Source organism: Panthera pardus, unplaced genomic scaffold (assembly GCF_024362965.1).
Source record: "Panthera pardus isolate Hobbes unplaced genomic scaffold, ASM2436296v1 HiC_scaffold_26, whole genome shotgun sequence".
NCBI classification, from domain to species: Eukaryota; Metazoa; Chordata; class Mammalia; order Carnivora; family Felidae; genus Panthera; species Panthera pardus.
In genome coordinates this window covers 24,815,200-24,887,021 of record NW_026526832.1, presented here as the reverse complement: position 1 = coordinate 24,887,021, position 71,822 = coordinate 24,815,200, and the positions used below count along the sequence as shown (strand labels likewise).

General features: G+C 44.2%; 1 protein-coding gene and 1 long non-coding RNA gene across 2 annotated transcripts; one reads left to right on the top strand and one right to left on the bottom strand.

Moving 5' to 3' along the window:
• Positions 1 to 22,909: 22,909 nt before the first annotated feature.
• APOB (apolipoprotein B) lies at positions 22,910 to 62,145 on the bottom strand. The gene is made up of 29 exons (XM_053891121.1): positions 61,956 to 62,145; positions 61,645 to 61,683; positions 60,354 to 60,469; positions 59,006 to 59,151; positions 56,828 to 56,981; positions 55,835 to 55,990; positions 54,195 to 54,319; positions 53,460 to 53,545; positions 52,070 to 52,289; positions 51,047 to 51,274; positions 50,714 to 50,831; positions 50,460 to 50,606; positions 49,560 to 49,771; positions 49,055 to 49,292; positions 48,304 to 48,480; positions 46,732 to 46,923; positions 45,642 to 45,809; positions 44,744 to 44,955; positions 41,526 to 41,708; positions 40,581 to 40,702; positions 38,704 to 38,914; positions 37,975 to 38,150; positions 37,685 to 37,872; positions 37,058 to 37,203; positions 34,713 to 35,086; positions 27,006 to 34,202; positions 26,275 to 26,389; positions 25,990 to 26,173; positions 22,910 to 24,838 (listed from the first exon to the last, which is right to left on the bottom strand). The coding sequence occupies exons 1-29, from the start codon at positions 62,017 to 62,019 to the stop codon at positions 23,210 to 23,212; spliced, it is 13,323 nt and encodes a 4,440-aa protein (XP_053747096.1). The 5' UTR covers positions 62,020 to 62,145; the 3' UTR covers positions 22,910 to 23,209.
• LOC109267929 (uncharacterized) lies at positions 56,927 to 60,205 on the top strand. The gene is made up of 2 exons (XR_002080355.1): positions 56,927 to 57,040; positions 60,015 to 60,205. It is a non-coding gene; the product is annotated as an uncharacterized LOC109267929 (long non-coding RNA).
• Positions 62,146 to 71,822: the final 9,677 nt, after the last annotated feature.

Genomic DNA, 71,822 nt, shown 5'->3' with positions numbered 1-71,822 from the left:
TGTGTAGACTTACCAGAACCTTGAAGCCTGCTGGCAATAGCACCTGCCTGCCTGTGACCAGGCTACTTCTCTTGTAGATGAGGTTATGTCTATCAAGCGGAGCACTGGTGTGTGCTAAGAGCTGTAGGCCAGGCTGAAAAAACACTTGCTCTTGGCCCTCCTTCTCAAAGGGTCAGAGCAGTCATCTGACCATTGTCACTGAGCCCCTCTCTGCCTCCACAGATCAAGTTGCACTACCCTGGATTTCAAAGAAGGCAACATGGAGCAGGAAAGAGAATTCCAGAAGCAAAGGCTGGCAGTAAGCCTGGAAAGGGTATCTCTGGTAGCTACAGGTAGGCACCAAGAAGGATGAACCGGGGTATGTATGGGGGTGGTGCATCTGTTCGTGTGTGTATGTGTGTGTGTATGTGTGCATTCCTGCAGAAGTGTATGTGTGCATTCCTGCAGATGTGTGTGTGTGTGTGTGCATTCCTGCAGATGTGTGTATCTGTGTGTGTACATGTGCATGTGCCTGGTGTCTGTACATAGACACCTGGCAGAGGCCTGCTGTTAAAAGATAAACTGAGGCATATTAAACATTTTGAGGGTTTATGTGAGCAAAATCAATTCAAATTGGGCAGTGCCAAACCAGAAGTGCTTGTGAACATGCCGCTGACAGAACTAGTCCCGAGACTTTTATAGAGAAGACCTGGAAGCAAAGTAAGGAAATTATTTGATTGGCTATAGCTGAAGTAGTTGCCTTGTTTGGGAAAGTCTCATTGCTTGTGATTGGTTGTCCTTAGGTTTTGATATCTTAAGCTTGAGGCATTCGCAGGCTGGTTGTGGTTTGCATATGTCAGCTGCTAAAGCATCATCACAACCACCTCCATGTGATGACTTCTGTGTTTAATTAATTTAACATAGGCATTTCTGAGTTTCCATGTCCCCTGTGCACAATGCATTGGGCCAGGTGTCAGTGTAAGAAATGTGCCCACCTGCCTGTGCATGTACATAGGTTACTATCACCAAGGGGTGACACCCAGCCTGATGTGGGCACTGGCCAATCAGAAGGGACACTGTCAGTAACACAGCATGACTAGAGTTCAGGCGAGGCCCATGGATCCCTTTAGAAGGGGCTGCAAGGACTGGGACAGAGCGGGGAACAAATGGGGAGCTTGGGCCAGTGGCCATGTACCAACTGGTTCAGGTGTATTTCAATATTTTAATAACCAGTATAGTTTTCTTTGTGCTAATGGGAAGAACACCAGTTCTGCTGACACCAAAAATAAAGTTGGGTGAGTAATTAAGGAAATATGTTCTGGACATTAAAGGGAATGACAGAATCAGATTTCCATGTTAGACACTGTTGGCTCTAGACAAGTTACTTAATGCCCCTGGAAAACTGGGACGACCATACATACCTACCTTTACGTAAGGTTGGTGTAAAGACAAAACGAGATAACGTCAACACAGTGTGCCTGGCACATAGAAGTTGTTAATACCACTGGTGTCATCATTGTTATTATGAAAATGACATCGTATATGTCACCAGATATGGTTTGGGAGACCATGTAGACCTGGATTTTAAGCGCACTTTGCTGTTTATAGCTTGTGAAAGTGAAGCTATTCAGTCTTTCTGAATCTCAGTTTCCCCACCTATAGTCCACATAGAAACCACAATATGTTACTATGGGTTTGTTCTAACACTATTAACACCATTTTGCACAAAGTAAGTAATTAGAGATGAATTCCTGACGATGATGATGATGATGGTGGTTGTGGTAACAGGAGGGACCCCTCTGTAGTCGTCAGAACCCAAAGGCCTTTAGAAATCATCTGGTTCAACCATTTCATTGTACAGATGGGAGTGTTGTGGTCTGCAGAAGTGGTACGTGTGACTGGCCTCAGGCCACCCTGGGGGTAGCAGCCTGAGGAACCAGCTGAGGCATCAGGCTAGTGGGCCTCTAGCTGGGAAGGCCTTCTTCACTTTGACGCTGCCCCTTGGACCTTGCAAGACGGTGGTGCCACACACACCTTTCGTTATATAAAATAAATGTGTGGATGTCTGCTCCCATTGTTCATCCCTGCAACCCAGGCTCCTAGTGACTTTGTGAAGAGGAGACAAAGGAGGAGGGTGTCACTGGGCTACTTCCCTGCTGGATGCAGCAGTGGCTTGGCTGGCTTGTGCAGGGCTACACTGGCCCCATCACCTGCAAAACCTCCACTCATTATGAGGCCTGAGTAGATGCTGCCTTTAAATTAGTGGCAGAGGAAAAAACTAAGGGGAGGCCAGGCCTCCCCATATCTTGGGTCCTGAACGTTACAGAAACTTATTGCTACTTTTGGCGATTGACGAGGTAGGTAAGGGCTGCTGTCCCATGAGATGTTCAGATGGTTCTCAAGGAGTAGCAAGTTTCTGAAATCAGATAATCGGATAATAAAAATAGCACGTACTTATACAACATTTCATTGTGTCAGACACTACTCTGAGCAACTGACACACAGTGATATCTATCATGTTCACACGGACTCTCTGAAGTAGGTGCTATTATCATCCCCATGTTACATATGAGGAATGGAGATACAGTGACCTCAAAAGGCCACATCCCTGGCTCAGGAGGGAGCTGGAATGAGATCTGGGTGGCTGGACCCTGGAGTCTGTTTTTTTTCCTGTGTCCTCTGTTAGAAGCTGGGACTGAAGGACAAAGCTTCTTCTTTCCCCTGGGGGAGATCTGGGCTGAATGCTCGGAAATTGTAAGCGTGGACATTTCTCCCAGCAGAGAGGAAAGCCCTGGAGCTCCACGGTGTGGCTGGGCTGCGCGGAAAGGCACTTGCTCTGCATTCCACGGCGGCCATGTGCAGTTGCTCAGAGAGCCTCTGGGGAGCATCATTAATCATGATGTGGCCCCTCATGGGGACCGGCTGTACCTCGCCCAGCCTCTCTCCTCTCACTTGCTAAATTCTCACTGAGAGAGGGGCCATGGCTTTCCTTTGGTGGGTAGGCTCCTAGCATTCTTGAAGGTTTGTAGTTGGGACCAATTCTGACCCAAAGTTGATCTACAAGGTTTTGCTGCCCCACCCCCCGCCTCTGCCAAGGACCTGGGACCCAGTCACAGGCTACAGGGGGGACCAGATGTGTGAAAGCCAGGCTGGCCACACAGCCAGGAGAGGAGAGGGCTGATGGTTCAGAGGACTGGAAGGGCCTTGCAGGTTAGGGGTCTGGGGTCAGAGAAGACTTCCCAGAGGAAGAGGAAAGACAAGATGTGGCATGTCACTGGGAAAGGGGGGGAGGGGGTCCTGTTGGCAAAGCCCTGGGGGCCACATTTGCTGAGCCCTTTTCCTCATGTGTCAGGAGGGCTGAACATCACCCCCCAGGGTAGATTTATTTCTTCATCTCCTGTGCTCAGTTCACCCTGGCCTCTCTGTGTACCCCATGGGACAGGGCCCCAAAGCACATGGTAGGCAAGCTAAAGACAAGTAACCAGCTGGCTCCCCGCTGGGACCTTAGTGCCCGGCAGAGCACCTGGAGCAGCAGGCTAGACAAGCCTGGAGGGCTTCAGTGTGGCCTTCACCTTGTCCTAGGCAAGGCTCTCCTGAGACTGCAGAGCCTCTGGATTTGTGTCTAGGCAGGGACACTGGCCCGCCCTGGTGATGCTGCATCGTCCTTCAGGACCCCACCTGCAGCCTAGGCCTTAGGGAGCCCTCAGCCCCCTTCCCGCCCACCCCCTCCCACCACGTGGGATGGGGGAGATGCAGGGAAGTGTCAGCAGGAGGTCTCAGCGCTGACCTGCATTGACCTCAGAGCAAGCACATGGCATTTCCTGGGAGCTAGGCCATGAAAATAAGAAGGCCCCTCCCTTCTCCCTAAGGAAAGACCACAGAAAATTCGGGGTGCCCTCTGTCCTCTTCCTCTTCAGAGTCTGTGAGTCCTGGGGGAGGGGCACCATCAGGAAGCACATATCCTAAGGGATTTTCAGTTTGATTTTCTGTCTGTGGGCAGCTGGAAAAGCCAGTGAGGCACTCCTGTCCCAGTGGGCGATGGATGCCCTTCTCTCTGGCCGAGAGCAGGCCTGAATCCAACCTGACGGTCCTGCCCCAGCCAGGGTGGTGACAGGGGGCGGGAGTGGCTAGATTCTCAGGGGTCCCTGGGCCTGAATCGTAACCTCTCCTGGGGCTGTTTTATATTCTCACCTCCAGGTTTTTATTTTGTTTAGAATCGCTCACATTATACTTCAGCACTTAATTCAACAGCCATAGAAAATATTGCTCTTTTTACTTTTTTTCATCTTTTTGACCTAAGATCATGTTGGTGCCAATTTCCTTTAAAATAACTCATTACCTGCGGGCCATTGGCGTGAAATCCCAGCGGTAGCCCCCACTGACCCTCTCTCTGTAATTCCAAGGCCTCCCCTTGCTCACCCTCCCCTTGGGGAGCCTTGGCCTCTGTGTTTATACACTAATGTTTTTTCTCACACATTCATTGTGCGGCTTTCCTTAATTTGGTGTCCCACCGGGTGCCGGCGGGAGGCCACTCAAACATTATGTCAGTGATCTCAAAATTGAACCCCAGGGCTTTCTTCTGCCAGTGGCCGGAGCAGATGTGTGGCACACTTTATTAACTCAAGTACCCACGAGTTGAAAATTTCATTAGTTTGAGGGGAGGGCTAAGTCCCATCCAGAGACCTGGTCTGGACAGATTCTTTGTGTCAACCTGACCCCTAGCAAAACGGATTATTGTTCTAAGTGAGACAAGTGACCTAATGTTCTGCCTGTTACGCACACATGGTCTGTAACCTTTTAAAATATGAGTGTGGGAAAAGAGCGCATTCTGCCACATCCCTGACCGCAAATTCCTGACAGGTGGCAGCCAGGCTCTTAGCAACCCACAAGGAGCCTGGAATTATGGAGGGGCCACAGTGGTTTCCTTAGGCCAGGTATGGGCCAGGTCAGGAGACGGACGGCTAGGGGGAAGGAGCCCATGGAGGCAGAACCTCGGCCTCCAGTGCCACCCTGTGACAGGCCAGGGCACAGCCTTAGCCTGGTGGTGGGCTGGGAAGGGCCCAGAAGCAGCCCACCTCCCATGCCCCCACGGCATGGGTCACGGGTCGGTCGTAGGCTAGGACCAGGGCTGGGAGCAGTAGATTTCCAGTAGCACTGGCAGGGGTGGGGGTGGTTAGGGGGACGGAGAGGGGGTGTGGGGAGCTCTGCCGTGGAATACTGGAGACTGACTAATGGGGAAGCACTGGTTTGTCTCTTGTAAAAAACATTTACCAAGGCTCCATGCCGAATGTTGGGTGCAGCCACATCCCTGCTGAGAATACTCCGTACAAACCCACCAGCCCCCCTGGGTCCCCTTCTCTCCCTCTGTTCTAAGTGACCTCATGTTCTGCCTGTTAGGCGCACATGGTCTGTAACCTTTCAAAACACCAGTGAAGGAGAACAGCATCTTCTGCCACATCCCTGACCACAAATTCCTGTCTGGTGGCAGCTGGGCTCTGTGGAGAGAAGGAAGGACATGCTCAGCTGAGTTCACCTCCTGAGGCCTCCACAGCAAGGTCCCTAGCTGGGGCCTGGGGAGGAAGGAGGGGTGCTCTGACTGTGGCCCGGGCGTATGCAATGGTAGGGGACCAAGGGTGGGTGAATCACCAGGTTGGCCTGGGAGATACCATCTCCATGCAGTGTGTGGCTGGAGAAGAAAATAAGTTATAACCAAGGGACTTGGGTAGGGCTCCCAAGGGAGGAGGGCCTGAAGAGGCTTCAACAGACCAGAAGAATGGGCCAAGGAGGGTCCTGAGAAGGAAGGGGACAAGGTGTGGATCTTGACGGGAGTTTTGGGGGGTGCTAAGAGGTGGCTAAGATTATCCATAGCATATTTTCTCTGGATTGTGCTTATGGTACAGACATAGCGCAGTTCTTGGGCTGAGAGAGATTTCCACTTAGGTCTCCGGTGGGGCCTGCTATGGAGATGTACCCTTTGATGATCCCAGCTCCTGTAGCTGCATAGGAATGCCTGGAGACCTAGGGACACAGCCCCCAGGCCTGGGCTTGGCTCTCCCCAGAGTCTCTGTGACCTGGCCTCCCAGAGAGCTGAGGAGAGGGCCGCCCTGGCCCCTACCTTCTGACAGACACAAAGCAGAGCTGGTTGTAAAAACTTAATTAAATGAAATATTTTAACAAGAAATTCCAAGAACAGAATGCCCTTCTCGTCAGCAAGCCCTCACAGAAATAAAAGCTGACAGGAAGCGTGTGTTCTGCCCGACAAGAGAAAGTTTCTGCAAGAATCAAGATAGTGCAGGGAGTTGGCCTGAGCTGGACCAGCATGTGAGCCAGGCTCGTTCCTGAAGTCAGAGCCCACAAGGGGAAGGGTCACTGATCTGGGAAAGTATGGACTCCTGAGGATCCTTTTTCCATTTGACGCACCTTTACTGAGCATCTGTCACGTGCCAGGCAGTGTGCAAGCCTGCGTGTGCAGTGCTGTCAGCCCTCACCAGATGCTCCTGTGCTTCTGTGAGAGGGATATTTTTATAAGATGAAGAACGGGAGTCTTGGAGGTTATGTGACTTCTTAGCCTTGGGTCAGAGCTGGAATGAGAACCTGGTCCTCCTGATTCTCAAGGTCCAGGCTCCTTTTGATGTGACTTGCCCTTTCTACCACAATGGAATTGCTGCCTGGCTAGAAGCATGGCCACATCCAGGGCTGGGGAATGCCATCATGGCTTCCCTTGGGGGAGCACAACCAAAATCTGTCCCCAAAGTGGACAGAGGAACCTCATCCCCACTCTGAGGAGAGGGCCTGAAGACCAGAGTGACCCAGGCTGGGGCTGCTTGAAGTGTGGTGGCATCCCAGCTCGTGTCAGGTGGAGTGGGCCTCCGTTGTGGGCAGACAGGTGATCAAAGCCAGAGCTGTCTGGTCTTAGAAGGCTTCCTTGAGAAAACCTTGACTATTTCCACAGTGGGTCAGGGAGGGTGTTTCAGTCACAGGGCAAGGAGTAAGAACCGCCGGAGGCAGGTGGCAAAGCATGATGCATAGCCACGGGGGCAGGAGGAGCCTTCGCTGGAGGCGAGAGTGGAGCCTGAATCAGTGACTGACTCTCCAAGGAAAACTTGCTCTCATGTATGTGTCCGTGATGATGAGGTGACAGTAAGCATCTCCTGCTCCTCTGTCAGTCTTGGCCTCTGTGAGGAAAATGTTCAATGTATGCACACCAAGCAACTTGCTTGATTGCCCTTGATTGGTTATTTCCCGGACTGGAAGTATTTCTGTAACAATAGAACCAAATCCTTCTTGCTACAAGGTGGGTTTACCACATACAGGCTTCCAGTAGCCTCAGTAGGACTTGGCTTGGTACCAACATGACTATGGGTGAAGCACACTCCATAAAAAACGTGAAATTGGCAACGAAGATTCATTTTAGGTACAATGGTTCGCTGGAGAAGAGGAAACTGCTTTCCAAGAGCATTACCCACCAGGTTCTCATATATTGTAAATTTCAAATACACTTTGATTTATCAAAGTGAATACCCAAATCTTATTTAACCTAGTAAATGTGTATGTAAACTGAGGCAAGGCTGTAACTGGCTCAGAAATCAGCTTACAACCTAGGTGACTTTTTTTTTTTTTTGCAGCAGAAAATTGCCTGCAAATTCTATCCTCTACCATCTCCCATCTGTTTTCTTCCTTTAGGCACAGAAAAGGAATAGGCAGAGAATGTTCTACCAGGAACTTGAATCCCCAGGACCCAACTCTTACAGCAAAACCAAAGACTTTACTAATTTCCCCTGAGCAGGGTTCTCATCGTGACCTCTTAGGAGGAAGCAAGTACACGGGGGCCTGCCTTTACCAATCCACTTTGTCCCAGGAAAATTGTGTGCAGAGTTTTTGATAAGAAGATTCTTTAAAAAACATGGTAGGATGAGTCATTGCCTTGTTTTATTTGTGAAGAGTGAAAAAAAATTATTTTAAAGCTGGCTGCATGCACTTGGAACCTGCTGGCCTAAAAGGAAGGAAAAATGTTTCCTAGTAAGAAAACTGCTTGTTTTTTTCTTAAGTGAAAATAGGTCAATGGGCCTGTTGGTTATAAAACATGACACCCCACCCCCTTCCTAGATATAACCACAGAAGAGTTGAATTATTTCTCTTTCCACAGTGACAAGAGTCTTCCTCTGCTAGGTAGGATAGACAGGGTTTGAGGACTTGGGGAAAGTTAAAGGGGTGGACAGAGAGAGTGAGAGACCTAGACAGAAGCACATGGCTCACAGGACAGCCATGTGTTAAGAAACCTTAGGAAAGCATGTGAAATGGGGCCCAACTGGTTTATTCAGATGTCAAAGAGGAAGATCTTGAAGGCTGGGTAAGTTGGGCACATCCAGGCTGCCAACACTTGGTTGCAGAGTAAGTTTTAGGCTTGCATTCTGTGTATATAGGATTTGCTTAAAATAGGACACACTGCGGTCATATTCAGGCCACAGTTTGTCAGTATGGGGAGGACCCTAAGGGCAGTGCCTCCAGTTCACAGAGGCAGTTAGGTCAGCAACAGAGATGGAGCAGGAGCCAGGCCTCCTGACAACCATGGAGGAACTTCTGAGTAGAGGTCTCCCCAGAAACCGCCAACTGCCCCACAGGCTGGATGGAGAACTGGGAGACTAGATTTCCACTGGGGCTTCCCAGGACATGGAGGGGTGGTCAGGAGGCAGGAGGCCAGTTCTTGGGGGGACAGGGGCAGTTCCAGGGCTGGGAGCAGTTGTAGAGGAAACAACAGGGCAGTTTTGCCTCACCACCACCCTGAGCAGCCACTGGCAGCTCAGCCTCCTTGGAGGACGTGGATAGTCTCTCTTTGAAGGACTCATGGATTCTAACTCCTTCCTCCCACCATCCAAACGCTTTTGTGAGAGGAAAATGTTAGAAATAAGCCCAATCGACCCTATCAAAGGAGGGACCCAGAGACTCATAACACACTGAAAGGAGGCTTTAATCAACATTCTTGCAAGAGTGGGTGTCAGACAGGCACACCTGGGGCAGTTTCATCAGGCAGCCTGTCTCCAAGCATGCAAGTCCCGCCCCTGGTTCCTCATTGGCTGAGTACTACAGAGGTTACAGCCTTACCCAGAGGTCCCCTATGCCCATGTAAGGCAAAAAAAGTGGTCTGACTGGAACAGAAGTACATTCCCTGAGGCAACACAGAGACTTTCACTCCCTCCTCCCTTTGTTCTTTGGCGCATGCTCATTGCAAAGCCCAAGAAAATCAGCCTCGGAACGGAGAGGGGAAGAACCGGGAAGAGAAATGTCTAAGGGTTTGGGACTCCATTGTGGGGAATGGGGAGGGTTCGTACCTATTTCCAATAGGTTGTAAACCTATTGCTAATTAGAACAGCTTTTATTTGATATTTCTGAAAATGAATCATCTCCCTTATTTCTCACAGAAAAGCCTTCAGTGTCACTTCAGCGAGATGGTTAGTCACTCTACAAACAGTGCATGCCAGTGCTGAGTGAGTAATTTCACAGGACTTCATAGAAGGGAATGATTGCTTCAGCACACTCGGTGGACCCCCAAGAAGGGCTGGGCCCATCATCTCCCCAGCCAGTAAGGTAAAACTTAAACAAAAACTGACAAGGCCTTAGCGGAAGCCCATTGCAAATGGTCTGGTTGATTTCAGGGTTTGGTCTGGGGCAACAACATGGGGCAGCAAGAAATAAGAAACCAATGCAAGTACATGGCCCGGGTGTGCTTTAGAGATGATTGGAACAGCCTTTGAAGGCTAAGAGACATTGTTTAGAGACATTGTTTACTGGGCCCTGAAGGATTTTCCCAGTATGCATAAAAGAAACAGCAATACAAGGAGATGAGAATCCAGTCCCAGGATCCTCAGGCCTTCACACTTGGCCATCACCAGCTTCCCTGGTTTTCCAGCTTGCAGATGACAGATCCTGGGACTGCTTGTTCTCCATTTACTATGTTCCCATAGTAAATTTCTCATATCCTGTTGGTTCCATTTTTCCTGGAGGACTCTAATATATGTTTCCTTTCCCCTGCCCCTCTCCACCAGGTATAACCTATCCTGAATTTGAGTTTATCATTCACTTTCTTCTGTTTTTAATGTTTATTTATTTTGAGAGAGAGAAAGAGAGTGCATGAATGAGAAGGATAGGGTCAGTGAGAGAGGGAGAGAGAGGATCCCAAGCAGGCTTCATGCTGTCATCACAGAGCCCAAGTGCGGGGCTCGATCCCACAAACTGTGAGATCATGATTCAGCTCAGCTGAAATCAAGAGTCAAACGCTTAACTGAGTCACTCAGGTGCCCCTATTATTCACTTTCTTTAAAACTATAATCCTAGAAAACAAATTATGTGGTTTTAGTTGATTTTAACTTTATTAAAGGGGTATTGTGCTGTGTTTAATCTCCTGAGACTTACCTTTCATTCCATATTATATCTGCAAAATCCTTTTAAATAGTTGTGTATAATTATAACTACACATCATTCATTTTTACTTCTGCCAATAGGACACTATTAATTTATCCACTCTCTGCCAGGCACTTGATATACATTATCTCATTTAATCTCCATTACATCCCTCTGAATGAGAGGAAACCACTTTCTACTACTGCTCTGAATAGCTCAACCTGTTCTTCCATTTTAAAGATGAAACTAGAAAAACCAAGTAACTTTCTTGAGGTTGCAGAACTCATGAATGGTAAAGCCTGAATTTGGCTCCAGTGCTTAGGCTTTGTGTGAAAAGAGGGAAATACAGGCTGCCCCAGGATTCCCTGATTCAGCTGAGTAGAGCTATAGGCAACACTTTACCCTATTCTTGCTGTTGTTTCTATGATCATCTAGTACATCATGTAATTCCAGAAATGTTCTAATGACCACAGGGCCCAGCCAACCAGCACAGCCCCACTATAAATGGCTCCTGGAGCTGTTCTGGCCTCCCCACTGCTCTAGAGGGACATACATGTCAGCCTGAGTGGATCCCACTTGATGGAAAAGCAGAGAAGCAGTGGAGTTCACTTGGGGAGCCAGGGGGAGTTGGTGAAGTTGGGTGGTTTGCTGATTACCCTTCCTTTAGGCTACTCTCTAGTTTAGAGTCTAAACTCTAAATACCTCTTCTTAGTGCAGCTTAGTGCATGCTGCATAGCCACAGCCCTAGCCATAGCTTAAAAACAAGGGTGAGGACATGAATCTACAGGTCATGGACCAGGCCACCTCCAAGGCCTGAGTTGTTCCTCTCACCTGAAACTGGGCCTCAGTGGTGCTAGTTGAGGGTGTAAAATTGACGCAAAGGTCAGATCTTAGTGCGTTAGTGTCCCTGGTATCACTGATCTGAAGCACTGCTCAGACCTAAAGAAGGTATGAGCCAGTTTGTATAGGAGGAGAAGGGCAGAGCCCTCTCCTCACAGAAACATGTGTATCTACCCTACCAACTTTTATGAGGAATTGGAATGTTTTTTTGTTGGTGACCCCCGAACCAACCCACCAACAAATGGAGTGCTATGAAGGGAGTTGTAGCTGACCTCTTAATGTGAAACAGCAAGACAGAGAGATGAGCTAAGAGGCAGGGTCTGTTTCTGCACGTTTATCTCTGGTTATTAGACATTTTTAGAGGGAACATCTGTTTGTCCACTCTGGTTCCCATATTGCAGGCTCTATTTGAGGGCCAGCTTGGTCCCTTCTCTGACTTAATGGGGACTAAGTCATCAATTAGGGCCAGGAAGGGGACCTAGAATAAGAAGTCAAGGGGGCTTTGCTCAGCTCACTGATAAAGGGCCATTGGGCTCTTCAACTAACCAGCCTTCAAGTGAAAAGCAAAAAAAAAAATGGAGTTAGCTTTAAATGCATCTGGTGGGGCCCACTCCCAGTTAACCCATTAATTACAATATTGTGGGGACAGCATGACTACTCCAAGCAGATACTGGGAGTCAAACTAAAGCACACAGCTTGATCATGCTTCCAAAGTTCCAGGGCCCCAGGCTGGGCTCCATTATTTCATTTCTCCTTTGGTTTGAAAGGTTGGTTTTACAGAAAGAATATCTATGTTTATAGTAGGATTTTCCACATCATCTGATAGCATTTTTGTTTGTTTTTTGAGAGAAGGAGAAAGAATGCTCTCATGTGTGCTCTAAGGGGGGAGGGGCAGAGGCAGAGGGAGAGAGAGAAAATCTTAAGCACACTCCACACCTAGTGTGGAGCCTGACCCAAGGATCAATTTGAGGAGTGTGAGATCATGACCTGAGCTCAAATCAAGAGTTGGATGCTTTACCAACTGAGCCACCCAGGCATCTTCATAGTATGTTTTTCAAAGATTATTACTCCATAAGTACAGGGTTTCTATTTGGGATGATGAAAAAGTTTTGGAAATAGTGATAGCTGTGCAACATTGTGAATGTAATTAATGCTACTGAGTGTACACTTAAAAATGGTTAAAATGGCAACTTTCATGTTACATATATTTCACCACAATTAAAAAATTGCAGTAAAATATTTCATTCTTCCATAATTTGGCTATTGTTGAAAGCGTTGCTATAAACATTGGGGTTCATGTGCCTAAATGCCCACCAACTGATGAATGGATAAAGAAGATGTAGTTTATTATAGACAATGGAATACTACTTGGCAATGAGAAGAATGAAATCTGGCCATTGGCAGTAACGTGGATGGAACTGGAGGGTATTATGCTAAGTGAAATAAGTCAGACAGAGAAAGGCAGATACCATATGTTTTCACTCGTATGTGGATCCTGAGAAACTTAACAGAAGACCATGGGGGAGGGGATGGGGGAAAAAGTTACAGAGAGGGAGAGGGGCAAACTATAAGAGACTCCTAAATATTGAGAACAAACTGAGGGTTGATGGGGTGGGGCAGAGGGGAAAGTGGGTGATGGACATTGAGGAGAGCACCTGTTGGGATGAGCACTGGGTGTTTTATGGAAACCAATTTGACAAAAGACTGTATTTCATAAAAAATATTCCATTCTTTTTTTTCTTCTCACAATAAATTTAAATTACTTCTTAAGAAAAAAGTTAGGCCGGAGGGAAGATGGCGGCGTAGGAGGACGCTGGGCTCACCGTGCGTCCTGCTGATCACTTAGATTCCACCTACACCTGCCTAAATAACCCAAAAAACCGCCAGAGGATTAGCAGAACGGAGTCTCGGGAGCCAAGCGCAGATGAGAGGCCCACAGAAGAGGGTAGGAAGGGCGGCGAGGCGGTGCGCGCTCCACGGACTGGCGGGAGGGAGCCGGGGTGGAGGGGCGGCTCCCCGGCCAAGCGGAGCCCCTGAGTCTGGCTGGCAAAAGCGGAGGGGCCGGACGGACTGTGTTCCGACAGCAAGCGCGACTTAGCGTCTGGGAGGTCATAAGTTAACAGCTCTGCTCGGAAAGCGGGAAGGCTGGAGGACAAAGGGAGGGAGAGTTGCTGAGCCCCCGGAAGGCAGAGCTCAGCTTGGCGGGGAACAAAGGCGCTCGCCAGCGCCATCTCCCCCGCCCATCCCCCAGCCAAAATCCCAAAGGGAACGAGTTCCTGCCAGGGAACTTGCTCGCTCGGCACAAACACCCAACTCTGTGCTTCTGCGGAGCCAAACCCTCTGGCAGCGGATCTGACTCCCTCCCGCTGCCACAGGGCCCCTCCTGAAGTGGATCACGTAAGGAGAAGCGAGCTAAGCCTGCCCCTCCTGCCCCCGTGCACCTTACCTACCCACCCCAGCTAATACGCCAGATCCCCAGCACCACAAGCCTGGCAGTGTGCAAGTAGCCCAGACGGGCCACGCCACTCCACAGTGAATCCCGCCCCTAGGAGAGGGGAAGAGAAGGCACACACCAGTCTGCCTGTGGCCTCAGCGGTGGGCTGGGGCAGACATCAGGTCGGACTGCGGCCCCGCCCACCAACTCCAGTTATACACCACAGCACAGGGGAAGTGCCCTGCAGGTCCTCACCACTCCAGGGACTATCCAAAATGACCAAACGGAAGAATTCCCCTCAGAAGAATCTCCAGGAAATAACAACAGCCAATGAGCTGATCAAAAAGGATTTAAATAATATAACAGAAAGTGAATTTAGAATAATAGTCATAAAATTAATCGCTGGGCTTGAAAACAGTATAGAGGACAGCAGAGAATCTCTTGCTACAGAGATCAAGGGACTAAGGAACAGTCACGAGGAGCTGAAAAGTGCTTTAAACGAAATGCAAAACAAAATGGAAACGACGACGGCTCGGATTGAAGAGGCAGAGGAGAGAATAGGTGAACTAGAAGATAAAGTTATGGAAAAAGAGGAAGCTGAGAGAAAGAGAGATAAAAAAATCCAGGAGTATGAGGGGAAAATTAGAGAACTAAGTGATACACTAAAAAGAAATAATATACGCATAATTGGTATCCCAGAGGAGGAAGAGAGAGGGAAAGGGGCTGAAGGGGTACTTGAAGAAATTATAGCTGAGAACTTCCCTGAACTGGGGAAGGAAAAAGGCATTGAAATCCAAGAGGCACAGAGAACTCCCTTCAGACATAACTTGAATCGCTCTTCTGCACGACATATCATAGTGAAACTGGCAAAATACAAGGATAAAGAGAAAATTCTGAAAGCAGCAAGGGATAAACGTGCCCTCACATATAAAGGGAGACCTATAAGACTCGTGACTGATCTCTCTTTTGAAACTTGGCAGGCCAGAAAGGCTTGGCACGATATCTTCAGTGTGCTAAACAGAAAAAATATGCAGCCGAGAATCCTTTATCCAGCAAGTCTGTCATTTAGAATAGAAGGAGAGAGAAAGTTTTTCCCAAACAACAAAAACTGAAGGAATTTGTCACCACGAAACCAGCCCTACAAGAGATCCTAAGGGGGATCCTGTGAGACAAACTACCAGAGACATCACTACAAGCATAAAACATACAGACATCACAATGACTCTAAACCCATATCTTTCTATAATAACACTGAATGTAAATGGATTAAATGCGCCAACCAAAAGACATAGGGTATCAGAATGGATAAAAAAACAAGACCCATCTATTTGCTGTCTACAAGAGACTCATTTTAGATCTGAGGACACCTTTAGATTGAGAGTGAGGGGATGGAGAATTATTTATCATGCTACTGGAAGCCAAAAGAAAACTGGAGTAGCCATACTTATATCAGACAAACTAGACTTTAAATTAAAGGCTGTAACAAGAGATGAAGAAGGGCATTATATAATAATTACAGGGTCTATCCATCAGGAAGAGCTAACAATTATAAATATCTACGCGCCGAATACCGGAGCCCCCAAATATATAAAACAATTACTCATAAACATAAGCAACCTTATTGATAAGAATGTGGTAATTGCAGGGGACTTTAACACCCCACTTACAGAAATGGATAGATCATCTAGACACACGGTCAATAAAGAAACAAGGGCCCTGAATGATACATTGGATCAGACGGACTTGACAGATATATTTAGAACTCTGCATCCCAAAGCAACAGAATATACTTTCTTCTCGAGTGCACATGGAACATTCTCCAAGATAGATCACATACTGGGTCACAAAACAGCCCTTCATAAGTATACAAGAATTGAAATTATACCATACATACTTTCAGACCACAATGCTATGAAGCTTGAAATCAACCACAGGAAAAAGTCTGGAAAACCTCCAAAAGCATGGAGGTTAAAGAACACCCTACTAACGAATGAGTGGGTCAACCAGGCAATTAGAGAAGAAATTAAAAAATATATGGAAATAAACGAAAATGAAAATACAACAATCCAAACACTTTGGGACGCAGCGAAGGCAGTCCTGAGAGGAAAATACATTGCCATCCAGGCCTATCTCAAGAAACAAGAAAAATCCCAAATACAAAATCTAACAGCACACCTAAAGGAAATAGAAGCAGAACAGCAAAGTCAGCCTAAACCCAGCAGAAGAAGAGAAATAATAAAGATCAGAGCAGAAATAAACAATATAGAATCTAAAAAATCTGTAGAGCAGATCAACGAAACCAAATCAAAGAGTTGGTTTTTTGAAAAAATAAACAAAATTGACAAACCTCTAGCCAGGCTTCTCAAAAAGAAAAGGGAGATGACCCAAATAGATAAAATCATGAATGAAAATGGAATTATTACAACCATTCCCTCAGAGATACAAACAATTATCAGGGAATACTATGAAAAATTATATGCCAACAAATTGGACAACCTGGAAGAAATGGACAAATTCCTAAACACCCACACTCTTCCAAAACTCAATCAGGAGGAAATAGAAAGCTTGAACAGACCCATAACCAGCGAAGAAATTGAATCAGTTATCAAAAATCTCCCAACAAATAAGAGTCCAGGACCAGATGGCTTCCCAGGGGAGTTCTACCAGACGTTTAAAGCAGAGATAATACCTAACCTTCTCAAGCTATTCCAAGAAATAGAAAGGGAAGGAAAACTTCCAGACTCATTCTATGAAGCCAGTATTACTTTGATTCCTAAACCAGACAGAGACCCAGTAAAAAAAGAGAACTACAGACCAATATCCCTGATGAATATGGATGCAAAAATTCTCAATAAGATACTAGCAAATCGAATTCAACGGCATATAAAAAGAATTATTCACCATGATCAAGTGGGATTCATTCCTGGGATTCAGGGCTGGTTCAACATTCGCAAATCAATCAACGTGATACATCACATTAACAAAAAAAAAGAGAAGAACCATATGATCCTGTCAATCGATGCAGAAAAGGCCTTTGACAAAATCCAGCACCCTTTCTTAATAAAAACCCTGGAGAAAGTCGGGATAGAAGGAACATACTTAAAGATCATAAAAGCCATTTATGAAAAGCCCACAGCTAACATCATCCTCAACGGGGAAAAACTGAGAGCTTTTTCCCTGAGATCAGGAACACGACAGGAATGCCCACTCTCACCGCTGTTGTTTAACATAGTGCTGGAAGTTCTAGCATCAGCAATCAGACAACAAAAGGAAATCAAAGGCATCAAAATTGGCAAAGATGAAGTCAAGCTTTCGCTTTTTGCAGATGACATGATATTATACATGGAAAATCTGATAGACTCCACCAAAAGTCTGCTAGAACTGATACATGAATTCAGCAAAGTTGCAGGATACAAAATCAATGTACAGAAATCAGTTGCACTCTTTTTTTTTTTAATTTTTTTTAACGTTTTTATTTTATTTTTGAGACAGAGACAGAGCATGAATGGGGGAGGGTCAGAGAGAGGGAGACACAGAATCTGAAACAGGCTCCAGGCTCTGAGCTGTCAGCACAGAGCCCGACGCGGGACTCGAACTCACGTACTGCGAGATCATGACCTGAGCTGAAGTCGGCCGCCCAACCGACTGAGCCACCCAGGCGCCCCCAGTTGCATTCTTATACACTAACAATGAAGCAACAGAAAGACAAATTGAGAAACTGATCCCATTCACAATTGCACCAAGAAGCATAAAATACCTAGGAGTAAATCTAACCAAAGATGTAAAAGATCTGTATGCTGAAAACTATAGAAAGCTTATGAAGGTAATTGAAGAAGATTTAAAGAAATGGAAAGACATTCCCTGTTCATGGATTGGAAGAATAAATATTGTCAAAATGTCAATACTACCCAAAGCTATCTATACATTCAATGCAATCCCAATCAAAATTGCACCAGCATTCTTCTCGAAACTAGAACAAGCAATCCTAAAATTCATATGGAACCACAAAAGGCCCCGAATAGCCAAAGTAATTTTGAAGAAGAAGACCAAAGCAGGAGGCATCACAATCCCAGACTTTAGCCTCTACTACAAAGCTGTCATCATCAAGACAGCATGGTATTGGCACAAAAACAGACACATAGACCAATGGAATAGAATAGAAACCCCAGAACTAGACCCACAAACGTATGGCCAACTCATCTTTGACAAAGCAGGAAAGAACATCCAATGGAAAAAAGACAGTCTCTTTAACAAATGGTGCTGGGAGAACTGGACAGCAACATGCAGAAGGTTGAAACTAGACCACTTTCTCACACCATTCACAAAAATAAACTCAAAATGGATAAAGGACCTGAATGTGAGACAGGAAACCATCAAAACCCTAGAGGAGAAAGCAGGAAAAGACCTCTCTGACCTCAGCCGTAGCAATCTCTTACTCGACACATCCCCAAAGGCAAGGGAATTAAAAGCAAAAGTGAATTACTGGGACCTTATGAAGATAAAAAGCTTCTGCACAGCAAAGGAAACAACCAACAAAACTAAAAGGCAACCAACGGAATGGGAAAAGATATTTGCAAAATGACATATCGGACAAAGGGCTAGTATCCAAAATCTATAAAGAGCTCACCAAACTCCACACCCGAAAAACAAATAACCCAGTGAAGAAATGGGCAGAAAACATGAATAGACACTTCTCTAAAGAAGACATCCGGATGGCTAACAGGCACATGAAAAGATGTTCAACGTCGCTCCTCATCAGGGAAATACAAATCAAAACCACACTCAGATATCACCTCACTCCAGTCAGAGTGGCCAAAATGAACAAATCAGGAGACGATAGATGCTGGAGAGGATGTGGAGAAACGGGAACCCTCTTGCACTGTTGGTGGGAATGCAAATTGGTGCAGCCGCTCTGGAAAGCAGTGTGGAGGTTCCTCAGAAAATTAAAAATAGACCTACCCTATGACCCAGCAATAGCACTGCTAGGAATTTACCCAAGGGATACAGGAGTACTGATGCATAGGGGCACTTGTACCCCAATGTTTATAGCAGCACTCTCAACAATAGCCAAATTATGGAAAGAGCCTAAATGTCCATCAACTGATGAATGGATAAAGAAATTGTGGTTTATATACACAATGGAATACTACATGGCAATGAGAAAGAATGAAATGTGGCCTTTTGTAGCAACGTGGATGGAACTGGAGAGTGTGATGCTAAGTGAAATAAGCCATACAGAGAAAGACAGATACCATATGGTTTCACCCTTATGTGGATCCTGAGAAACGTAACAGAAACCCATGGGGGAGGGGAAGGAAAAAAAAAAAAAAGAGGTTAGAGTGGGAGAGAGCCAAAGCATAAGAGACTGTTAAAAACTGAGAACAAACTGAGGGTTGATGGGGGGTGGGAGGGAGGGGAGGGTGGGTGATGGGTATTGAGGAGGGCACCTTTTGGGATGAGCACTGGGTGTTGTATGGAAACCAATTTGACAATAATTTCATGAAAAAAAAAAAAAAAGAAAATAGAATTGGCAGGACCACTGGTCTCTTGGTTTTAAAGGGTAGAACTGCATCTCCTTCTTGGGGAGGTTTACACGAAAGATGGATTCTTGGGTGGTAGGCCTTGGACAGGGCGCTGCCCCCAGGCAGAGGGACTGGAGGTTGGGGGAGGATCCTGCAGCAGCTGCTGGATTCCCAGTTTCTTCTTCCCTGCAAGGCAGGCTCTGTCAAGGTCAAAGATGCAGGTTGAAGAGACATCTTGCCTGGCTGTTGTTTCTTCTTAACTAGAAGGATCATGGCAGCTTTGAAAACTACTGAGTCAGATTGTAAATATTGACACCAATTTCCACAGCACCAATTACAGGAGTGGGAAGACTCCCAAAAAGACAGAGAGGCAGTTTAAAGCCTTTGGTAATTAAAATAACACCTGAATAATGCAGTAAAGTCAATGTATCATTGAGAATCAGAGACTGCCCGCTCATGGGGCCTCCTCGGGTAGAGGGGGTGGGGAGCAGGCTTCCTTTAGCTTCAAGACAGGACTATCGTCTAGACATAGGGTGGGAATGGGGACCCCAAGCCTGGGATTTTTTTTCTTTAAGTAATTAAAGAGATTATCCTCTTTCTGAAAAAAAAAAAAAAAGTTAGATGTATATGTTGGTTCAGTCTCAAGATAATACCTAATTAATTGCATGAGAAAAACAAATTCTCTGTTTTCTTGTTAAGTTTCTAAAGATACCTATAAGGTCATAAAATTAATACAATATTCAGTTAAAATTCTCCTTTGTTGCTATTCCTTTGAATATTGTCTCTCTTGCCCACATCTGCAGCTTAATATCCTGCTAGTTATTTCTGCTTAGGTACACCACTGCAACTTGAAAGTTACCACAGTTGCTTTCCAGCTGTGATAGTCTATGAGTCCATGCCTTACACGAATAATCTGCTCCCAACACATTCCTCCTGTTTCTATTGATGCCCCATGGCTCCTACAGATCATGCAGTTTCAAAATCTCACAACTCTCAAGTGTGCTTTACTCTTTCTTCTTCCTTCTTCTTCTGGTGTCCCCTGTACCCCTTGGTACCCTCTTGGTTCCAGAGATTTGCCAAGGCAGCTCCCTTTCTTATAGCTTTTGAACCCATCCCTTCTGTTCTAAACAATGAGCCCCTTGGTTCTATCAATTAGGACTTCATGATGCTTCTCATATTCTATCCTTTCTCACCATTCCTAGAAACTATGACTTGGGTAACTAAGGCACTCAGCATCTTTCATTTGGACCCTGGCACAGCTTCATATCCGTGTTCATCCCATTACAATTTATCTTGCGTGAATTATCCCATCAGTTTTCTTAAATCACAACTCCTATCACCCTTCCTGCTCCAAAACCCTCATTGGATGCCCTTGTCCAGCAAAGAAGTTACCACCTTTAACTCTGGCTTTTGAGCTCTCTGCAATACTGCCAATCTTGCCTTTCCAATCCCGCCTCCCCTTACTTTTCCTGTGCTCTGGCCACTAGATGATCCAGTGTCTCTCAAACACACCCACCTATTCTTTTTTTCCTCATGTTTTTATTCATGTAGAATAGCCTCTCTCCCTTATCACTTGTCAATGTATCTTCAAGATTCATTCCAACATTCTCCATGAAAACTTCTTGATTCTCATTCTTTCCTATTATAGACCCTCGTAGTTGCTTTGTTTATACCCATCAGGAGAGAACACATTCCACCTATGATTGACAAATGGACAGATATCTAGGAACTGCATCTTAATGACCTTTATCTCCTCTCTAGATCCTTTGTGCTTAGCGTATAGAAGCATTTAATGAATGTTTATTGAACCGGATAGGTCTCCTTCCCTCTATTCTATCTCCTTGCCATAAACGCATTTACATTATCACCTAATAATCATGGCACTTCTTATCTGTACAGCATTAAAGGTTGCAAAGCTCTTTCATATCTATTATTTCAACTGACTTTTATGAATAGCCTTTCAAAGACAGGTAGGATAAATACTAGCCTTACTTTGTAGTTAAGAAAATAGGCTCACAGAGGGGAAATAAGTTGTACAAAGCTATAAGCAAATAAGGAATGTAGCCAGTAATTGAACCCAGAGGTGTATCCTGATTTGTAGTAGAAGACCAAAGAAGAAACCAAGCAAAGTCCAAGCCCTCCCAAGTATCTCTTATTCCACCTTTATGGATGGCATAAAGAAGATATTCTAAGCCACCCAGGAGTACCTCATAAAGGGATACCAGTCAGGGAACTGAATAGGTCGCATTGTGCGATTACATGGTCATTTTGAATTTGTGTTTTTTCTTTCTCTCATGCCCTAGATACAGATATTGTTACATGAATACCAGATACCTTGGATTCCTTCTTCCCCTCCAATTTAAGCCATAAGTCAAAACCACCTTTCAGTTTGAACTCTTAGTACATTCTTGCTACTCAGTACATTTTTGCTCATCAGGGAAACTCTCCTAGGACTATGCCTAGGACCACTCATGTGATGCCCTGGGACCTGGGCCTAATTTTCCTCCTGCTATCACATTTGGAACTGAGCCTTAATTTACCCACTCATCAATCCTCTCAACTATCTGTCCATTCATCCATCCATCCATCTATCTACCTGTCCACACATCAGGTGGACATCCATTGAATCAATGCCATCCATTGATTGATTATCCAACAGACTTTCCCTGAGTACAAGATTCATCACTACCATATATTCTACCTCCTTAGGACTCTTTCTGGCTCCTCAGTTCCAAAGAATCCTGTTAAGACAGAAATACGCTAATGTGTTTTTCTTTTACAGGTAATGCTTGTGTATTTTAACAGTGAGCTTCACGAAGGGAATGTGAAAGCTTTATGAAATATGGTGGAGGTTGAAGGCGTTTTTGGATGTAAAGGATCTTTTCCAAACAAACCTCATATAGGATTTGGAGGGGCTAGTAATCTCCAATTTCCTACTCCCCAAAGGTCACACCCTTCTTTTGTTATTCAACACTGTTGAAAGGAAAGGTATAGCTAACCTTCCTGAAGATATTAGTGATGGTTGTCCTGCATAGGTTCTTTGTAGCTTTCCCTTAATAGATCTCAGTTTGGATGCTCTGCCTGGGGGTTGCCAGTGTTTAAAAACAGAGCTTGAGATAAGTGGATGTGGCAGGAGAAATCCTTGGGTTTTGATTATACTTTGGATTGTTAGATATTAAATGTGGAGAAATGAGGAAATTCAAGAACATAAATGTATGCTTGATCCCAGAAATGTTAGGAGTACATATCCCCCTGCCCCCTTTTCCACACTTACTTTCTGTGCCTTGAATGGATCCTGGCTAAGCTGCAGGGAGACGTCTGAGGTCCCTATTATCATGAAGCCCTGGGGGCCAGGACTTCCTAGTCATCCTTTCTCAATTTCTGGCAGGCTAAGTGAAATAAAAAGCCTGTTGGTTGATCTCAGCCTAGCAGAGAGCCTTGCCTGGAAAGAGCAGACTGTGGGTGAAGAAGACTGTGCAGCACATGAAGACAAATGAGATGCTTCTTGGGATCAAATTATGTGAAAGCTTTTGCAAATAGTTTTTCCTTTTCAGTTGGCAAATACAATTCCTGATATTGGTTACCTTTTTATTTTTTTAGGTGGCAAAATATTTCTCTCCTCAAATTCTCCCTTCCCCTTTTATTCTATTACTCTAAACTCAGTATGTATTCTTTGACAGATTTTGAAATGCCAGACATTTGCTATCTTTCAATATGATTGAGCCAAATTGAGTGCTATGATACACAATAAAGAATTCATTTATTTGTTTTCCCTCCCCCAAGTTTAGTAAAACAACTCAGATACTGATTTTCTTTAACTTGCAAAAAAATGTTATTTCCCAGAGTTCAGAGACCTTTAGCGATCTGATGCCAGCTTCAGTGCAGACCCAGTTCATGTGTGCTTCTGCTTATAGTCAGCTGCTTGCCACGAGGCTGGCTCACTGTATAGTTATATTAATACATACAGTTTGAGTTTTTCCCCTACTATATGAAAGTTTAATAGGAACGGAAGAATAAATGAGAATTGCATAAGAAATTAAAAGGTGATAGTAAATTCTCCTGGAGAAACCTTTGTGGAGGGGATCATGTTATTGACTGTGGCCGATTGTAGCTCTTTCAGTAATTCAGTGATATATCTCAGAAACATGTGGTATGTTTGAGTGGACAGGTCAATCAATCTTTTGGACTCAGTAATGAATTTTTCATAGTAATCAGAGAGTTGGTCTGAAAAATCCTGTAGTTTATATCTGAACTGCTGGTGGTAATCAGAAATGATTTCCTTCATTGCAGTGGCCTGGCTTTTAATTATTTCCTGAGCACTGGTAGAAAGCTCTGCAATCTTCTCTTTCCCTTTTCCATCTGCATCAGTAAGGATGCTAAGGTATTCCTGGATATCTTTCTGCACAAACTGCTCAACTTGATTTGAGAGTTCGGAAATCAAACCAGCAGTACTGATAGTGTATTTGGAATGGAAGTCCATAAGGACATCCACTAGGTTCTTGATCAAGCTGATGATCTTTTCTTCAAGTTCATAATACCTTGATGTCCAGCTGACCACAGTTGGATCAACGTATTCTTTGTGAAGATCCTTTATGAGCTGATGGAGCTGTTGTAACTGTTGAGAAGCTTCCTGGAGTTGGTTTTGGACAAGTTCATTAAACTTGTCAAAGTTAATTTTCAGGAATGTAAAAGCAGTTGGAATATATTTTTTGAAGATTCTATTGATCACGTGTTGAATATCATTAATGAGATAAGTAAATTTCTTTCCCTTTAAGTGTTGAATTTCTTCTTCTATCTCTTGGAAAGCTCTTTCTAAATATCTCTGAAGATGACTTAGCATCTCTGTAGTCTTGATAGACTGAAGGTTATTAAGTGCATCCTGGATCTTTTGTGATAAAGATTTCAACAGGTTCCCAAACTCCAAGACAACATCTCTTAGTTTATAGCTCTCTGAATTAAAAGGAAATTTAATCTCTACATCCTTGATTAGCTCAGATTTCTCCATCAGGTCTTGGAAATAGGAAAACAGTATTTCTAACCCACTATGGATTTTTGAATATACCTGTGACAGCACCTGCCCTACTTCCCTCATGACCATAGTGAAGAGTTCATCTCTAGAATATGTCCCGGCTTTTCCTGGGAGCTGGAATCTGGTGAACTTTAGGAAGTCAATCAATGAGTCAACCTGATGACTGACTATGTCTTTGTATTCCTGAGTAACTCCCATTAATCTCTCAAACACCTTATTCTGGAGTCCCTGGAAATCAGCTTGGCCCTCCTGAGCCAACAGTTCACGGTACAGATCCTGGGCCTTTTCCTTCCACTGCTGGTAGGTTCTAGTGGTGGCCCTGGCTACCCTCTGGAGCCCCATATCCACCTCATCAGTCTGCCTCATGGTGCTTTGATAGGCCCACTCAGCACTGTTCTGCAGACTTCTTCTCAATTTTAAAGAAGCATCTCTCAGATTGAGTCCTGTGTACTCCTGGTGATACTTGTTGGCATAGTCATAAAGGACCCCGGTGGCCTTGGGCACATTGTCTTTGAGAGAGCTTAGTAGTTCAGACACTGCCTCTTCTTCCCAGCTGACTTTGATCTGACTTTTATCATCAGATTCCTGGTACCTCCACTCAGTTTTGAATATGTTGAGTTTTTTATCCAGAGAGGACTAAAACCAGAAAAAAAGGGATGATAAGAAGATGTTTTCAATTATCCTGATTACATAATATACTATAGTGAAACTTCATTAGCAGTTAAAAGTAAAGATCAGAGGATCTTTCATATTCTGAAGGGGGTTTATCTTTAACATGTCAGTTCATGTGTTTGTCTTATGGTTAAACAAGTTCACTGCTGTTAATTCCTCTTTATCATATGCCTCAAAAAGAATAAAATTATGCATGGCATTTACATAGTAACACTTAACATTAAGGCTTTCTTAGAACCAAAGATTATAAAAGGAGGAGGAGGGAGGGGAGGAAAAGGAGGAAAAGGGGGAGGAGGAGGAGGGGAAGGGGGAAGAGGAGGAAAAAGTGGAGAGACAGGAGAAGTAGAAAAAAGGAAAAATCCCAGAGCTCATCTAGCAGAGCCCTAGAATACCAGTATCAGGAGCCATTCATTCTCCAAACTTATGACAAACTTTAGCAGTAGAACCTGATTGCTTCTTCTTTACTAATAGCATCTTTGATTTGGCCCAGCAGAGCTTGTAGAGTATATCAGAGAAATTTGGCATATCTGAACTAACACTTCTATTGTGGGGAAGAATTCTGAAGCCTCAAATACTTTGGAAACCACTATTTGAAAAATGTATTCAGCACATGGCAGACTTTGCTCATGATTTAGGTGATGAGACATAACCTCATCTTTCTTTTTTTTTTAATTTAATGTTTATTTATTTTTGAGAGACACACACAATGCGAGCAGGACAGGGGCAGAGAGAGAGGGAGACACAGAATCTGAAGTAGGCTTCAGGCCTGCTGTCAGCACAGAGCCTGATGCGAGGCTCAAACTCACTAACCACAAGATCGTGACTTAAGCCAAAGTTGGATGCTTAACTGATAGAGCCATCCAGGTGCTCCATAACCTCATCTTTATAAATTTGCCGAAAACTAATAAAATAATTGTGGAAATAGGATTGAGTGTGCATCTAATTATAATCAATAAAACCATTGTAATACATTCTGGAGAATAGTTTCTCAGAGAAAAAGTTGAACCTGCTCATTGCTTGGTTTCATCTACTTTGGGAAAGCCTGGAGAGGCTTTCTGATCTGCCCAAATTCTCTACTCACTCTTGGGGTGAGTAATCCATTAGATGGGACTCACCTGAGGGCGGTAGTACAAGTTCCATTTTAAGGTATTGTTATTGCCTTCCAAGTCCAAGGCCACAGTGCCTATGGCTGGGGAGGACACTGAGGAGGAGAGGCTATTCTTATTTAGTTGGTAGTGCAGATGGACATCAGTGAATGTTGGGCTGGTGATGTCGAGGCGAATGTCTTCTTTCCAGTCCCTGAAAGGAGGAAAGCAGATGTGCCATCATGAAAGGGGTATGGACATGGAAAAAATCAGAATGATTTGAAAAGGCATAAGATTTCCACAAAAGTTCCATACCAAAGTCCTTGATATTTGTTATCTTCTTTATATTCCACACTGATGTCATGGTGTGCGAATGTTCCCTTTGGCCTATAGAATAACACGCCATCTTCAATTTTGTGTGTTCCCACAACTGTAGAGGAGAGATGTTATATTTCATTAGATTAGTAACCGCAGGACATAAGTATTTTCATTGTAAAAGCCAGGAGAATTCTATCTTAACTATATGCTTTCCATATTTGAAACATGCAGCCCACATTTAAGAAAAAAATAGAAGGAGAGGCGCCTGGGTGGGCCGCCGACTTCGGCTCAGGTCATGATCTTGCGGTCCGTGAGTTCGAGCCCCGTGTTGGGCTCTGTGCTGACAGCTCAGAGCCTGGAGCCTGTTTCGGATTCTGTGTCTCCCTCTCTCTGACCCTCCCCCGTTCATGCTCTGTCTCTCTCTGTCTCAAAAATAAATAAACAAAAAAAAAAAAAGAAAAAAAAAAGAAAAAAATAGAAGGAGATATTATTGGTCCTAAAAAATCATCATAGAAAAAAATATACTTTCTTTGAATCTATTCCTCTTGAATGCCAGTAGGTTTTCTACAGGGTGGTTTTTACGTGTGGGGTATGTATCTTTCTCTCTTTTTAAAATTTTGCTATGGAGAGTAATTGTGCTGCCGGTCATATACAATATGTTCTTATTTATTCACAACTCTCATTGCAAATATATAGCATCTAGAAGAGGAGTCAGGACATTTTCTTACCATTTAGATCATATTCCAGGAACTGAATGGTTGAACTGCACGTGGAATTCAGGAATGTTTCAACGTATTCTACTTTGTTTTTCAAACCAGTGCTCCAAGTAGCATTATACAGGGGAGAGGCCACTCCAAAATGTGCAGTCAGTGCTCCAAAGGAGGGTATGAAAATTCCAGCAGGTACAGAGAACTTGATGGAAGGAATCTCAATAGTCTGTTCAGGCATGGTAATAGCTGGCAACTCAAAGTCTGCAATCTTGCTGGCCACCTCATTTAGATACTCAACAGCACTGCCAACTGAAATACTTTTTGGAAGGGTGAATTGGGACACAGTTAACTGAGATGCAGGTATAGTTATTTCAAAAAAGGGAACTGAGGCATCTTCTGGTTCAGAATATTTTGTTAACACATCAACTTTGGGGAATTTCACTTTGGGTAGTGTTGGTATACTGAGGGCAAATGGCAAAGTGCTTAGCTTCTTGTAGATTTTTATTTCACTGAAATCAAGTGTGTAGGATGGAACCTGAAGATCAGTAAATGGGACTTGGAATGTAGGTATGACAAGACCTGAACTTAGGCCATTTAATTTCAGTCCGGGAACAATGAATTTATCAGCCAATTCTTGCACAGGGACAGAGAAATGATAGCCATTGGGGTTTTTCGTGTACACGAGAGAAGTCGAAGCATGAAGATACTGTTTTCTATCAATGCTGGTGGTTACATCTAGCTTTAGGAGGTCCCATAAGCTCTTGTCATAAACTGGTAGGGCAATGTCTTTGAGGAACCACAGAGACACTTTTAAGGAACTTGCAATGTCAAGGCGTGCTTCTTCTTGGTCATTGGAAAGGTGTACATTGTTCTGGAAAAACCCAGAATGAACCTGGACCTCACTTTTCCAGCTGACCTTCTGATGCTCAGAGTTAGCATTCAGGGACACATCCTGGCCAAGGTAATTGATATCAAGGAGGGAATTGGGCTGACTTGCACGGACCTGAACAAGGGCTGACATTTTCCATGGGGAGAGTTCCAGGGTGGCTTTGCTTGTATGCTCTCCAGATGTTAAAAAGAAGCCCTCTAGCTGTAAATGGTTTTTCGTATTGTGTTCCCAGATGGCATAGATGCGTCGGATAGTGGCTTCTCCAGCAAAATTTTCTTTTACTTCAAGGTTCCAGATACCATCGACTTTGGAAGCCCCTTGCAGCTTCACTAAAGACCTAGTACTCTTGGAATTCAAATAAGTGCTGGCCTCACTGGCAATAGTTCCTGAATATTCCCGTGAAAGGACTGAACCCTTGATATCTCCTTTGGTAGATGACTCAACAGAAAAGTAAGAGGTAAGGCTTTCTAAAATGAGCTTGTGGTCAACTGCCCCAGTAGCAGTAGAGTAAAGTTTGGGAGAATTGAAATCATATGTTAACCCAATGGATGAAGAGATAGTAGGCTTTGACTTGGTATTTCCATTAAGTTCTTGTTTGAAATTCATTTTCAAAATGGGAATTTGGACTTTTGCAGATGTTGTCACTGATGCTTCCATGCTTTTCTTGGTCAGACTAATAGTACTGTCATGATTGCCTTCCATGAATTTATTACTCAGAGACAAAGCTGTGGCTAGCTTTAAGCCTCTTTTCCTTGTCAAACTTGAGGTGCCCTCTAATTTGTACTCCAGTGTGTCAGTGACGGAAGAAGAGGAAGTAACAAAATGAGCAACAATATCTGACTGGTTATAAAGTCCAGCATTGGCATTCAGTGTGATGACACTTGACTTAAAGGAAAAGTCATAGGTAATATTGCCCATGGCTGGAATTAAAATATTGTTTGGGGTACTCACTGCCTGGAAATCTTTTACATAAAAAGGGATTGGGATGGAATGCTTGTCTTTGTTTTTCTTATACTGAGCATTTACACTTAAATCAAACGATTGCTTTGTTGTCTTCAAGAATTCCTTCAAGCCTGTTTTTTCCCATAAGGAGAAATCTTTCACCTGAGGAGTTGTGAGCACTGTGTAAGGTAGAGTCATTTCAGGAATTGTTAGAGGAATGTTCAGAAAATCCAGATTGGCTTCTCCATTTATTCCTACGTGGGCCTCAATGCTGTTCTCATTGTTTCCAGCAGAGAAGTTTTGATGGTACTTATACTGATTGAACCTGGCACTTGCTTGCCAGCTTGCTTGCTGGGCACTAGGACTCAAAAACAGTGCATAATTATTCAGGAAGTCTACCTTCCCTATCAATTTTAATGGAAAACTAACTTTCAAATTCCCTTCATTGTTTGTGGATGCAGTAATCTCAAATGGCTGTGCTGTAAAGAAAAGAGAATTTTTCAAAGTTCCAATAACTTTTCCATTTAAATGAGCGTCATGGTTACCAGTTATCTCTGCCTTCCTTTCTCCAAGCAATGCTGTGCCTTTAGCAGCTAGAACACTGCGGCCCACATACTGGGATTCAACCTGTGACTGGATTTCAAATTTAGAAAAGTCGAGGAAGCCAGATTCATAAACCAAGTTTTGGCTTAGTCTTAGATGCTTGCTACTGATCTTATTAGACAATCCAAAGGATGTGATGGGTCCTTCCACAGTAAAGCTAACTTGTGATTCATGTGCTCCTTCATCTGAGAATGTCTGGTGGGCCCATTTCCATGACCCTATTCCAGAAGAAGTCCATGCTACGTGTCCAGCTTCCAACAGGGTTTTGATTTCATTACGCAGCTCAGCCTGGCTGGAGAAGTCCAATTTGGGGATGTTCAATTTGTGGAAGTACTTTGTGTTGCTGTCCAAAGTAAGCTGATTGTTTATCCTGACAAGCACACCATTACTAAATTCCAGCATATTTTTTTCTGTGTGTAAACCCGCCACTGTATTTGATTTTCCCTCAACAGCATTTCCAAAAAACAGCACTTCACTCTCATGCTCTGTTTTTATGTACTTGCTGGAGAACCTCATGGATTGCTTCATAACCAGTGGATTAATATTAGAGTCTGAAAGCTGTCCATTGGCTTGAAAATCAAAATTGAGAACTTCTAATTTGGACTCTCCTTTGGCAGTGATGGAAGCTGCGATCTCCGCCTTGTTCCCTGAAGTAGTTGCATTCTGAATGTTGGCATTTGCATCTAATACGAAAAGGGGAGATTGGATTTTCAAAATGCCATGCAGCTTACCAAAAGAAGGGACTTCAACTGTGTGTGACAGGTGGGGAAGCTGAAATTCTGGTATGTGAAGGTCAGGAATTTGGTAATTTTTTAAATCAAGATTTGGGATTATGAATTCTGGAATTGCAATTTCTGGAAAATAGAAGTCTGGCACAGTGATTCCAGCAAGAATGGTGTCCAACCCCTTCAGATCCCTCAGGTATATTTCCGGAACTGGCCACTGCAGCTCACTGGACAGCATTTGGTCAATGGTTCTGATGATCTTAACTTTTATTTCTACCAAGTCAATTGTAAAAGAAGGAACATGGAATGTGTTAAGGACAGTAAACTCTGGTGTGGCAAACCTGGATGGGATTTTTATATCTTTCAAACTTTTGAAGTTGATCTGAACTGATGGAATCTTCAAATCTGTCAGGGGGACTATGATGTCAGGAGTCTGATATGTAGCTTCCTGAAGAGCACGGAGACTGACTTCAAAGGCAGGGATGGTCCCAAAGATGGTCTGGATTTCAGGAATAGTGAACCCTTGTTCTACCAATGCTTTCAGGTTTCCAGCCCAGTCTTGGAGAGAATACTGTTCTGCAAAGTCAGTAAGGTTCTTAGCAGCGAGACTCCACCAATCAGAAATATAAGTGACAAGTGTGCTGTAAACCTGGCCAACCAGGGACAGATATCGCTGAACTTCCTGCTGAATGTCCATTTGATACACTCTGTCTCGTATATCTTCCAGAGTCTCTTGGAATTTGGCTTTCATGGAAGTTAAAAATACTGCACTTAAAGCCTCCTGTAACCAATCAAAGAATAAGGTTATTTGGATGTCCTTTGTGTTTTCCAGATGGACTGAGACCATGGCCTTGATGTCCTCCACAAACAGTGTTAGTGCTATAGCTTTCTCTGAAAGTGCCAGGGCCTGGATTTCACCATTGATTCTCTGAGTCACTTCGTGGATTTTGTTATTGGTTTCATCTACAAACTGGTGATAATCAAATGACCTTAATTTCTTTATCAACATGTCAAGGAATCTGTTTACTTCTTCAATGATTTTTTTAAAAGACAGTGCTTTAAGTTGCTTGATAGCATCATCAATAAGCCTAACCAATTTCTCAAAGTGATCTTTTATGTTAACTTGTTGTAAGACATTACTTAGCTTCTCAACAGTCTCCTTCAACTGATATTTATGGGCCAACTGTACTGATGTATCCATTAAAACCTGCATGTGTTGGTCTATTTTATACATCTTAATTAACTTATGGACCTTGGCTCCAAAAGCATTGATTTTGTCAACTACTACAAAGTCTTCCATGAGATGGATAACATAGTATTTGATGTGCTCAATAATTTCTTTTACTCTTGGAAATGGAATTGTAGTTCTCAACTTATGTAAAAGAACTCTAACATCCATAGCCTCAACCTGTTGTTTTAACTGTTCAGCAAGGTGCTGCATGTCTACATTCTGAATCTGTGTCTTGAGCTGTTGCAATTTTTCTTGCATCTGGATTCTGATTTGATACCTAGTATCCGCATTTTGAATCCAAGATGCAGGACTACTTCCAATTCTGTTAAAATCAATCTTTTCAATAAACAAATACACATCATGGATTGTTTTTACTAAATTTTCATGGATATGGTAATGTTCATCAAGAGTTTTTAATTTTTCAATGATTTGATCAATAATCTCAGCAATAGCTGTTTTAAAATCATGTAAATCATAATTATCTTTAATATACTGATCAAATTGTATCACATATGTTTGTAGTTGAGATAGTTTTTCATTGAGGTTGATTTTGGTATTGTTCAATGCAATTTGTAGATCATTTTCTGTCATTCTGTAATTTTTTGTGAAAGCACTTAGTTTTTCCTTGGCACTCGCAACTTGACTCTCCCAATTGAATGCATTCAGATAATCATTAACTTGCTGTGGGAGTTTGTCCAAGGCTTCTCTGTATTTCGTCATAAATTGATCAATATTGATGATTTTCAATTCTCTCTGTATGGTTTCCAGTGCCATTATAATGACCATTCGTTTCTTCTCAAAATATTCTGGCAAGATTTTAAAGAATGGGAGGTTGATGGTGTGAACATCTTGATTCTTATCATATTTTACAAAAGCAACAACAGTGAATTCCTGAGGCTGGTCAATAGCATCCCTCATCCCTAAAGCATCGATTACGTTGGTGGGTTCACTGAGGAAAAACGGCACTTGAATTGAGAAGTCTAGCATGGCAAAGTCAGCCAGGGCTTGTCCTCTAAGCTCCACACCAACTTTGTCTTTTGTATTGTAAGCATCGAAGTCCTGGCTGTATTCATTTTCGTTCAGCTGGGTCTTGAGTTTCCAGGTGGCTGTCTGCTCAGCCGGAGTGAGCAGGGCACTGACTTTGTGATCAAGAGAAGCACTGATGCTGCTCTTCAATGGAAGATGGTGATTTGTGGATCCTTTGTAATCATGAGAGACAGTAAGGGCCAGAGGTTCTGCTTTCAACAGGAATTTGCTATACAGCTGACCAGTATGCTCTCCCCAGAAACTTAGTTTTCCATTGCCATTTGTATGTGCGTCGATGGTCATTGTAAATGGCGCCATTGCAGAGTGAAAAACATTGCTGAAATGGAGTGAATCAGAATTGTAGTTTGTACTGATGTCAATGGCTGAAGCCAGCCCAGCGATGTTTGTGTTGAGCCGATGGCTGAACTCTGTACCCTGCACCTTAGCTACGGTGTCTGTCTTATAACTTGTGGATAAGTCAGCATAAGAAATGGTGTAGATGTGTTTTATTTCATTATTTTGGTAGACTCCTTTTATGTTCCCACCCACATTCAGCTTCAGGGGCTCTAGTCGTAATTTCCCACTGTTGGTTAGATCCAGAGCGCTGAATTTCAGGTCATTGTTTAAAGTAGTTACAAGAGAATAGGGCTGTAGCTGTAAGTTAAAATTTTGCTTATAAAACTTGTCAGAGCTATAAATGTTGTCAAGTTTTGAAGAGAAGTCCAGTGACAACCCTGCGATGTTCAGGTTGTTCGTGTGGTCAAGCTTCATTTCAGCATAAGAGCCCATCATGTCATTTGAAAGCTTAAGTCCCTCTTGGCTGATTTTGAAGTTAAAGATATTTTTGCTGTCAAGACCCAAAATCATGGCCTGATAAACACTTCCCAAGGACACCTCTGTGAGGGCAGCTTTTCCATCTAGGCTGAATTTTGCATTGTGTTCCCTGAAGCGGCCATTCGTTGTTAGTCTCACAGATGCTCCAGAGGGGCCAAGTGCCGCATTCAGCTCATTCTCCAGCACCAGTGGACTATACCTCAAGTTACTCGTTGCACTGGTAGACATTCCATCTCGGGTAATCCTTAGTGTTGCTTTGTGAACACCACTATTACTTTTGTCAGTGCCCAAAATATCAGCATTTAATTCAAGGCCATGGGAATTGAGTGTTCCAGAAAGTAGGGTGAAGAATCTCAATGACTTGTAATCAGCCTGATACTCAGAACGCAGCAATGCATTTTGCTCAGAGAAGGTGAGATCTATTTTGTTAGAAGTGGCAAAGTCCTCGTACTTCCCATCTGTGTCAGATTTCATAGTTAGCTCATAGTTCTCATATTTTAGGGAAGCAGTATTTTTAATGATGCCACCTTGCAGATTCGAGGTGGAGGTTAAGGAGACAATTCCATCCTCATATCTTCCTGTTATCTGGTTGGTGCCCTGGAGGTAGGAGGAGTTAAACCTCAGGTTGGACTCTCCACTTAACTGGCCAGTGGTAGAATCCTTCTGATAAGATAGATCATATGTGCCTTTGGCATGGAATGAAGAGACTCTGAGCTGCCCATCAATCTTGACTTCCTTGACATACAAATGATGTTTCCTTTTTGAGTCCACATGTACTGAAGCAGACATCTGAGGACCCCAGGCACTAGAAGCATAAAATGTTAGCAAGCTTTTTGAGACTGGATTGTTTCTAATTTTTTCTGTGTGGCTGAATACCATCTTTGAATCCAGAAATTTGTGGTGTAGAGACCCATCATATGACAATGTGAATGTATTCTTGTGGTCATATGTTGTTTCTCCAGATCCTGACATAAAAATTAAAACACATTAGTTACATTAAGTAATAAAATTTCCAGAGCAATTTCTATGTTCAGAGTCTTTCAATAATAAAGTCCCCCTCCACTCCCACCAACCAAAATAAATAAACTTCCACTGATCTGGATTAGTTGTGCAAGTCTCCTTCATTGATAACACAAGCATAAAATCTGAAAGCAAAAGACTTCCCTGACCACCGCAGATCTTGTTGGGTTCCCTTATCAAGGGCTTCTCTGTGCCTTATACTTATCCACTATACCCTATCATGGCACCTCCTACGTTGAATTTTCATTGCCAGGTTAGCTATCTGCTTTCTCTGTTACTGCCCTAGTAGGATACTTGGTACATATTATATGCTTAATAAATACTTCTATTAGATGAATGAATAAATAGGCTCCCAAGTAGCAAGGAAAACATCTGAAAGAAAGCCCAAGTCTTTTCCTTCCCAGAGGAGGCTATCCCGCCAGAGCCTGTGATGAATTAGCCCGACCACGGCTCACCTTGCACACTGTAGGAAAGCAAGTCAACCACAGAGTCAGCCTTCATGTAGTACTGAGTCTGAAGCCTCAAATGGTTGGTGCTGGTGTTGCCACCAGTGTACGAGGCAGACCAGTTGTACAAATTGCTGTAGATACTCGTAGAGAGGTCTAGAACACCCAAGAGAGGTACTCGCAGTTGATACGACTTGGGAATGGTAAAAGTGGGGACTTGGAATTCCTGAGATGGCAGGTAGAATTCCACCGACTTGAAGTTGATGGCTAGTGTCCGAATAGCCTCTAACATCTTTAGATCTTTGGAGGATTTGCCACCAAAAGGCAAAGGAATCTCGATTTCCACACTATTCTTGTTCAATGTGTATTTGACCCGGCCATCACTGAAATGAACAATAAGGACAATGTCTGCAACAGTCAGGCATCAAGAATTCAAAGTTCTCTGCCATCTGACCTTCCAAGCAATGGTGCATGTGCCCCATTCCCAACCCCATACCGTACTTTTCTTCCTGCTACTCCCTGTGCCCGGAATTGTGCCTTTTACCTCTCTGCTCATCAAACACTCAAATCCATTCAAAATCCTTCCAAGAGTCAGTCCTTTACATCAGTCTCAAAGAACATGCCACAATTCTGCCAACATAGCTAGTACGTATTTGTTCATTTGTCAGTGTCTACATGGTGTCTTCTGGGAGGAAGGATGATACCTTAACTGGTTTTTATCTTCTCACTGCACCTCGTCTAGTATCTTACACACATGTGACGCTTGATACTTCATATTTGCTAAACTGAAATGAGGCAGCTGGATATGTGGAAGGTGCAGGTGTGGAAAGCAGTGATAGGGGGTTACAGTTTTAGCTTCCACTGAGTGGTGATGACACATCTGTGTTTTTGACTCCCTGAGTCACAGGGATGTTATCTGTGTCATGAGGCTAACGGTACCCTTTCTGCTGACCTCACAGAGCTGGCACAAGATACCTAAAAGCACTTTGTAATATTCTCAATACTATGCTTCTACATATGTACATGTACTATGTATTATGCATATGCATATGTACTCTGCTCCTGGACTATTATAAGTTATCCTAAAGGACAAGAGCAGAATTTAAATGTTGTAAGCAATGAACTGTTGATAGCATGACTCCAACAGGGACTAGCACTGCCTATCTGGGACCCCAATCCTCAGTGGGAGGATGCTTAATAAGCCTTGTCCATTTCTAAGGTCACATGGGCCTATCTTCTGTACAGCACAAAGAAGACTGTTGGTCAGAAATACTAGCAGTGAAAGAAGAGAGTCCTGGGTCGTCTGAAGCTGACAATTTTTCCTCTTATCTTTAGTAGACTTTGGTAGACTTCAGCTGTTTTACACTTACTTGGTCTATTTAATTTTGCTGCTCAGCCATAGACTATGGAAAGGCCCACGTGACACAGATCACTTCTTACTTTTGTTTTCATTTTTAAAGTGTTTTTATTTATTTTGAGAGAGAGAGAGAGAGAGAACAAGCAGGAGGGCCAGAGAGAGAGGGAGAGAGAGAGAATCCCAAGCAGGTTCTGCACTGACAGCATGGAGCCTGATACGGGGCTCAAACTCATGAACCATAAGATAATGACCTGAGCTAAAACCAAGAGTTGGACGCTTAACTAACTGAGCCACCCAGGCACCCCCAGATCACTTGTTTTCTTAACCTTGAAGATCATACAGAGAATAGTCAATCTAGAAAAGACTACAGTGTTTTTAGCTCCTGCTCTTTTGTTTGTTTGTTTGTTTGTTTTACTGTCATGAAATAAAGCAAAGCATCCCACGTATTTTTGGAAATAGAGAAGTGGACAAAGCAGTTTGGAACTGACTTCCCCACAAGGATGGGGCTATATTGCGAAAGTGAATATCCCCTCGGGACACTGCCTTCCTGCAATGCTCCAGGGCTGTTCTGACCCTCAAGAGCTCCACAGCCATCCTGAAGTCAGCAATTTCTCTAGCCACTCTCAAATCCCTACAACCAATTATGAGCATATCTTGATCCGGAACAAAGGGAGTTCACTTACAACGGAGGAAAATTAGATGGCTTTCAAATCCAGGTTGCAGAGAATAAAACCTCTTTGGGTGAATATACCAGAATCCCCCAGTTACTTCCTTAGGTTCTTTCCGATTGGATTGGTGTTCACGTTCAGATCCCATGTTCAATAATGCAAAAATGCCACAGTGCTTATGCTACAGTTATTAATCTCCTTAAGATGCTTAAATTATTTCCCTTAAAAATGTAAATTTATAAACAGTCTAAGTTACACTAAGTGAAATCTTTCATTTACTTTTCATGGTTCAAGAAAATTTTTTTTTTTTTTTTTTTTTTTTTTTTTACCTTTTCAAGAAGAGGTTTTCTGGGATGTGGAAGTTTGGCAATCCCATTTTCTGGAGGTACAATTCTTTTAGGCCACTGAGGTGATCTTGCAAGTTCTGGGCATAAGGAAGACTCCCAGATGCCTTCTGAAGCCATGTATTTGTTGCCTATGAAACAATAGAAGTTTTTAGAGCAATGGGTATGGGTGGATGGGCCTCCAAGTACAATTAACATTAGGTGATAATCCATATTTGACACATCAATCATTAAGCAGGATGATGCACTGAAGGTGAAAAGCAAATCACAGAAAATTGTGAATTTTGGCTGTTAGTCATTGATCTCTTCCTGTATTTTATAAAAAGAATATATAACATAGTCAAACTCCTAGCCAGGGTCCTAAAGCTTCCTTTGATATTATACGCATAGTAAACTCTTCTGCCTAGTACTATTCATTAGGTTTTTATCACACACAGCCTGGTGTAACTGGGTAACTAAACACCCGTGAGTGTTTCTTCGCTCCTCAGGAATTCTCTGGGGTAGGAAGCATACCTTATCCATCTCTGGATACCCTCTTTTACCTAACTCAGGGTTGAGTATGTAATTAGTCCTTATAACCATGTATTTATTGACTGACTGATTTGTACTTACAACTATTAATTTGGAACCCATGTGCCGGAAAGTCATGTCTGTTTGAGGAACTCTGTGATCCAAGAGACTATTGGCATACATATGCAAGCTTTTAGGATAATCAGAGAGATCCAGGGGGAAGTTAGAAGCTGCTTTTTTGGTATCCACATTGGTGCCTGTGTTCCATTCAAATTCAATCTTCTCTTCATCTGAAAATGCACGTATGAAACAGTTGTCAGTGGTACTAGGTCAGCCCCTAACCCATGTCCAGGTGCTCTCTGGAAGTACCCATGGGGAGAGGAAGGACATACCATAACGCCATGCCAGCTTCTTGGAAATTGTTGAGCCATAAGCTGTAGCAGACGAGTCCATTTGGAAGAGTAGTTTTGTGGGAGACCACTGGGTGAGGATTTCACTTCTGGCTTCTGCTTGCAGACGGGGTATGGAAATAACACCTTTGATTTTGCCTTCTTCACTTCTGTCGTAGCTATTGGGAAAAAAAATCATTTGATGTCAATGACTACCCATGCCAAAGAGACACATGGGATCAAACAGAAAAACCATTTGTGGTGATAAAAAGGAGGTACGTGAATGCCCCCCAAAATGAACTCATTAACTTCTGAGGCCAACTTCAGCACAAATTCAGGACTTTCCAGGAAGGTATGGGGGAAAGACAAGATTTTCAAAACCTGTTTGAATCCTGCTGTACCATTTACTAGCTCTGTTGCTTTGGCCATATTATTTAACTCCTCTGCGCACCATTTTCTTATCTATTAAACAGGGAAACTCAGACCTATGTTGCAGTTTATTATGAGAACTGAGATAATTCCTTTAGCACAGTGTCTGATGAATAGTAAATGCCCAATGAATGGTAGGAAGATCCAACTGGACATTGTACAGAGGGTGGTCAGAATGCTGAGGGCTCTATCTGCCCCTTGGAGCACAGACTGGGGACACCCCAGGTTTGGTCAGTTTTAAAGCTCAAAAGGAAGAAAGGAAAGAACCAAGACTTCAAATCAGGTCACCCTGAGCCTTCATACCTTACGTGGCCGGTAAGAGTGACCTCAGTGATTTTCTTGTTCTGGATGTCCAAAGTGAGCTTGTAAGACTTTTTTTCCATAGCAGATTCATCACGAACTCTGAGGACTGTCCCAAGGTCAACATCAAAATCTGGAATTTGGATTTCACTAGACAAAGTCATACTCTGCCGGTTATATTTGAACATCATAGTAGCCTCAGACTGCTTCACACCTGAAAGGGTGTACAAGAGAATCAAGACATGTGCATTCAAAGCTATGTTTAGGAAGGAAGGGGAGGAAAAGGCAGAGAAACGCTAAGCATTCAGTGTGCTTCAATGAGGACACAGTTCAGGATTTTACGGGTGTTCGTGCATTTGTTCAGTATGCAAATATTTATTGATTGCCTGTCACGTGCTTGGCACTGCCCTTGGCACTGGGGAGACCTTGCCCTTATGGAGCTTACATTCTGGTGGGGGGTGTCCAGACAGTCAAGAAGCACATTATTTATGGCAGATGGTGATATGTGGCAATAAGGTGATATGTGGGCAGAGACCAGAATGAAGAGAAGGGCTGAGCTATGCCATGTTCTGGAGGGACCTGGAATGCAAAGGCCCTGACATGGGAGACACTTGGTGTGGTCAGAGAACAACAAAGGCTCGAGTCCTTCTGAGTCAGCAGACATGACATCTCTGTGTGACCCTCCACCTGTGTCTTCCTGGCTCCTTGCCACCCCTGCCCTGCCTTCCCCTCTCCCAGACTTCTTCCTTTGTCATGAGATTCCTAGGTTTTCTTTAACTCCCAGGTGTGTTCTTTTTACATTTCTGTAACATTGTTACATGACATGTTTTTCAGCATGCACCCCCCTCCTGTGGGTTTTGTTTTTCTCACTTGATTTTGTGACATACCATTTCTACATTACAAAATCTTCCAAAGTGAACATTTAAGTTCGCCCCATCCCCTAAGACCTGCTCCTCCACCAGCCTTTTCTATCTCAGTAAATGGCAACCCCATTCTTCAGTTGCTTAGGCCAAAAAACTCAAGAGTCATCCCAACTCAATTTTTTCTCTTACAGTCAATACCACATCAGCAAATCCTGAGAAGCCTGATCTTCACAATATGCCCAGAATCCAACTACTTCTTAGATCTCCTCTGCCACTGCTCTAATCCAACATCTCTGGCCTGGATTATTGCCAGAACCTAAATACTAGTTTCTCTGTCCCTGTCCCCCTAAAGTCTTTCCTCAATATAAACATAAATCAATTCATGCAAACTCTCTAGTGGCTTTGTATTTCACTCAGAGTAAAAGCCAATGTCCTTACCATGGCCTACAAGACCGTCCCTGCCCTACCTCCCCCTTTCTCTGTGACCTCATCTTCTACCATTTTCCTCCCTGATCTCTCTGCTTCAGTCATACCAGCTTCCTTCCTTTTCCTCAAACATGGCAGCCACAACCTGCCTCAGGGCCTTTGCACTGGCTAACCCCCAGCCTGTAACACTCTTTCCATATGGCTTATCCCCTTACTTCCTTCAAGTCTCTTTTTTATTCTCTTTCACCAGTGCTACTTTCCCTTGTCATTTCAAATGGCACCGTCTTCCCCCATCCTTCTTCCTCCCTGCCACTCCCAGACATTCCCTACACCCTTTTATGCTCTATTTTTTTCTCTAGCGCCCATATGGCATTCTGAACATTTACTTGTTTGGCTTCTTGCCGTAAACTGCATGAGGACAGAGACTTTATCACCGCTGTTTATTGTTCCAGCCTCAGCATGTAGACAGGCCTGACACTTTTCAGGCATCAGTAAATATTTGTTAACTACATTAAAATTAAATAAGTTGTCCTTGTGAGTCCTGGACCTGAGGCTGAGGCAGAGATGTGGGAGCCCTTTCTAGATACTTGCCTTCGGTCTGAGTTACAAACTTCAGGGTGTCCACCAAGATTCCACCCTCTCTCTGCAGTTCGTAGGTTGCGCTGGCAGAATACTGTTCTACTTCTCCAGTGGGCTTCAGTTCCAGAGCAAACCTAAAGGTGTCACAGTGTGTATGGTGCATAATGTTAGAGCTTTCAGCAATGAGATTAAGGACCCCCAAACAATTTAGCCACTATTTCAACAACAAAAAAAATTTTTCCTTATTTTAACATTGGCTCTTGTCCCTAACTAATGATGACCCTTCTGATCCCTTTCAGTCCCTCCAAAAGCCAAGGTTAGGGAAGACCCCAGGGTGTTTGGACAAACAGAGCCGGAGCTGGCTGGTTGTGTTAGCAAAGCTGAGGACAAGTAGAAGTGCTGAGAGTTGAAGGCAAGGAGCCCTTAAGCACGGCCAGGGCTTTGAACACACCAGTGGGCTCCAGGAAAAGTTGTGCTAACGTGTCTCAAGGCTCGGAAATAATATGGACATTGAATTAGGAGCAAATTGGAATCTGTGCTGTGATCCCATTATCTAATGCATAAGGGAGAAAAAGGGGACACCATCTACAAAGAGAGGCTTTTAAAGGAATATCTCTCACTGGCAATGCTACAGCTCCCTTGAAGGAGTGTGATGGAATCACTTTGTTAATTTTTGAGCTGAGACTTCCTTAGGGGTTGTGACTGCTTACCTTCCTGCCCCACCCTTCCTCACCTATGGAGAAACTCGATCCTACACTCAAAGTTTAGTAGGAATACAAGTACACTTCAGGTGCGTTGGGACAGAGGACCACTATCGTAACTAATCAAAAGGTGGTGCAAACCCCTAAAGCTGGTGGCACAGCCTCTTAGAACACACAGCAGGTTTCCCCTTTCCTGCCAGGTGGCCACAACGTAGGAGGTGAGCAGAAGCTGGGTGGGACATCAAACATCTCTGACCTGGTGCCCCCGGTCAGCAGACAGTAGGAGGTGGCTTCTGGGGAACTGGCGTTGGAGTAAGAGCCCGACGTGCAGTAGTCCAGGCCAGTAAAGAGAGGCTTGCAAGTCGACCAGGACTGCCTGTTCTCAGTGAGAGGTGGAACCTCTTGTGTTTTGGTGGTAGAGACCAAATGCAACGTGTTACTGGTGAAGAAAGCACAAACCCTAGTTACCTTCAAGTCATAAGTTGAAGTGAACATCACTGATTCTCTCAGTGCTAATATTTGCCCCCTTAACCTGCTTTCTCTCTCCTCTCTGTCCATACCCACCCCAAATTATTTGATTTACAGAAACAACTAACAGTATGAACATCAGCAAGGCTAACAAACACAGTGACTTTTCCATTACAGACATTGTACAAGTCGTTTACTTTTGTTAGCTGTGATCCCTACAACAGCAGACATCAGGAGGTGCCTTCTTTTACAGAGGAAACAGAGACTCAGAGATGTTAAATAATGATCACTGGGACCTAAACTCAGGTCTTTTCCCATGAAAAGAAGGCTAGAAGGAACTCTTACTATACTGGCTTCTTTCCATTTCTTTCTCACATGAAACCTGTCCAGGTCACCTCTCCCATTGTGTGAATGCACGCCTGGGCACACACACTCACTCACACCCCTTTCTTTCCCTGCTAGCCCCTTCTTGTCTACCTCCCAGTCAAGAAACCTGTCTGCCTTTGTGGTCTCCATCCTTTCAAAACGCTTCTCACTGAACTGTTACCGTGCGTCTGGGATTGCTTCCATCAGCATCTCCAATCACCGTCTTGCTTCCAACTCCAATAGACACTTTTAGGCATTATTTTCCTTGATCTCCCAGAAGTACTTAGTAGAGCTTCTCACTTCTGGCCAGATTAAGACTTTAGCCACCCTTCTCTCAAGTATGTATTTGAACACGTTAGGAAGTGCGACAAAGTTCAACAATGTCCCGATTTCTCCAAGGATGCTTTCTTTGACATATCATGTTCTTTCCTCAGTATTGTGTCCTCCTTTTAGGGGTGCCCTAAAATCTAGCTTTTCTGGGGGGCCGGAGCCCTGAGTGCCAGCTTTGGCTGCCAATGGGGCAATCCACCCTGGTGGCCACTTCTGGGCTTCTATGACCCTTTATGGCCTTGGTGCTTCTGTCTCTGGCCACTCCTTCTCACCCTTTGCTGTTCCCCTCTCACTTCACACGTTAACATTTCCCACATTTCTGTGCTAGTCCCTCACGTCTTACCCTACACCAATCGCTGTTTGACCTCAACAACCTCTATCTGCAGGTGCTAAATCGGTATCTGTAGCTCTAGCCTGCTTACCAAGCTCAGACCCATTGGTCCCACTGCCACTGGAGATTCTTACTGGTTGTCTCACAGGACTTCAAATGCAGCATATCCCAAACTGAATTTGTCAGCTTCCTCCAAACCAGCTGCTTTCCCTATTTCAGCGAAAGACACCCCCACTGCCTTTTCCTCTTTCTTTTTCCTCAACCCCACATCTGGTCAATCACCAAGTGCTCTTGTTTCCACCTCCTGAGACTTTCTGGAGTAGGCTCACTCCTCTCCGCACCCTCCCTGGCACTCTTGTGCAGTCTGCGACCTGTTCTCACCCACACGTGGGTGTGACAGAATCCAGCCAGTCTCTCTGGCTCCAGTCATGCTTCCTTTCCATCCCTGTCCCACTCTGGAGTCAGAGGAGGTCTCCTAAAACACCAAACTTGCTTGATTTATGCTCCCATTTTAAACTCCTTTGCCTTCAGAAGAGTCCAGCACCCTTCAGATGGCTGAGAAGGCTGATCCTTGCCAGCCTCTGTCACCTCCCTCCCTGTCCCCTGTGCACTTCACTACACTGAGTTTTGAGTTTCTTGCAGCTCCTGAGCCACATTCTTTTTCCTTCGGGCTGTTCTCTTCTCTTGGCCTGGTAACACTTATTCCTTTCTCTTTTTTCTGCATATCTCTGACATGGTCTTCATGTCGATTTCTTCAGAAAGCTTTCCCTGAGTGGCCCAGGCTACCTCACACAGAACTTCATGTCCTTCTGTGCTTCCTCTCAGGCCTCCGTTTGTTCTTAGGGTTTGCTTCCCTGCATGTCCTATCTGTGAACTTTAAGTGCTAGAAGGTCAGGGACCTTGTGTATCTCATTTAACATGCTTCGTATAGAGTTGGCACTTAAATACCATTTTTACTATTTTTGAATCGACAAATCAACGTGTCCAAGATATACAAACTAAGGCAAATCGATGTTTGAGGATATCATCGAAAATGGAGCTCTCCCGGGGCGCCTGGGTGGCGCAGTCGGTTAAGCGTCCGACTTCAGCCAGGTCACGATCTCACGGTCCGTGAGTTCGAGCCCCGCGTCAGGCTCTGGGCTGATGGCTCAGAGCCTGGAGCCTGTTTCCGATTCTGTGTCTCCCTCTCTCTCTGTCCCTCCCCCGTTCATGCTCTGTCTCTCTCTGTCCCAAAAATAAATAAACGTTGAAAAAAAAAAAAATTTAAAAAAAAAAAAAAAAAAAAAGAAAATGGAGCTCTCCAGGGGCGCCTGGGTGGCTCAGTCGGTTAAGTGTCCGACTTCGGCTCAGGTCACGATCTCACAGTCTGTGAGTTCGAGCCCCGCGTCAGGCTCTGGGCTGATGGCTCAGAGCCTGGAGCCTGCTTCCGATTCTGTGTCTCCCTCTCTCTCTGTCCCTCCCCCATTCATGCTCTGTCTCTCTCTGTCTCAAAAATAAATAAAAACGTTAAAAAAATTAAAAAAAAAAAAAAAAAAAGAAAATGGAGCTCTCCAAATACGCTGCCTCCCATAGTCATGAGACTAAGACTTTCCTGCTCTATCCGCTGAGCTAGTTACCACAGATCAGTATGTCCTCTGGTATTTTTCCTGTGAAAAAATGTTCATTTCCCAATGATGATTTTTCTAGAGTTTGTGTTTCTTCTTCTCAAAACAAACAAATAAACAATAACAAAAATCACCTAATAAGAAGTGATTAAATAGCAAGTCCTAAATCTCAGTTTGGTAAAATGTGGACAGTTGAAGAAACTGTAATTATGTAATGAGTCTAGGCTAGGTTAAAAGTAGGTAATTCACTACATTCTCTCCCCCCCACACCCCCATGGCCACAGGGCCTTGAATTATGTTGGGCAGCCAAGCCCTACAGATCCAGTCGCAACCTTCTCTCTTACACTGGCTAATCAGAGCTGGAAAGAGAATTACCTGCCACTGAACAGCCTGATTGGCCTCGTAGGAGACGGAACCGTGAACTTCAGCTGCCCGGCTTTCATGGCAACTTGCACACCCAGGCCTGTCTCGTGGAAGAAGTTGGTGTTCATTTGGATCCCCGTCCTTGAAAAGTCCGGGATGATGATGCCCATATTTGTCACAAACTCCATGGACACAGAGGGCTTTGCCATCAGCTCTGCCTGCATCTTTAAGTCAGAAAACGACCTGTTCAGGTTCATTAAACACCTCAGGCCCCTGGCGTCAGATCAAGTGCCCTTCCCCACCCATGTGCTAACATCTCTGGATAGCTCACACTTTAGGAAACATTATTGTGATTTCTTTTTTTTTTTTTTTTAATGTTTGTTTGATTGTTTGCTTAGAGAGCCCATGCATACATGCCAGAGGGGCAGAGAGAGAGACAGGGAGAGAGAGAATATCAAGCAGGTCCCCTTCTGTCAGTACGATGCCTGATGTGGGGTTTGACCCCATGAACTGTGAAATCATGACCTGAGCTGAAATCAAGAGTCAGAGGCTTAACCAATGGAGCCATCCAGGCACCCCTACTGTGATTTCTTTGGAGGAAGAAAAGCCACGTTCTCAGTTCCCTAGAGCCAGACACTGATACCCAGCACTAGGAAGTGCCCCAGTTAACTTTAAGCATAACAGGTGTAAAGATGACAGGAATCCTCATTTATTGAGAGAATAGCGGTCTCCTTACTGCCAGGAGCTAGCAAGGTGGTGCCTCCTAGTGGAATCCTAAAGTTCATAAAAATGCGATTACAATGATGATGTACTTCATCTTCAACTAGACACACATTTTAAAATTGTACAAGAAACCCACCCCTGAGGAAAAGAATGATCTAAGGAATCAAAACAATGAACAGGATCTTACATTGGCTACTTCCAGCTTCATTCCACCCCTGATTCCAGGAGTGATGACTCCAGAGGAGGAGATTTGCAATTGTAACCCAAGTCCGGTGGGGAGTTCAAAGGCGTTGTCCATGAAGATGTAGTGAAGAAACAAGTCGCTCCTTAAACCTTTCTTGATGGCCTCGCCAATCTGTGGGTCCAACCGGGTACAGTAACTACAAGTAAGCCTCATCAAACTGGGGTTTGTGAAATGTGACGTCCCACATATCACACAATAATTGTTTGTTATCCAGAAGGGACAGACTAGCATATTTTGATTATCTGAGTATTTGATAAAATTAATGATTATCAGTTTTGACAGGTTGGGATATAAGAAATTTCCCTGGAAAGATACCATGTCATTTTGAACTAGTGGTTTGGAGACCCTTGAGAATATTGCTGTGCCTCAGAGCTTTATGTGCTTTAAGTAGCCTTGAATGGCATGGCTTAATTCCAGTTATTTGGAGTCTCAACATAAATGAGGTTTTATGTAAGTGTAATATATTATGATAAAACCATTTCTTCTTGAAACCAATGAGCTATTGACATGATAGACATAATAGTATGTATTAGTTTTTTTTTAAAATGACATTTCTAGAAAATAACTTGTGGTCTGTTTTCTTAAAGCCAACATTGTTATTTATCAAATACCAGGGAATATATTTGGATATTTTCTACCTTATTAATAAATTAATAATAGTGGAAACTATAGCTCATATTTAGATAGTGGACTACAGTTTATCAAATACATTCCTTCATCATTATAATTTCAATATTAAAAGGAACCTGTAACATAGATATAGGGAGGTAACACTTAATATTTTTTTCCAGATGAACAAATGAATGCTCTAAAAGATAACACCTAACGTTACAAATGGCCTAGTTTCTAAATGTTACCAATTATTTGCAGTCTAAGAATCTTCCTCTCTGAAATTCAAGGCAATTGAATTGCTTCTTTGAAGGAAATACCAGCACTTTCTCTGGTTTGTGGGACAGGATTGTAAGGAGTCTGGGAGATCTAAAAAGAGCACGGGCTAATCTCATTGCCCTATCATGGGGCCTGGCCGACTTACCATCTGGGGGATCCCCTGCAGAGTGCGAACACCATTCAGCAGCAGCTTTCCCAGGAACTGGAGGTCATGAAGCCTGACAAAGCCAAGCTCCTCTCCCAGGATGCGGAGGTAGGCTCTGGCTTCTGGGAATTCTCTGGATTTCAAATCTTTGATCAGCTTCTCAATATTGAGCATAATTCCATTGACCATGTCCTGGGATTTTAACAACAAAATGTCTAATGAGATGTCAGTGTTGTCAGACTTTTAGAGTCCTGATGTGAGGCCCATCTGCTGCCGCCATGATGGGCTAAACACAAGTATTCAAGGTGGGGATCTAGAGAAGCCACTGAAATCAGACTCCCACCTTTTACTGAAAAATAGATAGCTCCTCCAAATTGAGATGAAAAACAACAACAACGACCCTGAGGTCTTACCACGGATAGCATTGCTTCCACACTGTTCTTAATTTGAATAATGCAGGCATAGGAAGATGTCAGGATTCATAGGACTAACCAGGAGTAGAAGATTGTCTATCCCTCACCCCTTCCCAGCTTACCCCTTTCTCCTCTGATAAGGGATGAATACTAGGGGTTTCTTGAGAAAATGCAGCTGCTGTATAAATTGGCCAAATGCTTTAAAAACACACCATCCTAGACAAGTTCTTCTTAGAGTTAAGAAGAATTCTATAGATTGATGCTTAGTCATTGAGAAAGAAGAGAGTGTTGATAGACCCAGAACACAGCAAAGAGCCTCAGCCTCAGGTGGAGGTAGTTAAATTACAAGGTGGAGGTGGGGCCATCTGTGAACATCTAGGAGTAAATTATTGCCCTGTCTTTCAAACTGAAATGTGCATACATGTCACCTAGGGAATGTCCTTAAGATGCAGGTTCAGATTCAGTAGATCCTGGTGGGGCCTCAGAACCTGCATTTCTAACACGTTCTGATGTGATGCAATTGCCTGAACCACACCTTGGGTAAGGCAAAAAATTAAAGAATAAGAAACTCCAGGTTATTCAATCTGCTTTCTACTCCTTAAGTGGGGTCTTATGCTGGCTTCAAAGTGGTTTGCTCCCACTAGCTAGTACACTGATATGAGTAAGAGCCAAAAAAAGCAGTTAATTATGAAAATATGAATTCAAAAATTGTAATAGTATCTGCTTATTGATCAATCAGTACCAGTCAGGCACTCTGCTTAGCATTTTACATACTTTACTTCATTTAGTTTTTAAATCACCCTGGGAGGCATGGATTATTAGCACACTCTGGGGATGTAGAAACAGACATAATATCAAACAGCTTTTCTAGGTATGCAGTTTGAAGACAGTGTGGTGAGAATTCAAACCCATGCCCCTGAGTTTACACTCTTAATCATCATGTGAGAGTGCCTCTAGTGAGTCTGGCCGCTGGGCACATTGAATATCCAGGAGGCTTATAATTACAGAGGACATAGTCCTTATCCCCATAGGACTGGTTAATAACAGTCGTAACTGTCACTTCAGCTAGACAGTTCCTTGATGACTTCTAGGCTTGGATAAAATGTTTTCACATTGAGACCGAAAGCCTTCCTTGAGGGAGTACTTAACAAAAACATACCTGCTCACGTTTATCATCTTTGGTATAGCCAAAATGGTCCACCAAGACCCTGGAGACATGATCAGGAACTTGGCCATCAACCCAGTACAAAGCCTTGTTGACACTGTCTGGGAAAAATCCTTGCTTTCCAAAAAGAGCTTCCAATGTTGGCTCAAAGCCTTTTCCTTCCAAACCAATCTGAGAAAGAAAATCAGGCAAGAAAATGCCGTCAGGTTTCTTTGTTGTATGTCAGCCTCTAATTCCTCTCTTTATGTCCATTTAATTAAACAAGTATTTAATGAATACTACAGCGTAGGAGCTGAACTTAGCACTCCACAGGAGTTGTGGTATTTAATTCTTACTAGAATCTTGAAAGGCAGAACTTATTATTTGCCCTTTTCCAGAAGAGGCAGCTGAAGTTCAGAGAGGATAAATAATTAAACAAAAGATTCGGACTGAGAATGAATTTGGGGTTTGAGCCAGATCAGTCTGATTACACAGCCCATGCGTTTTCTTGGATTTTGGTTCTAAGGACTTCTCTGAGACATCTGCATTTCCGTTAATACTACAGAGTCATGCCTCAGGTGACCTCTAGCTGGAAGGCAGGGGGGCAAGGGAGGTGGGAAAGAAGAAGCCCTCAAACAGTTGGTATGAATGAACTGCCTGAATATAATTCCTCCCCAGGCTGCCTCACGGCTCCCTCAACTTCCTATTTGTGGTGTTGTATACAACAGGAGAGAGGACGTAAGCCTCTTCTTAGTATCACACATACCTCAAAGAGGTCCGCTGGAGCAAATCCAAAGACAGTGAGGGTTGTTTTCAGCATGCTTTCTTTAGGAAGGTAATTATTTGGATCAAATATAAGATTTCCTTCAATTTTGGCTGAGACTGGGTCAAGTGATGGAAGGGAAACAGATTTGGAGAGGTGGTAGTTCCGGGAAAATTTTGTGAAGTCCATGATGGTTGGGAGTTGAGATCCTTTCAAAGCATCTTCCACTAAGCTTTTCAAGCTAGATGGAAAGAAGGAGTGTTATTTTTAGCTTACATGTCATATTACTAATCCATTGTCTGTCCCACCCCAAGGAAATAGGGATTGCCAATTGCTACTAAAAGATTTGGGTTTCATTTGCTCAAGAGCTTGGCTCAGGTCTGGTGCACTTTTGCATGAATGTTGCCCAGGAGAAAGAACACTCCATAAGGGTAGGCAGTGGCCTTTCGGAATGAGGTTTAGAATTCTAGCACTTTGTTTCAGATGGGGGAACATTACTCCTACTTACTCTTTGATATACAGTTCTTCTGAGTTTAAGATGTTGGTGATGTGGGAAGCCACAAAGTTTTTCACTTGTTCATTCTGTTCCCATGGGAGAAACTGGACAATCTGATTAATATCTGACTGGGAAGGGCCCCTCATCAGCATGAGATAGGCAGCCAGTCGCTTATCCCCTGGAGAGGCATCACTGAGGAAAACCCGAAGAAGGACTTCCCGGACCTGTAGCCAAAAAAGGAGACTATTACCACTGTCCTTTGGTCAGAACACAGAACATGCCTGGCAAACACTGGTGGGGTCTGCTAGCAGTTTATTACGTGCAAGTCGAATTTCTTTCTAATAACTTTCCAAATGTTGGTACTGAATCTTCTCACCAGTATCCCTCAGAACAACCAGCTCCAAGGAAGGGTCTCAGAAGACTCGTGTCAAATGCATGTTGCATTCAACTATATTAACATACTCAAGTTGTGACTTGATGAAGGGATGCTACTAGGTGAAAGTAAAGTTGTTTTAACACAAATTATTTCAGTGTGGGAAGGGGTAGTGAGACTGTGGGGTGAATAAATAAGGCATTTTCCAAAACTCTGGAGTCATTTCCACCCAAAGTAGGGCCAGGTCGACAATCCTAGTTTGGGAAGACTGGGGAAATCAGGCATGTTTTCCTAAGATGAGTGGCAGTTGATCTGGTAGGGGGGAAGCATGGAGCTAAAGTCTCATATTCTGAGTGCTAGAGTAGCAGCATGGTCCAATATTTCTCTCTTGTCCACAGTCAGGTCAATAGGCTTACTGAAATTGGCAATTAGAAAGCAGTAAAATAAAGTAAGCTGAATGATGAGATTTAGAATCTCATTCCAAGACCTTGTTAATCTGAATAAACTTTTTACGTTTAGACATCCTCTGTGGACTTAACCTCATCTTTAAGTTCCATTTTCCGCAGGGCCTGGATGGCAGCCTTCTGAATCAGCAGTGATGGCTCTGAACTTTGGATACATTTCAGGATCGAAGACGTGAGTCTTGGGGATACTGTCTCCATGGTTCTGCCAGTATTTCCAATGACCTGCATTGAAAAGAAATGAGGGGGAATCAGGGTGCAGAATGAGAAGTAGGGGGTATCCAGGAAAATGCTTCTGAAATGATGTATATTATACAAAAGACCAAAAGTACCCTCAGAATCAAGTAGGTGTGATCTTCGTTCCCAGTGCAATCATCGCGAATCTGTTCCAACAGGTAATCAGCAATGTCCAGCAGGGCCTGGGTCACCACAGGGTTTGTCTCATGATAGCTACGGAATAAGAGTTAGGACTCAGCAAGCATAGCTAGGTTTACCTTAACAAACTTGTGTGTGCAGATTTCTTATTTCGGGGCTTTACTCTCAAAACGGCCAGTGGAAAAACAGTGTACGCGTAAGAGTCTGGAAGTGGAGGGTAGGGTATGACCTTAGTACAGAGATGTAGGGTCTTCCTCAACTCCTGCGAGGAGGGCCAGTGTGAAACTCACTTGTTGACCACGTGACCCAGAGCATATAAAGTGGTTCGGCTCTGCTGCTCCTTTGCTGTGCTGAAGATCTCCTGCAGCCTCTCGGCCGAGGGCTCTGGCATCAGGGCCACCAGGTAGGTCACAACATCTGTCAGAAGGGTGTTGGCCTTCTCACTTCTCAGCCACTGGAGGATGTGAGTGTAACACTGGGGCTGTCCACACTGAATCAAAGCTTGTAAGGTGATGGGGCTGAGAAAGAAAGAGCAGAGGATTACGTAGATCACCTTTAGGCAGCTCCATTATCCTTGGCTCATGATGCTCCTCTGTCAGGAGTGCCCTGATCTCCTGTATTCACTCTCCAAATCTGACCATCTTCCGAAATCCAACTTGTATCCCAGGAACCAGGAAGCCTTCCCTATAAGCACTATCCCCTGGGGAAGCACCATGGAGGAAAGTCTGAAGAAGGACCCCAGATTTATCACCAAAAGAGGACAGTTATCCCCGTCCTTCGTTCAGAACATAGAACATGCCAGGCAGACACTGGCATGGCCTCATTTTGGTCCTCAGTCCCTCCTCTGACGTTCCCAGCACTTAGAGCCAGTGCCTTGAAGTATAGAGAAATCACGGTATTACTTTGTTTGCCTGAATTCTCTCTCCACTAGCCTAGGCTTCCAGAGGGCACAGATGTCTTTTTCTCTCAAACTTTCCAAGGTACTCACCATAGAATGAGGGATTAGATTAGTAGATATCCATCAAAATGTGTGAAGTATTTCCCTCCTATATTAACACACAAATGCATATCTGCCTTGAATGCAGTGTGTGTGTGTGTGTGTGTGTGTGTGTGTGTGTGTGTGTGTGGCCCATGGAACTCTAAGCATGTTAGCTGATATTTCTCTATCCAGCAAACATTAACTGATTGACTAGTTGATTAGATGAATTGATATTTTAATGGCCCCTGAGGTTTTCTGCTTGGCCAACGTTTGAAAGTTCAGCCAGATACCATAGGTCATACGAAAGATATGGTTGCAACCATTAAAGAAATACCTGGACACCTGGATCAGCTTTGGCAAGAGGGATGTGATTGCCTCATTGTTGAGGCCTCTCAGCTCAGTAACCAGTTTATTGAAGAGGTTAGCTCTCTGGGCATTCTGGTCAGAGACGTGTAATGTTTGCAGTTCCTGCAGAGTCTTCACAATGGCCTCGGCCTGCTTTGGGGGTGATGTGGATTTGGTGATCTCAAAGGCCAGACCCACCTCCTCGGTACCTGGGAGGAGGAAAGCGTCAAAGGGATTCCTGCTTATCTACATTTCAACCACCTCTTGGTCTACTAGAAACTAGAAAGTAGGGAGGTATCAGCAAAGAAGAAAAGAAAACTATACTGTACTCGATGCCTATTATGTATCTGTCTCTGTGCTAGGTATCTGACTTCAATGTCTTTTACTTTAATGCATTTGCTCATCATACTATCCATATGGGTTGCTATTATTCGTCAATTTAAAGATAAGGAAACTAAGATCCATAGATGAGCAACTCACCTTGCCTAAGACCTCTCTGAGTGTAAGAGGCAGAGCCGTAATTGAATCCCAGCTTGTCTGAATTTGATATCAGATTACCTCTTTACTGGAAGGAAGCAGAGGAGGTGCTATGGCTGAGGCTAGACCCACTGGTGCTCACCTGCCATCTTTTCCAGAGGGATCAGCTTATGGGGGGATGACCCTCTGTGTCTCCTCCATCACCCTGCTCTGACCCATGCCAGCATATGTGTTAATGTGGGAAATGTGGGGGAATAACAAGGGAAATGTGGTACCATGGAAAGAGTCCTGACTTAGACTAGACATGGGGGCTCATTTTGCATCACTTCTAATATTCAGAGACCTTGAGTACATCACAGACCTCTCCATGTGCCATTTTCCCCTCTGTACAGTGGGTATGAAAGTCCACATAGCTACTACCATAGGTTATGCATTCCCTCATTGAGAACAATGAGGGAATGCATAAGACAGATTTAAATACAAGACAAATGCAGGGCTAGAGTTGGACTAGAGATCGCTAAGGTTCCTTCCTACTCTAAAGACGGATTCCTGACCCCAAACGCCCTCTCCCACTTCCCTACCTCATCCAGGTTCCAGGCCCAATTACTGGGTGTATACAGTTGTCAGATCTACCAAAGGTAGACTTAGGAGGCCAATTTCCTATTTCTGAAAATCTGGGTAGCTTTGGGACACTTCTCCTTTTCTTTTGTCCCATCACCACTTGACATTCTGAAAGGAACATGCTTGCTCACTAGAGTGGCCCAGAGCCAGAACACCAAAGCCCGCTGGACTCATTAGTCAGCAGACATTTCCTAGGACCCAGCAAGAAGCTAAGCCATGATACATGGTGTTTCTTGGGCAGACTTCCCAGCCCTGGCAACTGTGTGCACCTAAAATCTTACCTTCATCAAAGAAGCGGCTGTTGATCTTAGGTGTTTCTTCAAGTTTCAATGTCTGTGTAACCTGTGCCATCATCCCATACTTATTCCTGGTAACAAAGGAAGTACATCATGTCATGGATGGTCAGCTCCTCAGAGCGCACTATTCTTTTCATGTTGAGTGTTTCCGTCGTCTCATTTCTACCCAAATCCTGCCTATTTTTCAAACCATTAAATTCAGCCTCTTTGATCCCCTCGCCCGCCAATGAACACCACCTACCTCCACCTGGACATGCTAGCTGTCTTTCTTTCAGAAGGACATCTGTACCTTACACCTCTCACCAGTCTGGAGTGCCCAGAGTATAGGGACTAATTTGTGCCTTGAAATTCCTGTGTATTACCCTCAGCACAATGCCAAGAATGAAGCAAGTACTCAGTAAATACAAGTTGATGGATCAGGTTTCAAAATGGATTGGTATATCCAAGTCTCTGGTCCCCATCTCAAATCCTCCATAAAACTGTTCTAACTCTTAAAGTCTGGGTCTCAGATACATTTTGTTGATATCAAATTATTTTGCATGCCTAAGATTTTCCTGCTGAATTTTCTGTTTGCTTGAAAATGGCGACAGGGATGGGCTGTGCTCTGTAGCTCCTCATAGCCTCCTCCAGGCACAGCCTCACCTACAACAGGGCACCCGACACGCACTCATCTTACACCGACTCCATAAGTGATGAATCAGGGTGCAGAAGGTAACCTACTTGTAGGAAAAAGGCAGGAACACATGTTGCTCCTTACAGATGGCTTCTGACACATGCTTCTTCTTGGGGTCCAGAGTGTACTGGCAGGACTGGTTGCTACTAATCAGAGTTGACAAGGGGCCGATCTGTGAATGGGATCGGGAAAAGCATTTTGATCAGTTCCTGAGGCTTGAACCTGATTCTTCTGCAAGGGACATTTACCTTCGAGGAAGATGGGAGATGGGAGTTCTGCACCACTAGATAAACTCAGTTATAGAAGGGAACTTGGTACTTGACATTGAGACAAAAGGATGCAGCAACTTGGCATACGCCAAGCTGAGTCAAGCTGTACTCTTCTTATTCCACCCCAATGGACCTCTCATCCTGTACAAAGTGTATATAACCTGGTATTGTATGCATACTCACCCACTGCACATTGACACTCGACAAACTACTGCTTCTTAAGTTTTCTTTGCCTAGAAGCCTGTCCTTAAGGCTCTCTTGCACTTTTACATCTTTTGTATCTTTCAGGTTCATGCTCCACATCCTCCACGAATCTTTGGGTCTAGACTGATTGATGCTTGCCCACCATTTCTTCTAAGTGGATCTACCAACAGCTCTGCCCAGTGAGCTGTTTGAATAGTTGCTTTCTCCTTCCTGGTTGGAGTTAGGATTGCTTGTCTGTACTGTTCAGTGTATAGCTTTATCAAGTATGCCATTTATTGTCCTTTATTAGCATGTGTAGGAAACTTGTTCCTGTATTAGACTGTAAGTACCCTGAGGGGAAAAATCCATGGTTCATCTGCCACTGTCTCTGACCCTCAGTGCTGCCTAGAGTAAGTCTGAGCATACAGCAGGTGCTCAAGATAAGCCAGTGCCTTGGCCTCTTTTGATTGTGGCTCTTGTCATCAGATGCCCTATTTTTGGCCCCAAGGACAATGACCAGGAACATTGCCAAGCATGGCAGTGATTGCTCAAGACCTTCCAATTTACTGAGATAAGCTGTGATTCACGTCCCACAAGATATTACAAGGCATTGGGCAAGCTCTGGTAATGTGGTGCTGCATGAGCCCTGTTAAGGTGACAGCAGAGAAGGTTAATACTAAGGGGGTGGCCTAGACAAGAAGCAGAGGGGCCAGGTATTGATCAGGGTTGTATATGGGATGAAAGGAAATGACACTAGAATGGTCTTGGTAATGTCACTCCATGGGAGTGAGGGAGAGGAGAGCAGAACACAGGTCTTGGGGCTTCCTCAGAGGTCAGATGCCTAGAGGTGGGGGGACATCCAGTTCTCTTATAGGAAAGAGTGGCAAGTGGCTTTGCTGCCCTACATTAAGCCCTAGAACCTTCTCATGGATGGACAGTCATTATTCTCCATCGATGGCAGAAGGTTTGGTGCCAGTGACAGAATAACGGCAAGAAAGACAGAGCTCTGGGCTGAGAGTCAGGAACCTGATTCTTGTCTTGACTTAATTAATAACAGGCCATGTGGCCTCTATCAGTCCTTTCCTGGTTTGGTCCTCAGTTTCCTGCTGAAATCTATATGAAGATGAGGCTGGGTTGGATCTTCTCTGAGATTCGTACCTGCTCTAACATTCCAGAATTTTAATAACCAAGAGGACTGTGCTCAGTGCAAGGAGCGATGTGGGTGTGAAACTTACCATGCCTTTGATGAGAGCAAGTGGGCTAACTCCTGTGCTAATGGGCTTGAAGCGATCACACTTCTCCAGGTTTCTTTCGATGGAGATTCCTGTTGCCACATTTGCCTTCTTTGTTTTAACAGTTAAGTCACTGGAACAGTTTCCATACACAGTATCCTATGCGAGCAGAAGAGACAACAGGTTTATCCGATGGATGTGCGAAAGCAGCCTTAGGTGCTTCAGAGGGGGTGGGAAAGGAGCCTTGGAGAAAAGGCAGGAGCCATATGGACAGGGAGGGGACTTTCTTCCTCTTAGGCAGAGTGTGGGCATTGCTGCTGCCTGGCTGGCCAGAGGCAGAGTAAGAAAGCCAGTTAAGAGTGGTTCTGCTTCTGATGCACTCCAGCTTGGCCTCCCAGGACCCAGCTAACTCTGACTTTTTATTCTGGGCTCTCAGATCATTTTCTCTATTGCTCATTTACGGCATGTATTCCAATCTGCCTTGTATTTAATGTATCTTGGTTTTCTCCCCAGATCACGAGAACTCCCTGAGGAAAGGCTTCTGCAGGATACATCTCTGTATTCTCCAATTGTGGTATAGCATAGAACTTAGAACTCAGTAAGGGCTCAGAAATGTTCCCGGGGCTCAAGTAAATTGAATTGTCTCTCAGATTGAAACTTGAAATTCTTAAGAGAGGCTGGCAACAGATTCAATTATTTTCTGTGTTGAAAACACACACAGGCTTTACTTTGTGACACCTGGTGGGGATAGAAAAAAATCAAACAAAAGAGTAGGGTGGCCAGGACTCCTCAAATACTGCTTTCAAATGAAGCCAACTTGCTCAGCCTGTTCACGAGGATCCACCAGTGAGCCCAGGAGAGAGGGGGAGCCTTGGGTACTGTGTAGCAAGCCATGGAGCCACATGAATAACCCACTCTACATACACAGTGGGACCTGGCTCAAATATGTGAAGAGGAGTTCAAAGGGCCACTATTACCCACTCTCTGAGCTCTCACCAGAAACAACACTTGCTCATCCTCTTCTGTCTCTGGAGGAACCAGGAGGGCAGAAATGATGCCCCTTTTGATGTTCAGGATGTGTTTAGGCTCCTCCTTCTCTGGGTAAAGTAAAACTTGCTTTCCTTCAGGAATGGCCAGCCTGAGTTCGTACCTGTTCCAGAGAGAGTGTGGTCACGGAAGTGTCTTTTCTCCACTGTGAGCCTGTTGGACGTGAGCTGGATCACTTTGCAGCCTCCTTTTTTTTTTTTCTTACCGTTTTTTTCATTTTGCATCTTTTCTTTACAAATGTACCTACACATATACACACATTTTTCAAAAAAGTATAGAAATATGTGTATATTTTTGGCATTCTTTTACTTCTTTACCTGTTTTCGCTTGACTCACGCATCCCGTATCTGTTTGCCACCCACATCAGTCTCTGCTGACGTGCTCTTCAAGGAAAAACCCACTGGGTATTTCATTTCTATCTCCACACGCAGGCAATCCCATACAGAGGTGTGGGGGTGGAAGCATTTGCACATAAAGATTTTTTTCATTGCTTGTTTTATACAAACGACATTGTGTTTTCCACATTTTTCTCTTTCTTGCTTTTCTCACTTAATTATACTCCATGGAAATCCTTTGACTCGTTTGGTAAAGCTCTAACAGATTTTTTTTTAAAAAAGCTATAGAGCATTCCCATTTTATGGTTATATATAATTTATTCAGACATTCTCCTACTTAGTGGCATTCACTTTATTTCTGGATCTTTTTTCCCCCACACGAACAACACTGAAATAAACATCCTTATGCATATACTACTGCTTTTCTTTTCACGGGCTAGAATCCCAGAGTTTTGAAATTGCTGTGTCAAAGGCAATAAGTATTTTTAATTATAATAGCTATTGACTATCGGCTCTCATTTCTACCACCAATGCATATGTACACTTTTCCTCGGAGGCCTGCCAGCAACAAGTGCTGTAGCTGTTTTAAATTTCTGTAGTCTTATGGGCATAAGGTGATAAATACCTTGTTGTTACCTTAATTACACTTCCTGACTACTAGCGAATTTGAGCTTCTACTCATATGTTTGTTGGGTAGTCACTCGTATGTGGTCTCAGATCGTGTCTGAAGCCCATGTCAACTATGATCTTAGGGACTTCCCTCTGGGGACTCCCTTTTGGGTATTCAGGGCTGCACCTTTTCTAGTTAAGTCAGCAGGAAGAGAAGGGGGCCAGGCACATCTCCTACAGCTCGACATCCTCACTGACAGTTTCAGACACAGCCATGTGGGCTTGGAAAGCCTTGTGGTGATCAAGAGCAGGAGTCCCTTTTGTTCGGAGAGAGATAAGGACCAAAAAGTAACTCCTAGTCCCTCCTGTCACTGCATCCCTCTCCCTCATACACATTTAGTTCTTAAAAAAACTATTGGTGGGAGTCAGAAGCCTCAAGGCTTACTCTGCAGAGGAAGGACTGGCTTTCATGTCTAATGTGTAACAAATTGAAGATGGGCAGAGAGCTCCTGGTGCTACCAGATCAACGAACCTCTATCACTGCTTGTATTTATTTGCACACACTTAGGACACCATCAGCTGTGATTCGGACTGGAGGCAGGGGTGATGTTCAAAATATTTAACAACTGGTGTCACATAGACATTGATCAGTCAGAAGACACACCAGCTGTAAACACCAGGAATGGCCTGGTCAGCGTGCACCAGCAGAACGCTCTAGACTAGAGGCTGGGCTTGGTCTCCATGCTGAACAGACCCCGCACCACCATGAGTAGCCACACCAACAAATCCTGCTGGACCCCCTCTTCCCCAACGAAGAGCACTAGGTTCCTGTCTCATTTAATTCTTTAAACAAAAATTCGCTTACTTAAATCAACCATCTCAGCCTTATTGTCTCAAGGAGTTTTAAAGCATGAAATTATTTGAGAAACACAGTTAAATGATAATTAGGGGAACTTCACTAGGGGAGGGTAAATAATGCTTCCTCTTTCTGATTTTTGTGACAACTTAGCAATTCCCTGATCCGTGGTGAATACATAAAATACTTATTCTCACACACATGCCTCCTATAAACACATAGATTCATCCCTCACTGGACACACACACACATGCAACACACACACGTATATGCACAATACATGCAGCGACTCCCAGAGTCAGAAGTTTACACAAGCCCGTGCCTTACTTGGACATGGCAGCAGCAAACTCCTCAGAGTTGCTGGTCTTGTGCAGCAACGGCTTCCCCCTAGCGTTGAAGCCATACCCCTCCTTCAGCGCACACTGGCTCGTCTTGAGGATGAAGCTACACAGTTGGGGCACCTCCAGTTCAACCTGGGAAGAGGATAGCAGCACCTGAAGACTCTCCACCAAGAATGTGAGCCCCTCCACAGCCCAGGCCTTACTCTTTAATCAGGACACTACAGGTAATCCACTGGGGACTGTGATACCTGCTCCCCACGCCACGTGGGTCTTTAACATGCCTTCTGGGTCCCCCATGAATCAACAGACTTAGTCCAATTTTGGGTCTTTTTTGCATTCTGAGGTACCAAGTTTTTTAAGTCTGCCCCTGTGCATGTAAAGGAGGACTTATTTTTGTATTGGTTCTAAACAGGCATGACTGGTTAGAGGGAATGAAGCCTGGGAGCAAGAGGAAGACCAACAGGAAGCAGGAAGCAGGCTATCATTGGTTTCAACACCAAATGTTTCCTTAATGTCACCAACCCCCCCCCCCCCCGCCCCAGACCCCATTGTTTGTATCTATCTATTAGGGCCTCTTCAGAGCTTCTCGTAGAGCTGGCGTGTATGGAGATCCCTAGTTGTCATCTAGCACTGTTAAAGAATTTTCTGCAATGATGGAAATGTTCTATATTTGTGCTGTCTGACATAAAAGCTGCTAGCCATGGGCACTTGAAATGTGGCTAGGGTGACTAAGAAACTGAATTTTAAGTTTTACTCAATTTAAATAGCCACATGTGACTAATGGCTACCTTAGTCGACAGCACAGACTACGGGGCCCTAGAAAGAAGAGGTCAATGTCTCAGCCTGACTTTTCTTCCCCAACACAAATCCCAATAGTGGCCCTTAGATCCGTTCCATATCAACATGGGCATGAATACAGTCATCTGAACCACAGGTAAAATTTTATTCAAGAACAAACTGCATGTTTAATTTTTTTTTTTTCTTTTTCCTTTTAGCAAAGACACTGTTTGGCTTAGAGTATCAAAACTGCACTCCAGAATGCTTTCCTGAGATGCCCACCTCCCTTGGCTCACCCACTGGGCTTCTCTCATCATGTTAAATCTACCGTCCTGCAATGCTGATATTCTAGATATCTATTCCAATGGCATCTTGCAAACGAATGGAAAAATAAATCTGGTTGGCAAAATTTTCTGTGGCAGACAACTCAGCAAAGTGGCTGACTTGCAAACTGAGGGCCAGTCCCTGTACTTTGAGGTCACAGCAGTCCTAGCATAAGCTGGGTTTGCTCAGCCGTGGACTCCGTGCCTCCGGGTGCTCCTCCTCTCCCTCCATACCTTACAGTTGATCCTGGTGGTACTTCTTGCATCAGCGGCCCCAGGAACACCACTGGAACTCTCAGCCTCATAGTTGTACACATACTTCCGGAGGTGCTTGAATCGAGTTGCTCCTTCTAAAATGGGGAGAAATAGGTCAACTACGTAGCAGATAACTCCCCCAAGGATAGTCAACTCTGGGAAGAGAGGGGCAGTGGCCCAGATCATAAAAAATGGTAATTAAACTAAAATTATTATTTTCAAGTTTATTTATTTATTTAGAGAGCGCGAGAGAGAGACAGAAGGGGGGGGGGGGGGGCAGGGGCAGAGAGAGAGAGAGAGAATCCCAAGCAGGAACTCAGGAACCATGAGATTATGGCCTGAGCTGAATCAAGAGTCATACACTCAACCAACTGAGCCACCCAGGTACGCCTAGACTCAAATTATTTTTAATTGACTGCATTATACTTTCCCTTTACAGATTTAACTTCCCCACTGTGTTTCATTGAGGATAATGTTTACATTTGATGGTATTTTGGATGTATCCTCTGAGGTGCAAGGAGGGGAGCGTTAAACAATGGGGCTCAGAAAGTCTACAAGAGAAACAAGCAAATACCTCTAATACCTTTCCAGCTTGAAAATACCACAATTCTGTGGCTCTTTTTTGGTTCTCACAAATCCATGAGGCAGAGTTCATTAAGTTTTAGGAGTATCTGTCTTAAGAAAACCTCAGGGAGGAGTATCTGGAGGTTTCCATTGTGCTGGAGAGGAATTTGCCTAACAATTTGAGAAAAAGGACATTTGGGGCATGAGCGCAGATGCAGTGACGCGAGATGGACACAAGATGGCAGTGCTGCCCCATCGGAGGCCAGCCTCCCGCTCTCAGGAAAACACTGAGTACCACCGCAAGGCCAGCTCCTTTGACCCCGAGAGGTCAGGTAAATATGAAGGACTGGGGGGCTGGCTTCTGCACAAAGGTTAAAGTCAGCATTTCCTCACCCTCATATGTTTCGAATTAATGATTAGCCACCGATAAACAGATGGTGATGTCTCTTTAAAGTGTCCACGGGCCCACAGCGTGACAGTTCCTTCCCCACCCTGCCCTAGGCCATGCTTTTGGGACAGAATAGAACAGCAAGGAGAAGAGAATTGAGCTTCTTTGGAGGTGGAGAGAGGCCCCAGGAACTGGCTTCCTGGGGCTCAGAGCAGTGCACACCCATCCCAGCATCCCAGCATTTTAGTGAGCTGGCGTGCAGCAGGGTGGGCTGGGGAGTGGGGGCGCCCTTCCCTGCCCAGTGGGGAAGCGCCTTACTTGGGCAGCCGGGGCTGACGTTTTCCAGCACCTCGTCTTCTGTAAGAAAAGGAGAAAGACATTGGTGGTCTCTCCCGTCTTCCGATGATGGGCCCCAGCGTCTCACCGGGAGGGGCACCGCAGCGGTCTTCCAGCTTTTAGAGGAGAAGCGGCTCCTGGAGAACCCGCTCCCCAGCCCGTGCTCTCCCCGCCCCCCCACCGTGCTGCGCGAGGATGAGGCCCCGCCGGCCCTTTTCCGGGTCCCCGGCGCCCCCGGCCCCCTCCCCGAGGACGCAGCCCCGCGCGCCCGCACGCCGGCCCGCCCCACTCACGCGCCCAGGCGCCGGCGGCCGCCAGCAGCAGCAGCAGCAGCAGCGTGGGCCTCGGCGGGCCCATGCCGACGGGGTGGGCGGCTCCCTCGCTGCGCCTCGCGGGAGGCCGGCGGGCGGGCTGGCTGGCTCCTCAGGGACGGGCACCCGCAGGCAGCCGCCCCGCACCCGAGCTAGGAATGCGCGGCCAGCGCCCGCGGCCCATTTATACCGGGCCGCCCGCCCAGGCCGCAGCGCCCTGGCTTCGAGAGAGGGCGCTGGGCGAATTGCAAAAGGTCCAAAGGGCAGCCGGGCCTGTTTGCTTTTGCTCACCGGGCTCGCCTGGCCTCTGAGCTCCAGGAGGGGCCGGCCGGGGGCCTGAGCCCAGACCCAGCCAGGGCCACGGCAGGCCTCTACTCCGGCCTGCTTAGAGTGGGGCCCTGGGGCAGGGGTGCTTGGCGCCTGAGAGGCCTGCCCCGGCCCAGCGGGGACTTCAGGAGATGACCGGGCACGTGGACAGAGCCCACCCCTGCTCCCTGCCCCCTGCTCTGATTTTGTAGCTATTTCCAGAGCCAGTCCGTAACAGACTCTTGGTTGGGACGTTTTCCTTTCTTTTTCATTTTGGTGGACTTTGTCCTGGCAGGGTGCCCCTAATGTTCATCAGTACTGTGGCTGTGCGTCACCTGCCTGGGATTCAGCCCACTGAGACCGAGCAGAGGGAGAGGGGAAGGAGGCCTGGTGAGCGACTGACTGGGTGTTCTGAGGAACCTGGTCTCATTCTCCTGCCCCACCCCCACCATCTTCTTGGAAAATTGAGGAGAGGAGGCTTTTTCCTACATGCACCAGCTCCTGAGTTTCCTCTCCAGTGGGGGGGGGGGGGGGGGTGGATGGACAGGGCGTGTTGCCCCTACACACCCGAGCCTTCTCCACACATCCTTCCCTTCTTCCCACAGGAGAGGTTGGCCAAGGTGCGCTTCCTCTCCCAGCTGTGGGGAATGCCGCACCGCATGGCTACTCAGCACCCCTGGCTGTACTGACCCAGAAGCCATCCTAAGGCGGGGTGGATGGGCTGGCACAGTGGGGGGATGGACCGACGACTGAGACTGGCCTGTCCACGAGGCACCTCCAGTCTGCCTGGGGTGACAAGATGCACGGACAGGCAACTGCTGCTGAGAACTGCAGGTAGACTGTCAGGATTGTGAAAGTGCGTGGGGTGTAACTGCGGGAGGGGTGCAGGGCGGGGGTGAGAGTGAGGGGCCTGAGCACCAAGGCCCGACAGGGGACTACTGGATGCATGAGCATGTGCTGCTCAGACTAGCGCTCATGGTGGCGAGCTGGTGCTTGTGTACATTCAAGTGGAACAAACTACTTGTGAAGTGTTGAGATCTTCTGGTGGTGAGAAGGATGGTTCCAGAAGGGTTCCTTCCGGAACAACAACGTTTGCCTTGTTGTCCCCAGCACTCGGGGCCACATTTCTCCTCATTCGTGTTTTGTTGTCTTTAGCCAGGAACTCCTTGGGCAGCTAAACTCCCTGCAGGGGTTCAGCTGCTTTGCATCTGTGCTCTGTTAATATGGTTAAAAGTCTCAGCTGGCCATGCCTGCACCTCCGAATTGTGGAAAGTCTGGAGAAAGGATCCGTCCCCAGCCCCATTTCTCTGAGCATTTGATCAGAACTGTTTTGTGACTGACCTTCCACCAGGAGCTGGTGTTAGTATTTCTGGAAGTGGGTTTTCACTTTAAAGAGGATGGGTGAAAAATTTAGGTCTTAAGAACCAAAAGGAGGTGAGAGATGAAGTCAGTGTACTACTGTCAGTGTCCACAGACCACATCAGTTTTGTGATTTGGGAATCAAAAATGGATCTGGTATCTTGGATGCAGAGAAAAATCGTGGGGTGTTTAGATGCTTCTGAGCTGTCATCATCTCCAAAGAAGGAAGCCCAAGACTTGGAAACATGGGGGGTCAACTTCTTTATTTCCCTCATTTCCTCTGGAAAGTCACCCTGGGCGGGGCTTCATCCTCTGACAGGGTCCAGTGCACAAGCATCATCAAGCAAATGTTGAATCATCGCGTTGACTTGACTACACTGGCAGCAATACTAGGAGGATTCATATGTAGATTTTTCTTAAGTTACAAATTCTCACAGATCTTTTGTCAAAAGCTATTTGAAAACGCAGCATTCATTGTGATCACGGATATCACCCTTCATTCCTTTCCTTTGGGTGAAACATTTCTCAGTTCCCTCTCCTTAACAAGTTCTAAGTTTCAAAGGATATCTGCTAGTTTTTGTAGAGACCTCAGATGGAATTAGGATTCAGGAAGTCTTATGGCATAAACTGTAGTCATGAACAGAAAAGATACTGGTCCAGAAAGGTCAGCTGATAGGAAGGAAAACAGTGCATTAGACTCAATAAGTCCAGAGATTGAGTCCTAGCTTTCTTGTGAAGTTTGTAACCTTGGGCAAGTGACTCTGTTAAGTCATCCCTAAAATAGGATTAAAAATATCTACGTTCCTCCTAGGAATTTTTGAGAGAAGTAAGTGAAACAATTATGTAAATAATTGCACTGATAGCATGATGCCTGGCCAAAAGAAAAAAAAAAGAGTGACTTATTTATTAATGTGTGTATTAAAGTGGAAGTATATTTGTAGCATACTTATTGAACTAGTTAACTAAAATGTATACAGAATCAGGGATTAATAGAACAAAAATAGGAAATGAGGGCTGAGGAAAAGCACACAACAGGGCCTCCAGGAGGGCTATGCATAGCTGTGACCAAGCATCCCTTTGTCTCTTGATGATTCCTTACATTTCTGAGTGTTTGAAATCACTGCCCTTTCTGAGGCAAATGGGGACCTTCCTACAGCAGGCAGACTAGTGACTCTAGCAGAGACACATTCTGGTGTCATAAAGATGTGGCTGGTTAATCCCAGCCAGTGGCTGTGATTTATCAGCTCATGAATGCAGAGTCCCTTTGGGTGAACCATCAGTCTGAGTAAACACAGAGCTCTGGGTTGCCATTAGAAAGCCACCTGACCAGTGGAATTTCAAGGAATTAGATAATGTTGAATTTTCCAGTTGTAGTCTCTAGAAGTGAAACTATGCATTCTGTTTATGTGCAGGTGACCAGAAAAGTCCTGGCCAAGTTTAGGGCACTATGGAAGTTATTAAAGAGCCCCCAGAAACTTAATATTTTGAGTTCAGTGCAATTTACATACTGGTATAGATGTTCAGTACGTAATTTGACGAATACTAATGAATGAATCTGTGCCATTCAGTTATACCCCTCATCGCTTCTAGGATATTTATGTACAGTGACCATGATGCCAAATAAATCTTCTCAGTGACACGAAACAAGGAAATACAATCTGATACAAATTATTCTCAGCTATGCTGTTCAAAAAACTCATCTGGAAAGTAGGGACCAGTATTGACAATGACTAATTAGCCTATCTCTTTTCTGCCTCTGACTGCATTGTAATTGCAACTGATGCCCAGAAGTTGGAAAGTAAACCTTAAGAGTTGTGGATGGAACCATGCATGCCCAGTATGGTCTGTACACATATGTGCACACACACCATGCACACCCTCCCCCCCCACCTCACACACACAAATGAGAAATGTCAAGAAAAACATGGTTGCATTTAGGTGGATGGGATAGGTAGAAGGTAGTGGGATGGGCCAGTGTCAGCCAAATGAAGGCATTACTGATGGCTGATTAACCTCCTGTTAGGAAGCAAAAAAAGAATTTTTCTCACTCCCTTATTCTGCTATCCAAGAGATAAGGTCAAAATGTTGAGTAGCATTTCTCCCCAAGGGAGGGAACTCAGATGTCAGCACTGTGTTACCTGCCGTGAGGCTCTGTGCGTATGAACTACCACTTCCTTGAAGATGCACATCTCATCCAATCACCTTCCAGGGCAGGCTGCTGCCCTACCTACTTGGAGGAAGCTTTCTCTGGGTCCAGCCCAGTTGGACCTCACAGCTTCTAACCCTGCTCTCTTCTCAGTTTCTTTTGCGAACAACCTGTCATGTAGAGCCTTCATACAAACCTTCTGCTGTTGCCCTGAACTTATATTTTTCCCCGATAATATGATTTTAATTTTTCATGTGTTAACCTATTACCTTGCCAACCAGAGAGATAAGCTAGGAGGGCAGGAACTGTGTGTGGTTTTCACCTTTGTATTCCTCGTCTTTCCTGTTCACCAACACCTTATAGGAGGCTGGGCAGGTGCTAGTTAGGGAATACATACTAGGATTATAATGTGAGATGGTACTTGTGAGGCAGGTGTTTTTTTGTTTTTTTTTTTATTTTTTTTATAATGCATGAACTTCATTTTTAGTCCTGGGTGCTGCCTGCGTGTGTCTATATCTTAATTCAGAATGTGTGGTGCATTTGAATCGGTATGAGAGAAGTGAAGCAGGATCATGGGACCGTCTCAAAAACTGTCTGTCCTTTACCTGTGTGATGAGTGGACAGGACTAGGTGACCTCTTAGGCCCACTGCAGCTCTGACTAATTTGATTCTGTGAAGACTCTGCAACTTAAAAAAATAATAATTTATAAGTTACACTGGGCTCACACCTCATGATTAGGGGCTGGAGCTGAGGATTCGGAATCATTGAGAAGGATGGATTTTCTGAGAGGCCACCTACCTCTGTAAAGACTTGCATTCTTGTGTCTGAGAAATAGAATGCTCCACTCATTTCAAACAGATTTCCAGCTAAGAGAGTGCATGCCTTCCTAGAGGGACTGGGCAGTTCTCAGGGAGTGCTTCCTGGTGTCTGACCTTAGTCTTCGTCTTTGGTCAGATAAGCTTACCTTGACCTCAGATAAGCTTCCATAGATATACCTTAGCTTGTTCTTTGAGAGGCTTCTTGCTGACTTTTGTCAATTACTTTTTACTGACCTGTTTTTTTTCCCTTGAGTTTTCCTTATGTTCTCACAGGACTAAGGATTGGAATGTACTGCCTTCACAAGGCTGAGGCCAGTGCTGATGGTAAACAGATGGCTCACTGGCTAGCTGCACCTCACCATTGCCACCTCACCATGAGCCATTGATTCTCAAGTGTTTATGGAGGTCATAAGCAGTATGTCCTCTGAGAGCTTACAGATGAGGAGAAGGCATGAATAACATCCCAGCTAACAACTAGTGTATATAAAGTGCCCAGTGTGTGGTCTGTGGGTCTCAGAGGTCCTGACTTGAGCTGCATCTTGGATGGTGGGCAGGATTTGGTAATTGGACTGTGTGGTACCATTGGAAGAACAGTGGCAGGAAGCTGAGACTATGATGTCCTGAGGGTTGGTAACCCAGACAAACAGCTGAGTCCATGGAGAAGGCTGGGGGTAGATGGGGGGAGGGCCAGGAACTGAGCTTTCTGGCTAATTCAATCTTTGATTTAACTGCGGGTTACTATACAAACTTCACAGTATATATTTGGCATTAAATATAGTACATATGCCATTCAAACCCTAGGTTGCATAGAAGGCTGTGAGTATTGGGCTGAGTTCTCCTTGTCCAGAGCTCTAAAGGGAAGTGGAGGAGCAGGGATTCACAGACTATTAGACACAAAGATTTTAAAAGACTGACCCTAGATACATAGAGAAACTGAGGCCCAGACACCTGTGGTGGTGGCTGTAGTTTCTAACACAAGGGCAGAGGTAGGGCAAGATTATAAACTATAATATTCATTCTACTCTAATTGCATTAAATCTATGTTGACTACATAAAATTGCTTGGAGATTGTTTTATACAGATGAATCTTTGATATCAGTGTATGTTTCCTTATAATCTACTGCCCATTAAAAGTGGAAAACTTAATTGATTTTTTTGTGGATTTGTATTCAGAATAAATATTGTTATGTAACTAATTATATAGAATCATAGAGATTTGGGGGCTTAAAGGGCCATTAAGGTCATTGAATCCTACTCATCTCCCAATATAGGTGTCCCAACAGTCTGAGAATTCCTGGGCACTCATCAGGAGACTGCCTGAAGAGTGCAATTTTGTGAGATTAGATAATGCTCTAGTCTGCCAAACAATTTAAGAGTCCTAAAAGAGAAGCCTCCCAGCCTGCTTATCCACAGATGGTCGGATGGTCCTGTACATGGACAACAATGCTCTGTAGCCCTATCTCATGTCTCTTGTGTTTATGTCCCCTGTCCAGGTCACAGACCATCCATTGCAGGGAAAGCTCTCTGAGAAGAGTGACAATCTGGGGATAGATGATGCTCTGACACTGTCATACCAATTCCGAAGTCAAAACCAAGTAATTACCAGATTGTCTGATGTCTTCACCTTACCTCCTTCCTCTCTATTAGTGCAGGGAGTGGAGGTGGGGGAGTCAGGCCAGCCCCAAAACTCAGTCTACTTTGGTTTCTTGGTCTCCAAAACAGAAAGTAGGTAAAAGTATGTGCCATTTAGTATCTGGGGTTCCTTGTCTTTCTTTCTTTCTTTCTTTCTTTCTTTCTTTCTTTCTTTCTTTCTTTCTTTCTTTCTTTCTCTTCTTTCTCTTTCTTTCTTAATTGGGGCACTTAGCCTTAATAAAGTTACTTTAAAATAAATAATGATCACCTTCAGTGTTCTGAGAGCTATCCTAGAAGGGGACTTCTTTAATAGCTTTACTAAGACAAAATTCATATCATAAAATACACACTCATTTTAGGAGGATAGTTCAGTCATTTTTAGTATATTCACAGAATTGTACAACATTTACCACAATACATTTTTAGATGTTTTTATCACCTCAAAAATAAATCCCACACCAGTTTGCCAACACTCCCTCAAATCTGCATTTACCCAGCCCTGGGCAGCCACAGATCTATTCCCTGTCTCTAGATTTGCTTATACTTGACACTTTATACATATAATCATAAAATGGGTGGTCCTTTTTGACTGGCATCTCTTCACCCACCGTAAGGTTTCCAAGGGTCATCCATATTGTAACATTTCATTCCTTTTCATTGCCAAATAATATTCCATTGGATGGATATACCACAGCTTATTTATCTATTCATCAATTGGCAGACATTTGTGTTGTTTCCACTTAGGGGCTATTATGAATAGTGCTGCTATGAACATTTGTGTATTAGTTTTGCATGACATATCTTTTCATTTCCCTCAGGTAAGAGTAGAATTGCTGAGTCATATAGTTAACTCTACTTGAAGGACAGCCAGACTTCAGACTTTTCCAAAGTAACTGCACCATTGTGCATTCCAACCACCAGTATCTGAAGGTTCCAATTTCTCTGCATCTTTGCCAACACTTATTTTTATCTGTCTTTTTGGTTAGAGTCATCCTAGTGGGTGTGAAGCAGTATCTCGTTGTGGTTTTGATTGGTATTTCCATGACGGGTAATGATGTTGGGCATTTTTTCATGTTCTTATTGGTAATTTGAGAAATGTCCTTTAGAGAAATGTCTGTTCAAATCCTTTGGGCTTTGAACTTTTTAATTGAGTTGTTTTGACTTTTTGTTTGTTAAGTTGCAAGAGTTCTTCATATACTCCGGATATAAGTCTCTTATCAGATGTAGTATTTATAAACAGTCTTTCATTCTGTGGGTGCCTTTCACTTTTTTGATGGTTGAAGTACAGAAGTTTTAAATTCTGATGAAGTCAAATTTACTTTTCTTCTGTTGCTTGTTTTTTGGTGTCATACCTAAAAAATGTTACTTAAAACAAGGTGAAGAAAATGAACTTTTATATTTTCTCCTAGAATGTTTATAGTTTTAGGTTTTCTATTTATACCTGTGATCCATTTAGAGTTTTTTTTTGCATGTAGGAGATTCCTTTTGAGCCTTATTTTTAGAAATGTCTAGGTTCTGTGAGCTTGTACATGGCCCTGACTAACCTCTCCTGCTACCTGCTCATGGGGCATTATCTGTTCCCTGGGAAGATGACATCAGTCCTATTGCTCAATGAGCAGAATCAGTCCCTTATCAGAGTACTGCTCCTCCCTGGTGCTTTCCAAGCAGTGACCAGTCACCTGGGACTGAGAACCACAGTCCCTGAGGGGATAGGCCCTGAGTCCTTGTCTTTTCAGTAGGAAAAAAAGATGTTTTTGGTCTCTGAGGCTGAAATCCAAAGCTCCTTGTGGAGTCCCAAATGCCACAATGCTGTGATAGCTGTCTTTGCTTTTTCTGCAGAAAGGATCCAGTGAAATGAAGTTTTTATTTGCACACCAAACAGTTCAACATGTTCTACAAGGAAACATAGTAATAAACTAGTATTAAATAAAACTAGTATTAAATAAAACTAGTACTAAACAAAACTAGTAATAAATAAAAGAAGTGACATAATGAACCTTAGAATGGTTACTCTGGGGGTGAGAAGGAGAAGAATGGGAGTTGAGAGTGGGGGCAGGGAGTTAGAAGGGGGACTATTCAGGAGTGTCTTGGTGGCTTATTTGTCTGGGCATCCGACTTCGGCTCAGGTCATGGTCTCAAGGTTAGTGAGTTCGAGCCCTGCATCAGGCTCTATGCTGACAGCTTGGAGCCTGGAGTGTGCTTCAGATTCTGTCTCTCCCTCTCTCTCTCTGACCCTCCCCGACTCTCTCTCTCTCTCTCTCTCTCTCTCTCTCTCTCTCTCAAAAATAAACATTAAAAAAATTTAAAAAAAAGAAAGCTGGCAAATTATAGGTTCTCTGCCCCTTTCTTAAAAAAAAAGAAAGAAGAAGAGGGACTATTCAAACAAATAAACCAACAGACCATTGATAACAGTATGCCAGACACTGAGGGGGGGAGAATGGTCCTCTCTCTGCTCCTGAGTGCAAACAAAATGATAGTTATATAAGTATAAATATTTTTTTAAACCCCAATATTTATCAAGCACCAAAAATGTACCAATCCTTATGATAGTGAACTTTCATAAATTATCTCATTTAATTTCCAAAAGAAAAAAATCTTCAAAGTAGATATTTTAACCACCAATCTTACAAATAAATAAGGAAGCCAGAGCTAAATTCCATGCAGCTCACCAGGTTCTAATGTCTGCATTATGCAAGTAGGGGCCAATTATGAATGTGTAAGAGGATCAAATAAACCAAGGTTGCATCTCGGTGACTCTGGTCATACACACAGAAGTTGCCTTCTAACTGGGGAGGGAAGCTAGTGTCTTACTAAGAAGAGCTGCATTCCACATTGCTTTGAGGGTTTGTTAAGGGCTTTGGTATTCATTATTTCTTTTAACTCTTCTAATTGTCCTGTGCGTTTTATGCTGTATGTCACAGGTGAGGTATCTGAAGCTGCCTGGAGTTAAATGACTTTCCAGGATCACCTGGCTGATAACTAGCTGAACTAGAACTCAGGTTTTCTTCCAATCCCAAGTAGTTTGTACGCCATCATCTTGAATCTCAGTGAGAAGATTAGGAAATCCAGAACTCTTTATGGCATTTGTTCAAGAATTAAGGCAGGGGTTATTGAGCCTCAGCTGTCTCCCAGAGAGGATGCTCAGAGAAGCAACATGAAAATACCATAGCACTCACGGCCGGAGCTGGAGATGGGGCTGAGTGGCATTTCCTAAGGTAGGCTTTTGATAACATTCAGATTTCCGAAGAAATGTGCTTGTGGGGAAGCACATACATGCGGAAACACCTGCGGTCACTGCTCTTTGGATGAGATTTTAATGTAAACGCTGTTTATTGCAATTTCCCTCTTCTACATGCCTTTTCCCCAAGTAGATACATGAGAAGCTGGCTCACATACCTTACTTCTTTTCCATGTTGGTTCTGTACATACATAATGGTGTTTGCATGGCTAATCCTCCTGGATCACCCTCCAGAATATGAGACACTGCATCACACCCTGAAAATCCTCTGAGAATGACTCAGTGTGAAACAATGTGTCTGTTCTCTCCTTCCAGACCAGGTCTTGGGACTTGAGTCCCTCAGGGGAAT

What these genes read in the sequence shown, in the direction of transcription:
- APOB (XM_053891121.1), bottom strand. Translation starts at nt 62,019, where the DNA reads ATGGGCCCGCCGAGGCCCACGCTGCTGCTGCTGCTGCTGCTGGCGGCC. An exon ending in CCACCAGGATCAACTGTAAG is followed by an intron (nt 59,152 to 60,353) that starts GTATGGAGGGAG and finishes TCCTCTTCCCAG; the next exon opens with GTTGAACTGGAGGTGCCCCA. An exon ending in CTCCAGCGGACCTCTTTGAG is followed by an intron (nt 48,481 to 49,054) that starts GTATGTGTGATA and finishes TTTCTTTCTCAG; the next exon opens with ATTGGTTTGGAAGGAAAAGG.